The following is a 72089-nucleotide window of genomic DNA, read 5'->3' on the forward strand; positions in this document are numbered from 1 at the left end:
AATTACTGCTCACTGCATGAGCACTTCAACAGATAATAGAGATCTTCAGAATCAACAATAATAGAGCCATAACATCATAATGACACGAAACAGAAAAGCACATGTTTCATTTTCATATATTTCTTTGTATGTGTCTAGACATCCGCGGTCTGACCAATGTGACCCAGCTGGAGCAGCTGAACAAACGTTATTGGTACGTTTGTCAGGATTACACCGAGTACAAGTACCCTCACCAGCCCAAACGCTTTCCCGAGATCATGATGTGTCTGCCAGAAATCCGCTGCATTGCAGGTAAGTCCAAAAACAACACATTTCATGTATTTTAATAAGAACTGCATCTGTTTAACGGTCAGATCTCACCATTCTCCCCTCGTTATTCAGGGAAGTTGGTCAACATCCCTTTGGAGCAGCTCCCCCTGCTGTTTAAGGCAGTATTGCACTCCTGTAAGTCAAGTCTGAACAACTACAGGACAGGCTCCTCCCCCTGTGTGACAAAGGGTACCGCCCCTGCCAACTAGCCCCGCCTCCCTTGAAAAACACCCTCCCCATCTATTGCACGGGGGCAGGGTGTTATTTGGCGGTGGGACTCCCGGTACCCTCCTCCTTCTCCTCTCATGAATGTGACAAGAAACTATTTTACGCATTTTGTTTAGATAAGTGTTGTTTTTCTCTCTATTTATTACCAGACAGAGCTGAATGTATGTTGATCCACACTGTGCACATGCTCCTTTTCAAATGAAAATGCACAAAAAGCGCAGTGGATTTCACACGCTTCAGTCCAAACTGCGATATGTGACGTGTAACCACTGATCGGATTAGATCTACTGCTTGGTTTTATTTTATACTTCTGTTCACTTTCTGCTGATAGGGACAGATATGTATGAAAGGAATTGTTTTATTGAAAGACTACCTCAGGAAGAAAGCATTTCACGTGCTCCCTCTCTGTTTTGTGGCCGTTAACGTCGACACTGTGCCTTGAGTTTGAGACAGTCTTGTCATTTCTTACGCATTTGCGGTGCGCTGCAGTTCTCAAACACATGCTCGGTAGTCACGTAACCTTTAAACACACGGGTTTTTATCTTACCATACAAGGCCGGGATGGAGAGCGTGATTGTTTACACAAAAGAGAGGTGTACGGGTATGTTTCACAATCATAGGCTGGGGACGAAACGGCAACAGAATGTGTCTGTTAATATTGTTTTTGTTGATTTCTTTTTTCTTTTTGAGGGAAGTAATCCCTGCTCTGCTCACTCTTGTTGAAAACATGAAAAATAGCCGCTTCGGTCATCATACTGCACACTCCACACAGTTTGCACTCATTCTGACAGTGAAATGTGGTGTATCGGCTTTCTTATTTCAGAAAACAATTGGTTCCTTAATTTGGAGTACTCGTTGAAGGATGTAGAGTTTGACCTTGAAGTATTTATCAGCTGAAATTGAGCATCGGAGAGATTCATTCACCGTGAATCATTAGCATTAGCATTAGCATCAGATTTGATTGCAAAGTTCTAAAATATATCCACCAAATGCTCTCAAACTACAATAAAGGGCATTTATTTGAGTACAGATGTGGAGAAAAGTAGATTTCCTCATGGTTTAGTCTTCTGGTCTGCTGCTGGTTCCTTCCCTCACATTTTAAACAGGGTAAAATTACTGTTTTTATAATTCACTCGCATCTCTCTCAAATATCGCAGTGCTGATGTACTTGTAGGTTTAGTAGTTTGTAGTATTCTGGACATTGTAGGTCCTTTTTAGATGTTTTTTTTTTTCTTTTCTTTTCTTTTTATGATACTGGGGAGGGGGGGAAGTGTTGTTTTGAAGAGTATTTTGTTTTGGTTTTGAGTATAACTGTAAACCCGATTAGAGGAAAAAAACATGACTGAGATGCTAGCTAGTCCGGTTATGACAAGCCATCCGATGCCTTGGAGGTTTTGGTTCTGATTCTTTTCCTAGGTTGGTTTTTACCCAGGCGTCAGTGGATGTGCTCGCTGTAACTCTCATCATTTCAGACATTCCAAACACGTTCGATATGTGTCGTAATGTTTACATATTTGCACCAGACAATGACAAAGGGGCCCATACCAAAGACGCACGTCCAGCCTGGTAACGCCCATCTCAAGTGCAGCTAAACCTCAGTGGCGTTGTTTTGGTGTGTCCTTAATCTTGAACGTTTCATCCATCCCACACCGCATTCGTTTGTCCCTTCATTTGTTGTTGTTTCATTTTGTACGTCGTTTACTGTGGTAGATATCATGACTGTTTTCTTTTTTCGCGAGGGCTTGTTTTGGAGTGTGAACTTGCTAAATGCCAGACTAAACTCTTGATACGGTGGAAGTGTTTGTTACAGGTAAAAGCTCCAAACACACCGACTTAGTCTACGAAAGTACGTATTTATAAGCCATCGCCCACGTCAGAATAGACTCGAAGGTGGATATTTATCGCAAACGAAGCTGCTATAAACACCAGCCTTCCTGAATTGAGTTTTTTCAGACCTGCATTGTTGTCACCAGCTTGGTCTCTCAGGAATATCCCTCTTTTTTTTTTACAGTTTTGTTAATCTGGCTTTTGAGGGAAGCTTTTGAATCTCGTAGCAGACCTTTAAAAGAGCCACACTCTCCATCTAGGTCTTTGTTTTCTGTCGTTCCTTCATATTCTACAATGTGTCCTCGTTTGTTTCTTTTTATGCATTTTTCATTGAAACTACCTCTTTTGTGTGTCATCATGTGGCGTGCTTTCATTAAGGAAAAGTATTAATCATTATTTATTGGTTTCAAAGCAACCTGTTTCTTTGACCGTCTCATATGCCATTCTGGAAACTTCAGAGACTGAGATAATAGTTTTCATCAATCATATTCCGTCATTGTCTTAAAATGATTCCTAAAATAATGCCTGATAGACATCAGATGCTGCAGATCTACCTCACTCTTCAATGAAGACCATTTCTCAGTGCAATCATAACGTGTGAACTGAACAGTATTATATTCCTAGTTGTAAACACTGTTTGTGAATTGTTTTCATGAAGAATGTATTTTTTTGTCTATATGACTTTATTATTATTTCTTAACTGTTTACAAGTTTTTTTGTCGGTCCATTGTAATCATGTTAATGCTTTGACACTTTTCAGCCAATCAGATTTCTTTCTTGATTGTTACGGGTATGCTGATTAGTTGTTGAAAGACTATCAAAGTGCTGTCAGTTTTACATAGCCAGGGAACTTATTTTAGTATTTTACCAGTTCTCTTTGGGATTCTTCTTGATCCAGTGGCAATCTTATTAGAAGATATGGACACTGGTGAATGTTGGGGCTCGAGCAAACCATACAGAGCCAGACGAGAGGTTTTGAAACATGGATGATATCTCAGGGAATAGACACACTTCTGAAAACCCCAAAACAACACTAGTACATGCTAAATGAACTCCTGTCTGTTTGTATTTGTTTTTGTATTGGCATCTGGCGTGATGTTTTTGGGAGTGTTGTCTTTGGTGCTTTTCCTATCCCATGTCACAAACCTCTTCTTCTGCTTCTCTGACTTTTACTACCTGTGAAGAATGTGACCCATGTGTGTTATAAAAGCATGTTTAGAATGTTTTAGGACTTGAAACCAAATAAATGTGAATCTTATGCAACTGTGAAACCATGTCTTGTCATCTCTACACATTTTGCTGTTGAGTTTTGCAGCATCATGGACTACATGTATCAAACATAGGCATGCTGGCCAACTTATAAACAAACTGCAAATAATGTGAGAAATGTTTGTTAAATATGTTTGATAAACTAGAATCTAACATAAAACCACTTGGGAATGAAAGATAGCTCATCAAATTGGTGATGTCTCGTCCTGTCTTATCTCACAGGCCTTGAACTTTACTGTTTCTAATAATTACATTATCTGTTGAACTAGTATTGAAGTCATTATGGTTCAATCAATCAATCATGTAGTGATGACAGAAACACTGACAGAAACAGAATGACAGAAACGAGCAATTATTTATATACGCACATAAATATAATGATAAAGTGTATAATCCATAAACAAGTGTGAAATTAAATAGAAAATTAATACTGAATATAATACATGAAAAAACATTTTTGAAAAAAAAAATGATACAATGTATACAGATAACTAATTGTAATAAGTTATTTTGATCATTTTAATTAATGATAACTATATAACTAAAGGCTGTATCCAAATATTGAGTTCAACCCTGTTACCGAATGATCTTCCCCATTGCAAAAAAAAGTGACATTTTTCAACATTATAACATGCAAAACTTTATTTTATTTAATAATAATTTTAATTATAATTCAATTAATAATTTGGTCCTTTTATACAGCATGATAGGACAAGTAAACAATTTCATTCCATTGTGATAATTCAACCCTGTTACCAAGTCATTATAAGAAGAATTTTCAAATGTTTTTTTTTTTTTTTTTCAGTATATATAATTTTATTAATAAACAACACATTGGCCTCAAACCAACTGAACTCAGCTTAATTGAGACATAATTTTCAACCCTCTTACTTGCAACCGCATTACCTGTTCTGACATTGTTTTTGTATTTCATGATTACATTTTGATACAAATTTGATCAAATAGCTAATTTTGTTGTTTATTGTTTATAATGTGTATTGCTGGAAAATAAAATCACATAAATGAGGGTTTTATATGGTTTAGATTTGCAAAACGTAGACCTCAAATGACATAAAAGGAACACAAAACTGCATATAGATTGGTCTTGTTTAGGTGGATGATGAGGGTCTTTCATGAGTTTGCATAAAAATAAAATAAAGAGTTTTAGGCCCTGTTCCATATACTATTCATGTACTGCGCCCACTATAAAAACAAACATGTATTTTTCATGAATAATGTGATTTTTCTGTATTTTTCTAATCTCCTCCCTTAAGGTTAAATTGACATAATTTTGACCTGTCCTTACAAGTCAGCAAATTCTGTTGCTCACTAATAGAGATGAGCTTGACCCCATCCAGTCAGTGGCTTGCCCAGTTTGCTTGTGCCAAAGACACTGTAGTTTCATCATTTAAACACAAACAGACCAATGGCACCTCCATGAAGGGTTCTCATCAATCCACCCCAAACTAAACTCTGCATGTGTTGCACAGAGAGTCCATCAATAGAGAATGAACAATATTTATGCACTGATAGTGCCGCCTCACTGAGCTCAGGCTTGTCCGGGTCGTGTAAACACACATTTGACAGAGAGAGACGACTAACGGGCCTCACTGCCCCTCTGACTCAGCTGATTTTTAAGGTTGCAAATAACACCCATCTCACAGATGTACTGTATATTGTTTAAGTTGATATTCAAGAGCAGGGGTTGCCAAATTGGGGTTTGTGAGGGAACTGCAGTTGGTGTGTGATTTGAAGAAGTGCTAATAATTAATTCATAAAAAGTTAAATAAATACATAATTTTAAAATAATCAAAATATAACACACAATATTTATTAAAAAGATGGATTTTTTTTTTCCTGCATGTTGTGTTGATGATCATTGGCCAACATCAGAGAACTGTGAACATGTGATTATGTTGTTAAATTATTGAATCAACTTGAAATTTCAGAGATATTCCAAGAAAATAATTAATGTTAGATGGGTTTGGCTGACAAAATATTATATTATATTATATTATATTATATTATATTATATTATATTATATTATATTATATTATATTATATTATATTATATTATATTAATAAACTTTTTCATAAATTTAAAATAATAATAAATAAAAAAATTGATGGTAATCGTTTCTACACTGCAAAAGTGGGACAGAAGCTTCATTTAATATTGAATGTTTAATGATGCTCAAAGGTTGCATATATGTATTCATGCAACAGTTTCATAATATAAAAATCCTGAAGCATTATCGTTCTTGATATTGTAATAATGATTATTGATGTCGATTAATAGAATACAGTAAAATAAAATGGTTTTGTGTTTTTGTGGGGAAATGGCACGTCAGAATCTGGCTACACAGACAAAACAAGCTAAGAGCCATTTATGATTTAGTCTATTTTTATGCATTAGAATTTTCAATCGATTTAATTTAACTGTGCAGGGGCATTTTCCCCTACATATCTTGAATTTGGGGGGCATTTTTGCTCCAAGTCACTTTTATTTCCAATGCTGGTGTGGGTGCATCAGGATTTGTGAGATGCTGAATATTCAGTGACAAGGTTCATCCATTGCATAATGGTTTTTAGCTCTGAAGGACAGTTTTTGTTGCTATAGTAAAGGGCAATTAGTAGAGATTTGTTAGTTGATTTCTGAGAAGTCTCTAACAAAGCAGAAGGTTCTTTCCCAAGAAGCTGAATAGAAGACATATGGCATCAAAATAACTGTCTGTTGGGTCTAATATGCAGAGAGCAGGTGTTTGAAATCCCGTAATGTTCAAACATCCTTTCACAACACAGCAGAGGGAGAAAACAGAATTAAATATTATCTTATTTAATAATTTGTTATCTCTAAGGAAGATTATGAATATAATATTGCTTTATATTAATAAAATGTTTTATTAATTTCTTGTCAGGTCTCAAGGGTCTCAACCTTTTCTTTTTAATGAAAAAAAAAAAAGATTTATTCTAAATAAATATGAATCATATCCAGTAAATGTTCAGAAAGGTATTTGGATCAGAATGGTGCATGATGCTGTTTTCTCCTCTGAAGACAGCATGCTCCATTCAGTGTGCATATGTTTATGAATCATACAGAGCACTGAGCTTTGATATGAGTGTTTTTTCTAATGCATCTTATCATTTAAGTAGAGACATGACACAACAGTCATCCTGCCATAAAGACAAAACAATCTTAATGTCCCAACACGTCTTTATTCATGCTGACTACATGACTACATGGGCTATTTAAAGCAAGTGTTCATCCATCTGTCTGTCTATCTATCTATCTTCTCATTTTTCTCATTTATATATGCCTGCTTCATGCATCATTGCTGAGCCTATAAAGCCTCATTTATGTATCATATTTGATATGCAAAATTCTAAGCCCTCTAAATGATCAAAACTTTGCTGGAAAGCCTGTTGCACACAATCCATTACATGTATCATACTTTATGTTCTTTTTAGCAAATAAAAGGCCTTTAATTGTGAAACTTTTAGGTAGAGGTTAAAATATCAGTAAAGGCACCAGCTCACATATTTTTGCTCAGTTTGGGCCTCTGAATAAAACTGATTTTCCTCCTCAACTATGAGCACCATATTCTCATTATCATACTACATGGACCATAAAGGCCTTTTTTTATTGTGTCTAAAGGTTCAATAAACTGACTTTTCTGACTAGTATTTCATATGTCAGTCTATTACAGGGTTAAGAGTATCAATCTCTGCAAGGACAGTTATGGCAATAGCAAGAGTAAAAGAGAGTTTATTTCACTTCTGAACTCTCTGACAATGTCCTGTTTGGGTTATCATGGGACTAATTCTTGGTTGTCAGCATTTGCATCACGGTTGTATTTGTGGTCGGGGGTGCAGGGCACGTACCTTGTTTCTCAAGGCCAATCGACAAGCTACGGCCAAACGTCATTCCTCTTCCTTGTCTCCCTCCTCCTCTGTTTTGTAGATGAGCCCCTCTCATATCTGGCCTTCACAATTACACCCTTCCTCAAGGCTGAGGATGTGCGGCCCCCTCTCAGCTCCCACTTCCAGCTCCTATGCAGCACAGATATAATATATTACTTTACTCTCAAGTGTAGTGGTGCACATGCAATCATAATCATGCAGTGTGTAAACTGTATGGAAGGGAGTGGCTGAGAATAGACTTTAATTAAGTGCTTTTGTCCTGTTTTAACACTCAAGGTCACTCTATGCAAAACTTAAAGCACCATTACCTGTTCATTTGCAATATATTCAGTGTTCATTGCTGAATAATGTGTCGTCAGCTTCAGGTAACATCAGCATGAAAGCCGAGTGCTCCCTAAAGCAGATGCAACGTTCTTGAAACTGAGTTTGTGCAGGTTTAATGGGTTCAGCTTGTGGTGGGAGCTGCAGGTCTCAGGGGTTTCACACACAGCTGTTCCTTCACTGGTCCTTATCTGTCATAACACAAAATTATTATTAGGGGGAAAAAGCCCTGTGATTTGATTTGAGTTTTTGCATGATTTCAGAGCTCCAGTGCTAATGCTTCAGAGCAGAAAAACGTACAAATGCCAAGTTTTTTAAAGTAAAACATATATGAAAACTAGTTTAAAAAGTTTTAAGAGGTCTTTTTTAGAAAAACCTACAATATATTTGAAGGACTGGGGTCAGTTGTTTTCAAAAGAAGTCTCTTATGCTCACCAAGTCTGCATTTTAAAATGCTAAAATAATAATTTAAAATAAGTGTTTTCAATGTCAGTCGATCTTAAAATGTAATTTATTCCAGTGATGCAAAGCTACATTTTCAGCTGTCACATGATCCACATGACAGAAATCATTCTTATATTTTGTGCATTTCTTATTATTGTCATGATATTTTTAATAATATTTTTATTTATTTATTTTGGAAACCATGATATGTATATATAATTTTGTCAGGACTCTTTTTTATGAAAGTAGAGCATTTATTTGAAACAGAAATCTTTTGTAACTATATCAAAGTCTTTACTGTCACTTTGGATCTATATAATGCATCTTTATTTATTTTTATGATATTACTTTTGTTATATTATATATGTCTTTTATGAGTATTAGTTTTATATTAATAAAAAAAGTACATTGAACAGTATAGCAGTATTCTTAAGTAGCCTATTATTTTCAAAATACATATAAAAGTAAAACTCAAAGGTTTATGATAACTTAAAATGAGAAAACAGATTGCCTTGATTCATTTAAGTTTAGAAGCCAATTATCACTATTAATGAACTTATTAATAAAGTTATTAAATAAGTGCAAAATTGAACGCCACTCAATTATTTTATGTTGATGAAACATAACTGCATTGATTTAATCAATAAATCACATTTAATCACACTGACGCTACTTTTAAAGTTAACTGCTAGCTATAACAAATATGTGCTAATACAAGTGGCATGGCTACTTTCAAACAAAGCAGTTTGAGTTCTGTTTACTATAATCAGTTATTGACTTCACATAACTTTTTCTATTAAGTGCAATGAACTTTCACTAATGTTTGAGTGAAATGAAAACATTTAAATTAATTTAATTTAATAAATCTGACTGTACAGTACACTGAACTTGAACAGAACATGCAGTTTCAAGGTTAAATATATAATAATTTAATAACATTTCCTTTTTATGTATAATTGTCACATAACTCCTGCATGTTGGTTAAACACTCTGACTTCTGGAGGACAAAAGTTTTTTTCAAATTGCTGATTTGTCAAAGAAACGATAAAAGACTGAGTCAAACTACTTCTGTCAAAGTAGTTTTTCGAACCATTGTATGAAACACAATTTTATATATAACTTGAGATCTGCAAAAAGAAAAGGAATGTCATATTACTGACCCGTTTACAGACACTTCAGCGGCACTTAAAAGAACTGATCGTATCAAACCAAGTGACCTTTATTTTAAAGAAAGTGACTTCTCAAGAAAAAACATTTCACAAAAGTAGTATTTAATAAAATGTATTTAGAGCTGTCAAACATTAGTGTCTCATGTTAATGTCATCTGACTTCATGCATCCAATCAAATCACTGCAACAAAATGGCCTAGAAGAATGTAGTTTGAGCTGAGAAAAGCTCTGGCATCATTTGATTGATATTTTTGTATCTAATGCAATGACATTCAAACCATTTTATGTCTAAATACTTTTTGTATGAAAAGTCAGGTAAAGGAGTTTTTGTGTCAGTTATGTAATGTGAGGAGCAATAGAAAAGCATGGAGGAGATGTTAGAGGAATGTACAAGGCTGCATCTGTTGGAATGCACGTCAGTTTGATATAGTGTGTGTGTGTGTGTGTGTGTGTGTGTGTGTGTGTGTGTGTGTGTGTGTGTGTGTGTGTTTGTCTGGTGAATTTAGGTGGGGAATGGTGTGGCTGGGTGCTATCAGTTAGGTGGTTTGGCGTGTGTCAGGGTTGAGGGGTAAGGACATGCGTGTGTGTGGCTTTGTGCCTGTGTGTGAACGGTGTGTGTGGCGCGTTAGATGCTGGCGTTTGGCGTGTGTCAGGGTTGAAGGGAATTAGATGATAGGGGAGAAATAAGAGATATGGAGGAGGAGAGGACCACACCTGTAGCTGGCGTACTCCAGGAGCGTGTCTGTAAGGACACAGCAGACGACTGTGATAGGCCTGTTAGATGCCAAAAAACAGGCCAAAAATCTATTCATCTTTTTGTTTTTGATTGAACTCATCCCTGGTGGAAAACTGAATGGGTTATGCTGTATATTATTTAAAACTGAAGTGTGTTGATTTTAGAAATTGTATAAAAATCATGAGTATTAATAATATTTATATTCAACTGTTCATATGTTTTCTTTCTTTTTTTGAAGTTGCTCTGTTAGCTTTAGAAATTGTATAAAAATAGCTGTCGGTGTCCTCCTCTGAATCATTAGTAAAAATAATTATATCATATCATATTTCTTAATACTTTTATATAGCAAGGATGCATTACATTTATAAAGACATTTATTATGTTACAAAAGATTTAGGCAATAAGATTTCAAAATATTAATCAGTTCCTGAAAAATGCACAACTATTTTCAAAAATGTTTGTGAGCAGCAAATCAGCATAAAAAAAAAATTGCACAAATAAGTACAAAGAAACATCGAATACAGCACTGAATTAAACATTAAATTAGAAAATAGGAGTATTTACTTTGTAGTATTATGGCATTTTTTTTTTTAAAAAACATACTCCAATTAATCTTTATTTACAATTGTGATTTATTTATTTATTTATTTATTTATTTATTTATTTATTATTTTTATTTATTATTGTTATTTTACAGTGCATTAGAATGATTTCTGAAGGATCATGTGAGACTGGAGTAATGATGCTGAAAATTCAGCTTTGCATAACAGGAATAAATTACATTTTAAAATATTTTAAAATAGAAAAAATTCAAAAATAAAAAATAATATATATAGAATTCAATATATAGAAAAAATAATAGAAAGAAAAATAAATGCCACAATCTTTTGAATGTTATGTATATATATAAAATGCCAAATGCTTGCAAACAAATATATATATATATATAATATATATATATATATATATATATATATATATATATATATATATATATATATATATATATATCGTATATAATTGTTTGCAAGCATTTGGCATCATTATATATATAAAATATGAGTGTAATTTGGGGTTGTGGAGAGTTGTGTGATGCATATGTTTGTGCATTTGACAATACAAATAAAAAAATTAAAAAAATATACAGACGTAAGTTTTGGACTGAACAGAAGAGCAGAAATTATACAGAAGCAGCATTTTAAACTATTTAACGCAACCACCAATGCCAAGAAAGATGTTTATTGTCAGACTGCACTAATTTGGCCATGACTGTATTTTCTAAAGGGTTCCTCTTATGTGGCATGTCAGGTCACTCATTGAGATGAATGAGAAGAGAAATGAGAGTGAATCTGTGTGCTTGCGAGTGTGTGTACTGTACCTACAGGCTTGCAGTGGCCTTGACAACGTGGGGGATGTAGAGGGTTTTCTGGCAGTGGATCTTACCAGCTGCTGGAGTCCAGATATCTCGAGTGTAGAGACTCTGTCTGCAGAGGGCCAAAGGCGGGCTGAGTTTTGCTCAAAATTTTGATTTATCTATTCAAGATACTTTTCATATCCAAAGGTTGACAGACATGGATGTCTAGCTCCTTTTGAGGACTTAAATATGTTAATTATTACACTGATAGTTCCAATAATTAAACAATTTATAGGCAATTAGAACACATGAGGTGTTTTTAAGTGTTACCATTGTGAAGAGAATCTGATATTGCTCTTAAAGCAGCATTACAGTATGTCTGATGCGGCGCGTTTCTATATTGAGACATACTCTGTGTGTGCCTTGTTGAAATGAACATCCTGTCAAGATAAAATGCCCTACTGCTTCAGTAAATATATTTATACCATATGTGTCCAAGGCTGCCTATGGAATTGGCCTTGCGACTGTCAAAACGTGCACACGGCATTGTTGTTTATGGACAAAGTAAATCTCTCAAACGGGCACCAACGGGAAAAAAGCACGTTGTAGTTTTAGAAACCCTTCAAGGGCAAAAGAATTTCTCAAGAATACCCCGACCCCTTTCCAGAACATCTCAGCTTGTTGTGAACTATTGTTGAGGCCATTTTTGGACAAAGGGTGACGTGTGCAGCCTTTAAGACTGAAGTTGTGACAGTTGGATGGAGGAAGTTTGAAATGCGCACACTCTTCATAATAATAATATTTGTGTATATTGCATTTTTAATATAAAAAAGTCGATTATTTAATGTTTTATCAAAGTGTGAGAGGCTGTGCTACACTTTGAATATAGACAAGGCTTAAAGGCTGTGACTAGGTCTAAATTCATACAATTGCATACTTGCCTTTTTGCTTTTATAAAATGGTATGTAAATAATACAAAAACGACACAAACTTCAAGCACATTCACTATGCACCCTCCTGTAAGGGGTTTATGGGCTGATAAACATATACAAGTGTTATTAATACAAGATATTATACAGTATTCTCAAGAAAATTAGGCAATTACATGACAGAGGGATTAGAAAAATCCCTATAATTATAAACTACAGGTGCTGGTCATATAATTAGAATATCATCAAAAAGTTGATTTATTTCACTAATTCCATTCAAAAAGTGAAACTTGTATATTATATTCATTCATTACACACAGACTGATATATTTCAAATGATTATTTCTTTTATATTTTGATGTTTATAACTGACAACTAAGGAAAATTCCAAATTCAGTATCTCAGAAAATTAGAATATTACTTAAGACCAATACAAAGAAAGGATTTTTAGAAATCTTGGCCAACTGAAAAGTATGAACATGGAAAGTATGAGCATGTACAGCACTCAATACTTAGTTGGGGCTCCTTTTGTCTGAATTACTGCAGCAATGCGGCGTGGCATGGAGTCGATCAGTCTGTGTCACTGCTCAGGTGTTATGAGAGCTTAGGTTGCTCTGATAGTGGCCTTCAGCTCTTCTGCATTGCTGGGTCTGGCATATCACATCTTCCTCTTCACAATACGCCATAGATTTTCTATGGGGTTAAGGTCAGGCGAGTTTGCTGGCCAATTAAGAACCAGGGATACCATGGTCCTTAAACCAGGTACTGGTAGCTTTGGCACTGTGTGCAGATGCCAAGTCCTGTTGGAAAATGAAATCTGCATCTCCATAAAGTTGGTCAGCAGCAAGAAGCATGAAGTGCTCTAAAACTTCCTGGTATATGGGTGCGTTGACCTTAGACCTCAGAAAACACAGTGGACCAACACCAGCGGATGACATGGCACCCCAAACCATCACTGACTGTGGAAACTTTACACTGGACCTCATGAAATGTGGATTGTGTGCCTCTCCTCTCTTCCTCCAGACTCTGGGACCCTGATTTCCAAAGGAAATGCAAAATTTACTTTCATCAGAGCACATAACTTTGGACCACTCAGCAGCAGTCCATTCGTTTTTGAAGCGAGACGCTTCTGACGCTGTCTGTTGTTCAAGAGTGGCTTGACACAAGGAATGCGACAGCTGAAACCCATGTCTTGCATACGTCTGTGCGTAGTGGTTCTTGAAGCACTGACTCCAGCTGCAGGCCACTCTTTGTGAATATCCCCCACATTTTTAAATGGGTTTTGTTTCACAATCCTCTCCAGCGTGCAGTTATCCCTATTGCTTGTACACTTTTTTCTACCACATCTTTTCCTTCCCTTCGCCTCTCTATTAATGTGCTTGGACACAGAGCTCTGTGAACAGCCAGCCTCTTTTGCAATGACCTTTTGTGTCTTGCCCTCCTTGTGCAAGGTGTCAATGGTCGTCTTTTGGACAACTATGAAGTCAGCAGTCTTCCCCATGAGAACTAGACTAAGAGACTATTTAAAGGCCTTTGCAGGTGTTTTGAGTTAATTAGCTGATTAGAGTGTGGCACCAGGTGTCTTCAATATTGAAACTTTTCACAATATTCTAATTTTCTGAGATACTGAATTTGGGATTTTCCTTAGTTGTCAGTTATAATCATCAAAATTAAAAGAAATAAACATTTGAAATATATCAATCTGTGTGTAATGAATGAATATAATATACGAGTTTCACTTTTTGAATGGAATTAGTGAAATAAATAAACTTTTTGATGATATTCTAATTATATGACCAGCACCTGTATATAAAATAATAGAGTCGCCCCCAAAAAGGTATTTTGGACACTTAAGCCGCATTTAAAAATTTAAGAATGTAATTTAATTATATTCAATAAAATATCAGTATAGCCTACTAGAAATATAAGAGCTCAAATGCTAAAACAATGTAGCCTACTGTTTTAAATTCAGACAAACGTATTGTGGTTGTCAAATGCTTGGTGAATTTGTTGATAGTTAATGTGATGACCTGTGTGAACTTGAGCAGAACTGACATCTAATAAAACCACCATGGGATCAACTGATTAAAACCTCTTGGGAAAATGGCTCCGAAAAGTGAAGTTCTAGTTATTTGTTAGCGGGTTCTCCTTAAACTATATTTTTAGATATGCAAAATATATGTGATTTTCTATTCGTTGCACCTACATTATATATTGTTATAAAAGAAAGCTGTCTGAAAATATTCCCTTGTTAAAATGTACACTTTAGCATACTTTTAAAAGAGTAATTAGCTACATAATATCTAAATAATAATTTTTAAAAATACTTATATATGGACGAATTTTTTTGTGCTTTAGTATGTTAAATAAGTGTACTTCTTTAAAGCGCGACAAAAGATTATTAAAACAATTATTTTAAACTTATTTCATTATAAAGTAGGCCCTAAACTTGTAATTAGACATTAGACAAGGAGAAATGAAAGCGTGCTCTCTTTAAGTAGCCTACACTTCATTGGCCTTTTATTTAATCAAAATGATACAAATAATAATAATAAAACAAATACTTTTAAGATGTGAAGTAGCCTGAAGTAGCACATTCATGCAATTAAGCGCACTTCTTTTTCACAAGGGTTACCAATATCCAAATCACACTTCTTTTCATGCAAAGCACGAGATGTGGCTCCTCATATATTCATTCACTATCAGACATTGATGTTTAAGCAGAAGACTGAGGAATGCTCGCCAAGCAAAAATAGTCTCTCTGGAGTCAAAGCACCGCGGTGAAGCTCTTCATATCAGGAACAGAACGCCAAACCCGAGCAGTGCAGCCACAGCAGCCCGGCATAACACCGCTAACCTTGACAGCTGTCTCTGATACACCGGCTCGTCTCTCACCGCAACACCCTCAAACGCATTTACATTGCATGAAGCGACGGCCACTATTCAGCTTACTAACACAATTTAGACTATAGTTTTGACTATCTTTTTTTTCAGTAGACCTACTCCATTCAGTCAGCCTTGCTGTTAAATCAAAGTAGGCTTTATTTTATTTTGCATTATGCATATACACGTGTAACAAAATCATTTGCCTGCTTTTGTAAAGTAGCATATAAGATTAGGTCTATATCGAGACATATGAAGACTTCTGGAAGTTCTGTCTGAAATGTTCTTCTGAAATGATCATTTTTATCACGCTCCGTTTAATGGCGATTAAAAGGGTCCTTTAATTTCATTGCCATTAAATACTGAATAACAGGAACCTGATAAAATGCTTCTTTCAGAAGAACATTTCAGACAGAACTTAGAGGCTTTTGCATCTGAAGTCTTCATATTCTTCTGAGAGCAATTCATTTTGTCCACTATAGCTCATGGATATTATGGGTTTCTGAAACGTAAAGGACTTCTGAGACGGTAAATGGAGAAATATTTTACAAGTCCTTTTCAAAACGTACGCGAGTTCGTAGAAATGCCATCTTTGTAATCAAGTTGCATTCATTCGATTACGTGCAAACTATGTCAAGATATGTCAAGTGGCGTAACCACTAGGAAAAAAAAGAAGACCAGCTGAAATATTTTCCTTTCATTTTTTACACAAGCGTTATTTTCAAAGAAGTTCTCAAGGTAAAGTGTACTTTTGAGTCACATTAAGTTCTTAAAATTTGCTCAATTTCACCTTAAAAAAGCGTGCCTTTTCATAATTAATACATAAATCTAACGATAACAAAATGGTCCTCTATTTTATGGTTTTCTTATATGTATTAACATTTTTTTAAATATTAATAACATTTTATTTATTTTTGTTTATACTCCCGGACTGAAGAAGAATTATGAGCGTCAAGTGAATTAGCTTTTTTTTTTTTTTCATGTATTTTTGAATAATTCATAAATAAAGATTTTGTCACGTCACTGACCCCTACTTATTGTGTATCTTAGATAAAGAAGGCTATAACTGTTTTAAGTCTTGGTGTATCTTAAAGAGGACAACCTTGGCTTGAATACGAGATGCCATCATAATCAGCTAATATATGAAGCGCATTCATTCGATTTCGTGCAAACACTGCAGTTAATGACTCCGATGTGTCAAAAGGTGTAACCATTAGGAAAAAAGTAGACGTATTGAAATATTTTCCTTTCATTTTTTACACAATCGTTATTTTCAAAGAAGTTCTCAAGGTAAATCATACTTTTGAGTCACATGAAGTTTTTAAAGTTTGCTCCATTTCACCTTAAGCTTGCCTTTTCACAATTAATATAAATAAATAAATCTAACGATAACAAAATGGACCTCTGTTTTATGGTTTTGTTATATGTAGGCTATATATGTATTAACAATATTTTAATATTAGGTTAATAACATTTTATTTATATTTGTTAATAGGCCTACTCCCGGACGGAAGAAAGAATAATGAGCGTCACGTGAATTAGCTTTTTTTTTAATGTATTTTTGAATAATTCATATATTCGGACTTCACGTCATTGACCCCTACTTTTTATTTTTATTTATTTATTTATTTATTTATTGAAAGAAGGCTATAACTGTTTTAAGTCTTGGTGTATCTTAAAGAGGACAACCTTGGCTTGAATACGAGATGCCATCATAATTAGCCTACATATATGAGATAATCATATGATAATAATACTTATTTTAAAACAACGAAGCGAGAGAGGGGAAAAAATAAAAATATGTATAGAATAACAAAATGTAAACCCTAGTTTTTGTAGGCTACATATTAATGTAAAAATCCTAACTGTGTGAATGACACAAACCGTTTATTTATTTTTTTTTATTTTTTTTGCGGCTCTGATAATAAAATGCTGCGGCTGTAACGACTGGCGCGCATCATCTTCGTGGGAGCTGTCACATGAGCGCGCGCTATCCAATGAAGAGCTCTCCAATACTCTGATCCAGCGCAGAGGAAGACGTTCAGACTCCGAGGAATACCTCAGACCTGTTAGATTCGCTGCAGAAGTTTCTGAAGGACTGGACGGACCGCGCTGCATCGATAAAGATCAATGGTAAGTCTCCACACTGGGTTGAGAAAACAATCATTCTGAAGCTGTTCGAAAATGCGCTTCATTTTGTATAATGCCTCCTCGTCACACATTTTAAGTTTCATTTATCACGATGTGAAGCGCAAACAATTTTATGTGGTACAAAACATAGAAATACAGATATAGATATATATTTGAACGGCGCAAATAAGCTTCTCTAATGTGAATGCATTATTAAAATACATTATTTAAAAGACAGTTCTGCTGGTGAATTATTTGGCAGGCAGTAGGAATCAGTTTGAATTCCGCCTATAATGTGTTTCATTTGATAAATGTTTATTTAAATATTTGTATTTAAACATGGGATATAAAATATATTTTATTCACTTATGCATTACAAGTAGCCTAAGTGGATGTATAGGCTAAATTGTGGTTAAATAAATATTAAATAAACTGACACTGTCTGTTATTAAAAGGAACGATCTTCAGTTTATCTCTTCCATTAAAATCTGTGTACCATTTCTTCAAGCTTTTCTTTTCAAGCCTTTTATCGAGCGTAGCTTTTTGCATCAGTTTGATATTTAAATATTGTCCTTATTTAAATATATTGCAGTAGCTACTTAAATGCAAGCAACAAGGGCCTTTTTTTGTAGCCTATCAGTAGTTACCCCAAAACATTAAGAAAACTAATTCGATTAAAAAAAACGTAAATAGCGATTAATTCCACCATCTGAATTAATTAAACAATTTGACTATAGTCTGTAGTTTAATTTCCACATAAGAATGACCATAAGTATTCATCGTAAATATTAATTCATTCATCAGTAAATTATAATTAATAATAATAAAAGTATAGTAGAAGTAAGCACAATCAAATAATAATTATTGTCACTGAATTACAATTTGAAATAAATCTACAGGGGCTGATGGGATTTGAAAACTTCGACTTTTGAAAACTTGTGCGGCAGAACGGTGTGGGGTACGCTTTTTCAGCTTTGAGAAATACATTTTGTCTATACTGAAAAGTGAAGTATCCTCAAAACTAGATCCATGGCAGTTTGCTTATAAACAGGGCAGGAGTGCGGAAGATGCAGGGAGTATTATCCATTTAGTTTCTGAACATCTGGAGGACTCAAAGGCATATGCACGTCTTTTTTTATTGATTTTAGCTCAGCTTTTAACACTGTGCAACCATATTTATTACTGGAAAAATTTAAACACATGGTTGTGAATCCTTATATTATAAGATGTTTTTTTTTTCTTTCTTAACGGGTAGAACCTAACAAGTTAAGGTCAATAAGATGATCTCTGACTTACAATACATTAGTACAGGAGTACCTCAAGGGTGTGTGAGTTCCCTCTTCACATTATACGCAGATGGTTGTGTGAGCAAGTTTGTCTTACCACTCTGGAATCAGTCAGTTTATAGAGTGGTGTGATGCCCACCACCTAATCGTGAATGTGAAAAAAACTGAGATGATATTCGATCTGAAGTCAGTTGTTGAATATAGCCCTTCATAATGTTCCAATCACACAGGTGTCCTCATATAAATACTTTGGTGTTTATCTTGATTGTTCTCTTACATGGCATGTTCATTTTGACAGTATGTGCAGTAGGCTTCAACAAAGGATGTATTTTTTGACAAGGCTCAGACTTTATGGTGACAGGTGCATGATTTTGATGTTGTTTTATCAAGCTGTATAAGAGAATGTGATCAGATATGGAATACATCTTTGGTACGGTCATTTGACAGTACAGTTCAAATCTAGGCTTGGACATCTCCTTTAAACAGCCATGAAAATCATGGGCAGGATAGAACCTCTTTATCTCGAGACTCTATATGAAAAGTCTAGAAAAGATTTTGATTTTGCATGATACAACACAGATCTTGAGCTGTGAGTTTGTAATGCTGCCTTCAGGTAGGAGATGAAGAATTCCAAGATGTAGATTCAATCGGTTCAAGAACTTGTTTACTCCTTCTGTGATTAAGCTATTAAATAACATTATGTAAGATTATGTTTTTTCTGGATTATTTTTTATTTTTTTCCCCCCTTTTCTTTTCTTACTGTTATATGTTTTATGTGATGTGACGGTTGTATTTTTGAGCCTAAGACAAATTTCCCTCAGGGACAATAAAGTATACCTAAACCTTAATCTTCTGATAACTCGCAGCTTAGTCATTTTAGTATGAAAACTATGAGTGAACAAAACATCTTATAAGCTTGTGGTGTGAATTTGTTGTGTGTGTGTGTGTGTGTGTGTGTGTGTGTGTGTTGTGAAGTGGGCGTGGGAGTCAGGCGGTCAGTGGGTGGGTGGTCACGTCCATATAGGAGGATGACAAGAGTCAATATCAAATATATCTTTTCCTCTGCGTGTCCAGATACACGACAAAACAGATGCATCGAGAGCTAGATCTCTAGCATTATTTTCTCATAAACATCCTTTTGATTTGACACTTTTACACAGTCGTTGTTTTATTTGACCACTGTTCAGGAATACGCTAAGGTATTTTGCAGTGCATGCTTTACTTTTTGTGATAAAGTTGTCTTGTGATGTGTAGGTCGTTACAACATTATACTGTGACCAGAGTGCACGTGCACAGTTAAAGGGTGTTGATTTTTTTTTTCTCATTTAATTGTTCAATAATAATGTAAAAAATGAAAACAAAATAATGTTTTTATATATATATATATATATATATATATATATATATATATATATATATATATATATATAATTATTATTATTTTTTTAATTAATCATAACATCTCTAACAGAAGTGCCTGATTTGTTGCCTCAGTCACAGACGCATCTGTGAGGGTGATGGACTTCACAGCAGATGAGGAGCTGGAGGAGTTGTGTCCGGTATGTGGAGATAAAGTGTCCGGATATCATTACGGCCTTCTTACCTGCGAAAGCTGTAAGGTACAATCCAGTTTCTCTTTTGTTATTAACTCAGCGTGTTGCACTTGCTTAATAATCATAAACCAAAGAGTTTATGAACAGTGAAGAATTCCATGATTTAATTATTTTAATGTGGCTAATGCAATACGTAACAGTCTTTCTTAATGTTATTAATAAAATGTATTCAATCATTTATTTGTTAAAGTAATAACAGCATTTGGTAATGCTTTATTTTACAATGTCCTTGTTACACATGTAGTTAGTAATAACAGTATATATCCTAAACATATACCCTAGCACGTGTTGTTAATATTACCCAGTTCTAAAATGTATAGTTGCACTGTAACAAGGACACCTCTTTTTGATTTCATCATGAATGCAAATACATACTGCGTTTGACTGTCAACTCTGGTCTGTTCATTTAGAACAGTCCAGTATGATTACAGACTGTACTCCTGTTGTTTTTAAACAGCTGACAGAGCCTGTCAGAATGTAGTTCTTATTACATGCATTATCATGACAGGGTTTTTTCAAGAGGACAGTTCAAAATAACAAGAGATACACGTGCACACAGAACCAGGACTGTGGCATCGACAAAACCCAGAGGAAGAGATGCCCCTTCTGTCGCTTCCAGAAGTGCCTCAGCGTCGGCATGAGACTCGAGGGTGAGCTGTGCTTCTCATCAGAAAACTTACATGTAGAGAAAACAGGAAACATTTAGCTGTAAAGGAGACATTAAATCATTTATTATATGTGTTTATGTTATATGTAGACTCCGGACTAAGCATCGATTGTCATTAAAGACATTTATCCCGATATTTCATTATAGTGATTTAATTACAATTATTTTTGAAGAATTAATGTCATATTTAATAACACTCATTATGAAGTTTATACCCAGATGACGAAAAGACTTCTAAAATAGCCTTGATTTAGTTACAAGTAATAAAAACCATGTGTTTTGATGCATTTGGCAACATGCATACAGTATCTAGTTAATATCTTGTTAAAAATATATTTTAATGTTTCATAGCCATTTATGAACAAGTACCCAAGCGTATTTTCTTCCAAATCAGTTTAAATTATTATTAAATTATTAACTTATTTATTTTAAAGTTTCTGGGATGGAAATATCCTTCTCCGTCTCTTATTTTGCTCTCTGTGCGCGCGATTCCCAGGCCGAGTGCAGAGAAGCACCTGTTTCCGCGCGCGCCTGTGACACATTCCTCACGAGCTGATAAGACTTGAGGATTCATGTTGAGAGTTCACAAAAACCAGGCCGGAAAATGTCCATATGAAGAGAAATATCCATTTGCTTTTGCCCTGACTTAGTTAAGCAAAACCGTGCCAGGCATTCCTTGCTTTATTTGGCTTTTTATCCACTGTGCTCCTAAAATAGACTAACATCGCCAGTTGTATTAGACAAACAGCACATCTGCAAAATGTAAATAATATTTAATACGTTCGATAGGCATCCTTTAACACTCTCACCCTCTTTCCTCCCAGCTGTTCGTGCAGATCGAATGAGAGGAGGAAGGAACAAGTTTGGTCCCATGTACAAGCGGGACCGTGCCCTGAAACAGCAGAAGAGAGCTTTAATCAGAGCCAGCGGCTTTAAAATAGAGGCCAACCCATCCCTCCTGTCCAGCACCCAGACAGAGTACCCGTTTCATGGATCACTCTCAGGTCTCCATCCCCCTTCTCTGTCCTCTCAGGAGTACGACTGCCCCTCTTTCTGCCCCCCGGCCCTGGGTGTAGCGCTGCAGAGCTATGGTTCATTCCCAGCTCAGTACCAATACACTGCTCCCTCTTTACAGAGCAGATCGATTAAAGCTGAATACCCAGACCTGTACTCCAGTTCACCAGACTCCTCATTAGGGTACCCGTACCCTGACGGCTGCATGCCTGCGTCCCCACACACCAGCCCCATGAACCCTGGCCTGCCCCCGCTGGTGCTCGAGCTGGTCAGCTGTGATCCAGATGAGGAGCAGGTATGAGTTAAATCATCTGGAGATACAAATTAATCAGTTCACATAAAAAGTGAAAAATCTACTTTATTTAACCCATAAAAATGACTTTTGTTGGTGCTTTAGTTTTTTTCAGGTTAATTTAGTCAGAATGAATGACTTGAGATGTTACTAAACTAAGCGCAGTTTTGTTTACCACTTTTTTTCTAGAAATGAAAAAAAAAAATTAAAAATCTAGCATTGATTGAACAATAATTCAAATATTGTGTCTTACAAGATTTATAAAAAAGAAAGTCTTTACAAACCTGTATGACATTCTTTGGAATGCAAAAGATGATTTTAAACATTAAATAAAAAAACATTGGACACCACTAACTTTGACCACTTTTTCTCATACAGGCTTGGAATTACATGAGGTTGAGCAAAGTTTGCCACAATGTTTATTTTTGGGTGAACTGTCCCTTTAAAGGGAGGAGAATTCTGGGTGCATAGTTTAATTCAAACCTTTGGTGTTTCTAACTTATGTGGTCAACACAGATCAAAGACAAGTGTAACATTTTAATTTATATATATTTTAATTAAATGCATGTTCTATTTTTTAGTTTAATAATATAATATTTTTGTATCACTTTACAGTAAGAATCCATTTGTTAACATTAGTTAACTACTGTTCATTAGTTAACATGAACTAACAATAAATATACTTTGCATTTATTAATCTTAGTTAATTTCAACATTTACTAATACAACAGTACAAAATACAGTACAAAAAAACAATATAAGAATCAAAAGTTGTATCTGTTAAGCATATTTAATAGACCTGAGCTAACATGAACTAACAATGAGCAATTGCCAAAATTGATCATTGATAGCTGATGTTAGTTACTACATTAACTCGCATGAGCTAATAGAACCTTATTGTAAAGCATTACCACTTTTTCTTTAATATTTTGTATTTTGAGGATACTAAACAGTATTCGCCTCTAAATTTTGCAATATGTATTTCTATATAAAATAATCCAATAAAAAAAGTTTTATACTGTTTTTCAGTTGATGCAGTATTTAAGTTAAAAACAGGGCAAAGGTAGTTAATATCACACACCATTCTTATACATTTATTTTATCATTTTGACTTAGTTGCTCTGTGCTTTGCTTTATACTTGCAGGTGAGAGGGAAGATCTGTGCGTATCTTCATCAGGAGCAAAGCGGGAAGGGGAAACTGGATAAACCGCGGCCGTTCAGCCTGTTGTGTGTCATGGCGGATCAGACATTATTCTCAATAGTCGAGTGGGCAAGAAGCTGTGTCTTCTTCAAGGAACTAAAGGTACAGCTCTGAGATAAGACAAAGTGTGTGTGTGTGTGTGTGTGTGTGTGTGTGTGTGTGTGTGTGTGTGTGTACTGGTATATATGGTTTATGAGGACACTTCCTGTGTCCCTGTAAAACAAAAGGCTTAAAAAAACCATACAAAACGGTGTTTTATGAAATTCAAAAATTGCCAGTAGTTTTCTGTAAGGGGTAGGTTTAGGTGTAGGGTTGGTGTAGGTTGATAGAAAATACAGTTTGTACAGTATAAAAACCATTATGCCTATGGAGAGTCCCCGAAAACCACAAATGCAAGTATATGTGTGTGTGTGTGTGTGTGTGTGTGTGTGTGTGTGTGTGTGTGTGTGTGTGTGTGTGCTTATACATGTGGACACATCTCTGATCATCCAAATGATCATTCTGGAGTGTTTTGTCTAATATTATTTTGGAGAAAGTCTGCTATTTTGTCGCCAAACCACGTATCTTACTGAAAGATAACATTTAGGGACGCCAAGGCATTCAGATATTGTGAATGTTTTGTTGTAGCATGTTTGTCAATCAGCTTTAAAAGTAAGATTACATTTTAATGTTTAGATTTTAGTGGTGGTATCGCTGATATGTGTTAAGACTAAATTCTTGCTCAGTTTCCAAAAAGGTTTGAATGGATGTTAATATCCTGAGAGGAATTTTGGCAAAAAGGCATCAGATGTGAATTTGGAATCTCGAATTTGGACACTCAGTTGCTACAGTATATTCACATCAGGGAGTGTTGCAAATCACAAAATATTCGTTGTTGCTGTGATTCCCGAAACAGATACAGTGTTGACATACATAGAATTTGCCCTCTCCAAGCTTTTACCTCTTATAAATGCCTTGATCATCAGTCTCAGCTCAGGCAGAATATCTGGTCGAAAAATGACTGCATGTTCGAATGAACTCAAGCAAATAATGTAGAATTTCAAACTTTGTTTTTGCACATTCACACCTGCATGACCGTCGCATATTTTTCGTACAGTTCATTCCATTCTGCAGCCATGGCAACTAGCATTCTGCGATTGCGAGCATGAAATGTGTCAGAGTTTGAAAACACATTCCTACGACTGACTGTTGCAGGCACAACGCTTTCAGAAACACTTAATTACATTCCGAACCACAATAGTCCAGGAATCACAGACATTGTTCCTGACTGCTGAAAGGTATCGTGCGATGTGGAAAACTTGCGTTTGGATTGAAAAGGGTTTTATTCAGCTCTATTTAGTGCGTGTTTGTGTGTGTACTAGGGAGGGTTTGTGAATAAGTCTGACACTTTGTGTCCGCAAGCGCGAGAGAGGTCAATTTCCCAGGCTGTGGATTAGATGTGGATATACGGTTTGAGTAATTGTGTCTAGGCTGTGGTTGATATATGTAGCGCTATGCTTCTATTAGAGCTTTTCTGTCAGAATACTGACACGACGTGGCCTTCAAAATGCAGCCTACTGTTTATGGGCACAGGATTAGTGGTGGAGGAAGATGTGGATGGAGATGGAGAGACCGATGAAGGACGAGAGGTGAGAAGGTGTGAGAGGTCATCGTTTGGCGCTCATAAATACAGCGCATTCGATGTGCTCGACGGCTGCTCGTCACAAGGACTCTCATTCCCTCGTTTTATGATCTCTATCCACTTAGCTGTTCCTCTGCATGCAAGGGTTGTATTTCGTTGGGCTTTAGAGTCAGAGGTGATGTGCTTGAGCTTGTGCTGTGTACTATGAGTTGAGTAAAACCGCCTGAATGTCACACATTTATTGTTGTTTAGGCCTTTTGAGACTTTTTATTGAGAGGAGAAATCCTATCAAGGCTTTGAAATGATGATTATTTAATATTTTTAGATCATATGTGAAATATCTTTTGCTTTCCGTGAACACTCATCGATTTCCTATTCAGAGCTATATGATTTACTTTGTATGCACTTTCTGAAGCTTTTCTGGAAGCCAGGTTTTCTCACATACACTTGAGATCTCAAATCAAACCATTCGTTCAACTCTGTCATTCCAAACCTGACTTTCTTTCTTCCGTGGAACTCAAAAGAAGATCTTTTGAAACATATCTCTTTGTTTTGACCATACAATGAAAGTCAAAGGTATCCAATGATGGTTTGGACCCCTTACATAGACACTTTTTTTCCAAATTATCTTCTTTTGTGTTCAACAGTTTTTGTCCATTCTGTAGCATGTTCAAAATGTTGTTGTGTTGTGGATAACAATGTGCTTAACTTTGCTATTTATTTTTTTTTGTTTTTGTGTTTGTTATTGTTTTTTGGTGTTGGATTTGAATGTGAGAGGATGCTCCGCCTGTTTTTTTTTTGTGGGGGGAAACAGAATACCATGAAAGTCAATGGGGTCCAAAACAACACTGGACACCATTCCTTTTTTTTTAAACAACACTGGACACCATTCCTTTTTTTTTGTAGTATTTTTATGCTATTCTAATATTTATTAACGTTATATATATATATTTTTTTAGTTGCATTTTTTTACATGCCACATTTCAGTCAGTTTTCAGTTATTTAGTTCAAGTTTTTATTTGAGCAACATTTCTCTTTTGTTTGTTTTTTTTTACTTTAGGTTAATTTCAATTAACAGAAAAAAATTTTCATAGTTTTAGTATATAATTTAACAACACTGAGTATGGACAAAAAGACACAGACTTTTGTGACCACAGATAAAAGACAGTCACACGGGTTTAGGATGACATACATGATGACAGAATTTCTGAATGAACTATCCTCTTACATTACAATATCATGCATTAAGTCAGTATCATGGCCTGATACTGTAAGCATGTAATAACTCTTCATTTCTCCTGATTTAGGTAGGAGATCAGATGCGACTGCTGCATAACTGCTGGAGTGAGCTGCTGCTTCTCGATCATATCTGCAGACAGGTGCATCATGGGAGAGACAACAGTCTGCTACTCATTACAGGACAGGAGGTGAGTGTTTCCAGCCCTCATCATTATAGCACAATAAGATCACTGCATAAAAGCTTCAATGTTTGTAGAATAGCAGAACATGTTAGCAGAGAGACTGTAGTGAAGGTGCTGTGTGCTGTAGGTGGATCTGTCGACGGTGTTTGACGCGGGACCTCCTCTGGCCAGTATGGTGCAGAGAGGACAGGAGCTGGCCAGGAGACTGCAGCTGCTGCAGGTGGACAGAAGAGAGATGGCCTGTCTGAAGTTCCTCATCCTCTTCAACCCCAGTGAGTACGACTGCATCCTGTTCACACGCTGCTCTACATACTTTTAAGTACATACACAGACACAATGACAGTCTACAGAGTGACAGAATGTAATTGAAGAAAAATGCTGCAAAACACAAAGGATTGTGGGAAATATGAAGCCAAAAACAGGTGTGATTGCATATTTTAAAAATCCACTAGGAGTTTTTAGGCAAGTTGTTGGACGTTTTATGTTTGTATGGGTTTATGTTTTAATGATGAATTTTGTATAGTCATAGACCTTAAAGCAGTGGTTCTCAACTGGTGGGCCTCAGCAAACTTTATGATGATTTAAAATATAAACAAGCATTAAAGTAAACTGAAGCAACGAAAAGTGAAGAGATTTCTTATTTTAATGGAAAAGTCATAAATTAATGAAATCTTATAACCTCATGAGCATTTTTATACATTTTATGTATATATTTTTAGTTATGTTCCAAAAGGTTATCATGTAGAAATTAATCAAATAAAATAGAATAAAACTATAAATACAATAAAATATAATAATTAATATAATATAAAAATATAATAATATAAAATAATAGATACTCTTATTCTTAGTCCATAATTCACTCAATCACAAACAACTGGAGAAGTCTCTGGGACTCTTTTTGTGGACAATATTGAGCCTTGGAGTGAAAAAGGATGAGAACCACTGCCTTAAAGTATTGATTAAACACACACACACACACACACACACACACACACACACACACACACACACACACACACACACACACACACACACACACATACACACAAGTCATAAAATAAAATAAAAATTACAATATGTAAACATGTGACAAAGTTTGTATTGCTCTGATTTAAATTCTGACATTCCTGAAAAAAAGAAAAAAAAACACAATTTAACTTTTCAGTTAATATCTGCCTACATTAATTAGTTTTTTTGTCATCATAGTTTATCTAACAACAGCAGCAAAAATGATTTTAGTTCAAATGACAGAATTCACAAGTTATTATTCTTCAAAATCATTTAAACTAAGTGTTAAAACCAAACATTTGTTTAATTTGACCTTCTATTTACAGAAACCTTATATGAAAACTAGCCCCGTCTAAAAAATATAGTTTAATAAATATAATGAGCACCAAATGTATTAAATAAATACAGCACCTCTAACTAAACTTGTACCTAGCAACAAACCTTTTCCTAGAATTGTCCAACTTCATTTTCATTAGGCACAATAAACAAACAGCTGAAAGGAGAAAACTGGTTTTGAAAGCGAAAGAATTTGCCATCTCCTCTCACTCTCACATTGATTTTTTTTATTTTTTTTCATTCTTTGCCTAAATGGAAACAGCTTTATTGAGTAATTTGTGTCCTTCAAATGTATTGAAAAGTTTATTCAACATTTTAATTACTGCGTGAATGGCTCTTCTGATGAGCTCTGCTAATGCTTTAAAGTGCTCCATTAATGGGTCAGGCTATTGTCTCAAAAACACACACACACACACACACACACACACACACACACACACACACACACACACACACACACACACACACACACACACACACACACACACACACACACACACACACACACACACACCTCTACTGGGACTATGGCTATGTTCAGATTGCCCAAATTTTATTCTTTTCTCTCATTTCTCTTTGTTTTTTTTTTTTTTTTTTTAGATTGTGGTTTTGGCCACTTCCATATGTGATACTAAATAAGATACAAGTCAGATGTTTTGCAATGCAAGCTCATTCTGAATGGTCATATCGTAATTCATGCAACTTTTACACCACTTTAGCTCAACATTAGTCACAATTCTGCGCTGACTGGAGTCACTCCAAAGATTTTACTTTTGTCACTCGGTTAATATGGAAGACAGCCATGATGGTAGTCAGTGGAGGGACAGTGAGGAGTAAGTATTACAGTGACAGTAGTGTTTCAAAACACTGCTTAGAAAGCTTTGAATTGTTTGTGAATTATTTGTATGTAACCAGAGGTTCGGAGAGCAGTGTCTATGGTTTTTACTTGTAGGCATTTTTAATCACAAATTTGTGCCATGTGTGGCTTGAGAGAGCCGTGGCTTGTCAACATAGCAACAGTAACTAAGGGGAGAAGAGTAGTAGTTAAGTCTTTTATTGACCTGTTTAGCTAAGCCCTCCATAGATCAAACAAAAAAAGCCAAGAAAATTAATAAAAGAACACAGCCACTTCAAATTGAATGGTATTAGATGATTAGTTACTGCATTTGTAAGATTACACTTTCAATAAAACATTTCCAATGGGTTGCAAAGCTGTTTTTATGCATGTTTGGCCTGAGGTTTTGATGCATTCACACAGTTTTGGCCAGCAGGCGTCACCAGTGTGAGGTGTTTAGTGCACTTTGAAACAGTGAATCATTTTGTCAAGCAAAATAATATTGAATGAATTCAAAGCTTTGAAAAGATTAATTTCCTTTTTCTCATACTTGTCATCCTCCTTTGCATGCTTCCGTGGAACATCAGTGTTCAACGCTGATTCCCTTTCGAGCGTTCACTCTAGATTGCGAATCATTCACAGTGGGAACTCCTCCCCTTCTCCAAATGCTTCACAATGTCTCGTTCCGCTCTCAGGGAACCAAGGTCATGACCTATTTACATCATTGACTGTATAAAAACATGGACATAGTGTCCATGACGTCACCCGTAGATTTCAGAAGAGCGTTTTTGAAGCTCAAAGTGGGCGGAGCAGGCCATCGCTATCTTGGCAGAGTGTCACCACGTGTCTTTCCCGGATAATCGAAAATGGGCAAAGAGGCAGGAGCTGGCTGCTGAAACCACGCCCACCTAACTCGACAGCGGTGACATTTCACCTGTCTTTCAAGTGACCACGCCCTTAATTATGCAGAACTTTAAGGCTTAATATAATTTAAACGGATTAGTTATAAAAAAAATTCACCCCCCTCACAGTTGTCATGAAGGGCAAAATTAGCTATATAGACCAAAACCACTTTTTTAACCAGGCTGTAAACAAAATTTTTTTTTCTGCTGTGAAGTTGGGCATTTTAACATGGGGAGTCTATGGGACTGACTCCCTTTTGGAGCCAGCGTTTTGCAGCCAGTTGATGAATTGCAGTTTTAATCACTTCCATGTTGGTTTCACGAGAGAAACCGGAAGGTTGTCGTTCACGTTCACGTCCAAATGACAGCTTCCTGCGCTCCATCTTCTTATTGTTCTTTCAAGACCGTGTTCAGTTCACACTTGAATCTGATACTCGCCACATTTTAAAACAATAACGTGAACATCCAAACTAAAGAAAAAAATATTAAAATCATATCTAAGCAATAGATGTTAATGTAGCCTGTAATGATTTGTCTCTTGTCTGCAGATGTGAAGCTCCTGGAGAACCAGCAGTTAGTGGAGAGCGTTCAGGAGCAGGTGAACAGCGCTCTGCTCGAGTACACGCTCTACTCTTACCCTCAGTGTCTGGACCGCTTCAGTCAGCTCATACTGCGGCTGCCTGAGGTCCGGTCGCTCAGCGTGCAGGCCGAGGACTTCCTGTGCTACAAGCACCTGTGTGGAGAAGTGCCGTGCAACAATCTGCTCATAGAAATGCTTCATGCCAAGAGGTCTACCGGCGTGTGAAAATGACACTGCTTTGAGAGTTTCAGCCACATGCGCAAAATGGATGGTGAACAGTTTTCAGGCAATTCTTTCTTACCTTACATCATGAATGTACAGAATTTTCTTGTATTCTTTTTAAATCATTTAAGCATGACAATCATTGGTGGACGTGGAGGTGTTTTTTATTCGTCCTGTTATTCTTGAGGCTATAAAGGTAATTGCAAAGCGTGATCTCTGTAGTCTAAGAGCAATGTTTCATTTGAACGCTTATTTATGTAACTATGTTATTTTATCTTAATGCTCCTCTGCTTTTGAATGGATGATGAGTATTGTAATTTCTTTGTTTTCAAATACATTTATTTAGTAGGTATTTAAAAAAACATTCCAAAAGGGCCTGTCCAACAATGAATCAAATGAAAAAAAAAGTATTTATTGAAATTATATAATTAACAGTATCAATAAAACTATTTAAAGCACTTTTTTAACATAGATTACACATTTATTTGTCTTTCAATTAAAGTGAAAAAACTGGTTGCAATAAAATAAAAAAAAATACAAACCACGTGGTAGTTGTATGAGGACTGTGTGTGTGGCAGTGTAAAAGCAATCTTACTTTGAATGGGCTTGTTTCTAAAGACAGACATGCTGCTCCGCTCTGAGTGTCTCTTCAGTGTGCCAATAAAAAGAGGTTATGGGAAGATCAGAAAACATTCACACATGTTGCCACCTTTGTAAGCACATAAAGAGAAAGTGCTTCTTTTGAAATCCATTTGAACCTATTATTCTTCTATTCATTTTTATTCTAATCAAATAAAATGTCCTGTGTATCATTTTAAAAAAATAGCAGTATTCATTAATGAGTACAGGAGTAGACACTTTCCACATCAAAATAAACAAATTTACTTTTAATAGTGAAAATGTAATACTGCATTTTATAAGCATTGTATAAAAATTGGTCATACCTATTACAATAAGATAATTATTTACATTTTTATGTTATTTCAATTGGGTAGTAGAATTACAGCATGAATCAACCATTAAATATAAATTATTTTATGATTAGGTAAATTAAATAATGTGTTATTGAAATGATGTATTGATACTTTGAACAGTCTCTTCAGAAAGATCAAACAGCTGATAGGTTTCAATGTCCACAGTTTTCTGTTTCTTCAAAATACTGAATGGAAATCTCCACGGATATGGGCTGCTCGTTCCCAACCGAAGTCAAAAATCACTAACAACTCATTCTGTTGTCTGGTCATGATTAATGGTGCGATGCTCTTTGTTGTCCTTTTTTTAGTACTATGAGCCTTTGTACTCTGACAACATCTATACATTATAAAATAATGACCGAATACACAATGTTGAGAAGTCTTTATGTGCCATGCTGAGCACAGTCTCATTGAACGTTGGCTGAAAGAGTCATTTCATGTTAATCAAAAGACATGTACTCACTCAGCACAGACTGAGCTCTGGGAATGAGACGGCCTGCAGGATTGCGGAGGAGGCAATGTGTGCTCCTCCACAGAATGAGCTATGTCCTCGTCCCAGGATAAGCCACGGGTCCATGCAGAACCGTAGTGTAGTTCTCCCCTCAACAGCCTGTGGTGAAGCAAAAAAAAAAAAAAAAAAAAAAAAAAAAAAATTACAGTACTTACAGTTTGATTGCATAATTTAAACATATCAAAGCTTTATTCCATCACGCTATTTTAACAATTTTTAAGCTCAGTTCTCAATGGATTCAAACTGTTCTGCCAACAGCATTGGCTTTAGATTTAATTGTAGTCTGTTTCTTTTCATTTATCACATATTTGTTGAGAATCGCATCAGTTCTGTGCTAGTAAAGAACTAGTGCGCCTCCTAGAGCTTCGGTGTGGACACACCTTGTCTTGCAACAAGTTCATATGAAACAGTTCTTTACCTGAGGGCTTAAAGGCTGTCAGCTGAACCACCTGAAACAAATGATAATGCTGTAATATCAAGTCAAGTCAATTTGATTTGTATTGCACTTTTCACAATACACACTGTTTCAAAGCAGTTTACATTTTGCAGCTATATAAGCAAGCAGGCATCTGAGATTATCTGTTTAGTGAATTTCAGCATATTGTACAGGTCCTTCTCAAAAAATTTGCATATTGTGAAAAAGTTCATTATTTTCCATAATGTAATGATAAAAATTAAACTTTCATATATTTTAGATTCATTGCACACCAACTGAAATATTTCAGTGTCTTTTATTGTTTTAATACTGATGATTTTGGCATACAGCTCATGAAAACCCAAAATTCCTATCTCAAAAAAATTTGCATATTTCATCCGACCAATAAAAGAAAAGTGTTTTTAATACAAAAAAAGTCAACCTTCAAATAATTTTGTTCAGTTATGCACTCAATACTTGGTCGGGAATCCTTTTGCAGAAATGACTGCTTCAATGCGGCGTGGCATGGAGGCAATCAGCCTGTGGCACTGCTGAGGTGTTATGGAGGCCCAGGATGCTTCGATAGCGGCCTTAAGCTCATCCAGAGTGTTGGGTCTTGCGTCTCTCAACTTTCTCTTCACAATATCCCACAGATTCTCTATGGGGGTTCAGGTCAGGAGAGTTGGCAAGCCAATTGAGCACAGTAATACCATGGTCAGTAAACCATTTTACCAGTGGTTTTGGCACTGTGAGCAGGTGCCAGGTCGTACTGACAAACGAAATCTTCATCTCCATAAAGCTTTTCAGCAGATGGAAGCATGAACTGCTCCAAAATCTCCTGATAGCTAGCTAGCTGCATTGACCCTGCCCTTGATAAAACACAGTGGACCAACACCAGCAGCTGATATGGCACCCCAGACCATCACTGACTGTGGGTACTTGACACTGGACTTCAGGCATTTTGGCATTTCCTTCTCCCCAGTCTTCCTCCAGACTCTGGCACCTTGATTTCCGAATGACATGCAAAATTTGCTTTCATCCGAAAAAAGTACTTTTGGACCACTGAGCAACAGTCCAGTGCTGCTTTCTCTGTAGCCCTGGTCAGGCGCTTCTGCCGCTGTTTCTGGGTTCAAAAGCACATGCCTGTGCATGGTGGCTCTGGATGTTTCTACTCCAGACTCAGTCCACTGCTTCCGCAGGTCCCCCAAGGTCTGGAATCGGTCCTTCTCCACAATCTTCCTCAGGGTCCGGTCACCTCTTCTCGTTGTGCAGCGTTTTTTTGCCACACTTTTTCCTTTCCCACAGACTTCCCACTGAGGTGCCTTGATACAGCACTCTGGGAACAGCCTATTTCGTTCAGAAATTTCTTTCTGTGTCTTACCCTCTCGCTTGAGGGTGTCAATGATGGCCTTCTGGACAGCAGTCAGGTCGGCAGTCTTACCCATGATTGCGGTTTTGAGTAATGAACCAGGCTGGGAGTTTTTAAAAGCCTCAGGAATCTTTTGCAGGTGTTTAGAGTTAATTAGTTGATTCAGATGATTAGGTTAATACCTCGTTTAGAGAACCTTTTCATGATATGCTAATTTTTTGAGATGAAATTTTGGGTTTTCATGAGCTGTATGCCAAAATCATCAGTATTAAAACAATAAAAGACCTGAAATATTTCAGTTGGTGTGCAATGAATCTAAAATATATGAAAGTTTAATTTTTATCATTACATTATGGAAAATAATGAACTTTTTCACAATATGCTAATTGTTTGAGAAGGACCTGTATGTATGCAGATAAAGTTGCATATACTTATATATGCAATAATGAAACATTATATAAAGAGCTGCATGATAATAGAGTTACATTTTTGGATGAAAATTGAGATTTACTATAGTCCATATCACTTTACTTGAGTGCACAGTAGGTATGCGGATAAAGTTGGATATAATATATATCCAACATTATACATATATATATATATAATTTTAATTTGAATTTTTTTTTTTTTTAATTTTTTAATTTTTTAATTTTTTTAAGATTTTAATGCGTAAACAAACCAGCGTGGCCATAGCAACCCGGGATTATCAGAGATGGATTCATTAATATTTTATTTTGAATTAAAACATTATTATATTATTTATTATAGAAATTATTACATTAAATTATTATATTAACCATAGGCCTTGGCTACCGGGCTGTATTACATGCGATCGTCAGCATTCAAATGAAGTTTATCATGAATAAAGTGCATAATATAAAATAGGCCTACAAGAAAACATTTTAATCTATCCTACAGTCTTGTAATTCTATTAACTGATCATCTTATCTGATCATCGACTATTATTATTGGTTATATTTTTATATTCGTTTATATTCATTTTTCCCTTCATTTTGATCTCTTTACTTAACGTTCTGAATACTTTTGTAAATATTAGCCTACTGTAAATCCTCGACATGCCAAAAAAGCTTTGATTAGACTGGAATTTTTGCTGGAATGCAGTTTAAACTTAACATATATTTCATTTTATTTCGGCTAATTAATAGACCATACATGTAATTATAAATACTACAGTGTTTCGTTGAGGAATTAATCATTCACGTAGTTTCATTTGTAAATGAAAACACAACCCGCTAATTTATCATCACACATGGTCATAAATACAATCATAAAGTCAAAACTTTATTTGCATAACTGTCAGGCATTTTTTTACAAAATATATGGTAGGCTAGCAAATAATAGCATAATTATACAAATATTAACTAGGTAAAGCGATACACAAATTGAAAGGGGAAATAAGCATATATAACAATTAATATAAAAATATAGCTCTAAATGTAATAATAATAATATACAAATATTAAATTAAATCTTTAATGTTAATAAAAATGTTTTATCTATCTCTGATAATCCTGGGTTGGTATGGTCACGCAGGTTTGTTTATGCATTAAACGAGAAAAATATGTTGTTCCCTCAAAATAGCATCTCGAGGCCACGACATAATATCACGTTCCCAAGAGTTAAAATGTTAAGGCCACGACAAAACTTAGTGAACCGAACATGTCACCTCCTGGACACCACAGTAATTTGGAGGTATTGAGAATTATGAAATATAAATGAACAGGTTTTGTTCAATTTATAACAACTGGTTAAAGCCTAATTACTATTTGATGATAATATATCAGTGAAAAATTGGTGTGGTTTGCAGCTTACCTGACTTCTGTTGGGTGGTTTTAATGGGAAATTCACAATATGGTCATCTTTAAACCGTTCTAACATATATAGAGGAAAGGACAGAGATGTTACATGCAAGAGATGTTAAGTTACATGTTGACTAAAAGTAAGACGAATTTAGCTGCAGATGGTGGATACGGATGAGTTTCACACACTGTTCTTAAAGACGAGCGAGTTGGCTGTGGAAGTGGTGATGGGAGTCGAGCTCTCGCTGCTCTCTGGGCTGGAACGAGTCGGCTGGCTGTGTACCCATGAAGCACCGGGAGATTTTTGGGAGCGCAAGAAGCTGATAGGCTGTGAGCAGTTCTGCAAGAGGAAATGACATCAAAAGTGAGTACAATAGAAACAGATTTAAATGGTTAAACTATCTAAATGAACAAGAATAAGGTCTTACTATAAATGACAAAGCTTTTCGCTTGTCCTGAATTCTTCTTATAGCATTTCGCACCTACATTGCATGCATAAAACATTCAGAAACGGTATTATGTTGCAATTTAGAAAGGAAATCACACAACTTCTTTGTACTAGTGAAATATAAGATAAGAAATATAAGAAAAATATAAACTGATAGCTGAGATTATTGTAGTCATACCCAGGCGCGCTGGAAGCTGTTTCATGCGGGGGGGGCTGAGGGCTGGGTTGGAAAATATGTGACGTCATTATGTTGTGACTGACGACATGAATTTCTCTACTAGTCTTCTCCCCTGGCGTGATTGTTACTGGTTTTATACACAAAAATTTGTACTTGATGTACTTGTACTTTGATGTTTAATAAAAATAAATAAATAAAAATAATAAAAAAAAATCTCTGTACTGTTTAGGCTATGTTTGTAGCCATTAAAGAAAACATATTTGGTTTCATATTTGTTTAAATATTATAGGCTAATGTAATTTTTTTTATTTATTTAATCAATCTTTATTATGAAAGTGAGCATGCAGCATGAGAAAGATATGATACATCATGCTCAATAGCCTATGAACATGGAGTGGGTAAGACATGATTTTGACCACTTTTATTGAGTTTTGTTTTGTAGAAAGACTCTGTTTAAAAGATTTTCGTTTTGTATAAATTGTATCTTAATTTTGATCAATATTTTTATCAACCCATTGCCTGTATTAATAAACAAGCAAATATATTAGCAGACAATGTAATAAGGTGCCGGCACATCACTTGTATTGCACGTGAACTGGGCGCAGAAACTCACTGTGCCTCACAGACAGTTTTGAGAAATATAGGCTATCTATTATAGAAAGCTTAAAAATGTCTACTTTTAAACGAAAATATTCAAAACGAAAATAAATAGGCTACTCTCTGAATATGTAGGCCTAATCCATATGAAATTGTGCATTTCTCTCTTGCGTTCTGGCGAGTCCGCATCGTCTTTGCAGCGACACAGAAAACACCATTTTTATTATAAACAATTTAAATGTCTCCTTGCTATTTTTGACAAATTCATAATCATTTCTATTCAGCCGGTTCAAGGGTTTGTGTGGCAAAATTATGCATGCGGGTTGTGCGCTTGAGAGGGCTCTAGTAACGCCCATTATTCTGACGGAAGACAATTATTCTGACGGTGACGGAAGCATTCCTGAGGAGGCTAGGTTTAGTCTTTTATCAACGAAATATTAAAATAATTAATCATTAGTTATATCTTATCACACTATATCTTAATGCCACAATTAACATCTTAAACACATTGTTATGTCTGTTGTTTTTATTTTTTTATTTTTTTTTTTATTTTTTTTCACGTTTATAGTACAATATTAGGTTAGTCCACAGCCCCCCACCAGGGGGGGCTGATGCTATGACGGGGGGGCTGCAGCCCCCGCAGCACCCCCCTTCCCGCGCCATTGGTCATACCTCACTGTTGTAAACCGCATACACCAGAAAAATATACAGGCCCTAGAATGAGAGACGTTTAATGAAGTAGCTAGTGATTAGAATGTTAACAACACTGAGCAAAGTAACTTTTAAACCTTATAGTCACTAAAAGATGTTTATATGGACAGTTCATGACATCACAGAGTCATATTTCATCTCATTTTCAGACATTTCTGAGTCATATTTCATCTCCAAATCAAATTTTTTTCAAATAAAAATTATATTCTTTATAAAGAAAATAAAGCCTATTTTTGGGCCATAAATCATCTTCCGGGAACTTGGTATTTAATTAAAACAACATGAATTTATTTTTTTTATTTTTTTGCATTACAGTAACAAGAATTTGGGGAAGTGGAAATATGTTGCATTGTAATGAAAATAATGTCACTGCAATATTTTATGCAAAACATCATGAAAATTCATAATGCTATATGCAAAATAAGTTCTCATTTTTCTTTACGATTTTGTTTTATAATATATAAAATATAGTTTTGTTTCAATCAGTTATTGTGTTTAAAGATTAGGCAACAGAAAAGAAACAATTTGAAAGAATTTAAATAAAAATCATATAATAAACATTAAATGACTTTGTTCTCTGGGCCAAAACATAAAAAAAATCAATCAATCAATCAATCAATCAATCAATCAATCAATCAATCAATATATCTATCTATCTATATATCTATATATCTATCTATCTATATATATATATATATCTATCTATCTATTTTATATATATATATATTTTTTTTTTTCTTTTTTTTTTTTGTTTTTGTTAAATTTGTATGAATTTGTAGTGTCTCAGTTTAAAAATAACAAATCTTTAAAAACTAACCAGGAGAAGCCTTATTGTTTTTGGAGGTTTAGCTCAAATCATAAAATATTTATTCTTAGATCTTGTTAATCAGTCATATATTACAGCTAACAGGAATGTTCCATATACTTCCTGCATCTTTATGCTTGCTGCTCTCCCAGACCTCTGCTACATAAAACATTTGAGATAGATCTGCACTGGCTAATTATATCAGAAGAGTTTCCTTGCAGTGATGGACTCTGCTCATGTGTCTCCTTCTCTCTGTGTGTCTCCCCCATTTTCTCTATCTGTCTTCTGCTTCTTTTATCTTTTTCCCAGACGCAGACAGTAAATCTACATTAACAAGCTCTGGGAGGGAATTCAGTTCTCATTCATTATAGACATGGGAGGAAGAAAGAGACAGTAAAAGAGAGCTACGTGAAGCTGAAAACCGAGAGAGGAAGTTCATTTCAACAGTGTTGACAGACTGGAGAGTTTGCAATACAAGACAAAACAACAGCATTGAGAAACTAATTATTTTGTTTTCATAATCACTGGAAGCCAAAATCATAATTAAAAATAAAATGTGAATAATCGCTCAGCCATAGTATAAGTGCTGTGTGTTACCTGAAAAGCATTGAGTGTGATGAACAGATAGGCCACGAAGACAGACAAGTGCACCAGCACTCCACACAGCCAGGTCAGACCTAACACTGGTAACAAGATCAATACTGGCCTCGCCGCTGCCCTGCATGTGCACACAAACACAGTATTAAACCTTCATATTACTGGCATCCAGTAAAGCTGAATGCATTGGCTAGGCTGCTCAGTTTTACATCAGTATGACTGAAACTCTATTCAAGGACACTCCAGTTCTCTGCTTAACTAGCTAATTATACAGACACTTCGGATTCATTTCTGCTCTTTCTTCATATGAAATATCCATATAACAGGACAAACGAGTATCTGTGGCTATTTGTATCATATCTTCTCATGTCCAGGTGGCTGATAGGAATAAATGAGTTACTGGCGGAAAGGTGCTTTCTCGCTGCTTCCTCTGTTCAACAAGATAAGAGAAAAACTAGAAATGTCTACAATAACGAGTAATGACTGGCTGATACTGCTGTCTATCTCTTAACTCTGGCCTGTTATTATTTCAAAGGAAGTTGAAAGGTGATAAAAACTCACCAGGTAAGATCCAGCGTGTGAAGTTTCGAATCAAAACTGGGTGTTAGCATTTTGGCTCTGCGACGTGCACTGGCCACTGTAACCATAACAACCCGAAAAAGCACCACAGCGTTGACCTAAGAACAGAGAACCATGTCTCCCATCAAGGAAGACCATATTTCAACTTTTAATGGGTCTTATAATACATTTTTTGTATTTTTCAGTAGGTAAACTTATAATATTAGTTAAGTTTTGTGCCTTTGAGAAACACCCCTCTTCACGTTCAGAGCAGGGGTGACATATTTTTCATATTCATAAAACCTGGAAAAGAGTTTCCAAAAAGCCATTCCAAAAAGTTTATTTTTTTTTTTTTATTGAATGTTGTATTTGGTGTGGTGAGGATAGGAATAATTTCTCGTTTTATTCAATGTCATAAAATGCATCAGTAATGCCTCACTTTGTGATTTTTTAAGGCTTTTATTTGTCTCTGGAAAAGGCGGTTGAAAACAAGTGGCTAAATAGGACTATAGACGTTGTCAGACATTAAAAATCATGTAAAACAGGTAAACTCATCTACTCACTGGTTGCTTTTACAGCCTCATTGTGTGTATAACCACAGGCTTGCAAACTATTATAACTCAAACTTTTAGGGAAAATTAAAGAGTTGTCAGAAACTTAATGGTGGTAACATTGAAGTCATGTGACCATTAGTTCATTATAGCATATGTATAGCTTTTTACTCTTGCTATTTATATTTAGGCTTCAAAATTCATTAATGTTGTGTTCATTTATTAAGATGAATAATATATATTTTCTGCAACAGTCCAAAAGCCAATGGAAAAATCCTACTAGGCTTTTGTCAGGGGAAGCAGGGTGATGCAAACTTCTGGGTTTGGCCTACAAAAATACATGGCCTACAATACTACGACACTATATTGCATGGGACAAATACATGGCCTACAATACTACAACACTATATTGCATGGGGCATTGTAAAGTATCACTATTAGATTTATAAAATTTAATAATTATAAGTGATATGTAAATGTAAAATTTTTTAATTTGATATTTTTTTTTGGTCTGAAAGCTGAATAAATAAGCTTTCCATTGTACTGTCCTTTGCAGTCCAGACTGATTTAAAGTCGCAGATCTTTTCTTCCACATTGAGGTGTACTTATTGGATTATAGAAAAAAATAAAAAAGGGTGGGACTATCCAGCTGTTGTTGATTAGATGGAGGAAGACCTGAATGACAGCTTACAGTTAATTGTAACAAACGGATGGGTTTAAATGAACTTAATGATTGGAGAAGTCCAGCATGTCACCAGAGAAAGTTATGACATTTTAATTAAACATTACAAGGTTAAAACTATTTTTTAAAAAACAAATATATGCACAGATGAACTGTTTACAAAAAGATCTATAAAATGCATTTAGGAAATAAATTTCATGTAGACTTTAAAACCTTCAGAACTGTAATGCATATACACTCAAAAGCAAATAAGAGCTCCTTTGTGACAATTATTCTGACACACTTACTCAAGGAACTGTACACTTGTGATATACTTACAGCCAAAACAAAGAGCACAGGCCCTGCAAAAGCCCAAATAACATACGACTGAAGGTTCAGCCAGCAGTGCTGCTGTGCTTTATACTGATCCAAAGTGGCTGCCAAGGTTACAACAACTATAATAACCGGCAGCCCTAAGAAAGACAAAGCAAACACAGACACAACGCATGAGAGGAAGGTTAATCAAACAGAACATGAATCATAATGATTTACACATACAGACGGTTCTCACCCCAGCCCAGCACATAGTACAGCTTCATCCGCCTCTCCTCGCTGATGTTCACAGAGACCACTTTACTCCAGAGCAGCAAGCCCTCCACCAGCATCCAGCAGAAAGACGACAGGAAAAACAGATGCAGGAGCACCGTCACCAACCAACAGGCTTCCTGCTCCACATCAACATACATACGCTTCATTCAAATTCTGACAAAAAACATGTCCATACTTGCTATCAGTTTATATATATATATATATATATATATATATATACACACACACATCAGAAATGTTTACTTGAATGCAAAAATAGCATTTCAATTGGTTTTCTCTTTTTATTAATCAAAATATATTATTATACTGTTACATAGAAATATAAATAGGAACAAGTTTGGGGTCGGAAGAATTATTTAATTTAATTTCTTTAACAAAAAAAGTATTTTATGCCCACCAAGGCTGCATTATTTGATCAAAAATACAGTAATAATGTGAAATATTATTAAAATTTAAAATACCTGTTTTTTGTTTTAATATATTTTAAAATGTAATTTATTCCTGTAATCAAAGCTGAATTTTCAGCATCTTTACTCCAGTCTTCAGTGTCACATGATATACATAGTATAATATGCTGATTTGCTGCTCAAGAAACATTTCTGATTATTATCAATGTTGAGAACAGCTGTGCTGCTTAATATTTTTGTGGAAAACATGAAACAATTTTTGTAACATGTTACTCTTTATACAGTCACTTTTGAATGGTAGTGTGTAATTTACCTCTGAAGAAATCACTTCTATGTGGTAATTTCACGGCTGTTTCCCTACTTTTTATCAACACCATCTGATATTTATGAAAACATTTATAAATCCCCCTTTAATATCCACTGTTCATATTTCACTAAGCTTGTTCATCATAGTTTTTTGTAGGTCATAACCCCCCTTTTATTTTTGTAGTTCTCTAGTCTGTTTTATCAAAGTGTTGTGACAAATGGTGAGATACACTGATACATAAAAATATATACATATGTTGACATATATAGAAGTCACACCTGGTTTCCTTCAGCCCAGTCGCTGAAAATAAGCAGGAACTGAGCTACAGCCAGAGCCACTATCAGGTTTTTGTGAACTGTAGTCCGATCTGACTTTGGAACGCTAGAGGGAGAAAGAGAGCAACACATAATGCAATACAGATATCAGCCGCACGATACAGTTTTTTTTTTTTTTTTTTGTATAATCACACCTGTAAACACAGAGAAACTCACCCAACAGCCACAAAGAGAATAAATGTGAAGATGAGACCACACAGAGACACACCAGAGCCAATCAAACTGATGATCTGCAGGCCTGTCTCGTCTTCATTTCTCTAAAACACACACAAAGAATTTAAGCAAACCAGATTTGAATTTTGATGTAATGCTGATAAAAAGTATAGTGCTGTAAGTGCTTTTTTTTTTTTTTTTAATATGAATTACCTACAAAATATTACACTCATTAAATATGACATAAATATGCCTTCTGTAGAATTTTTTATTAGGCCTAAATGTATATTGGTTCAATTATATTTAACTATGTATTAAAAATATATACACACTTTTCTGGCTCTTTTAATTGAACTCTTACTTTTCTGTAGCGGTCAGACTCTGCTTCTTTATGTTTATCGGCAACCAAGATCGCTATTTTAACTGAAAATAATTTTCGGGCAATTGAAATAAATATGAACTGAAACTGAAATAAAAAATAATAAACTAATCCAAAAAAAATAAAAGGTAATCCAAAATAATAACAAATACTATATTACTAAATACATATAATACTAAAATAACGTTCTGCAACGACACAAGCCTGTTTTTCGTAAATATATAAATATTGGTCAAATTCATGTACAGTATCCAGTCTTTATACCATGATTTTTTTTTAATCTATTACAGGTACTGCTTAATACCTTACCTGAACTTCGGCAATCTGTAACAGCAAGGCAAAGTTGGTAGTGTGGTTACAGGAACAGGAAGTTGAGTTATTTAGAGAGGAAATAAAGGTGCAACCCTTTGTTGACCAACCTCCCCCATCTGGCCTGAGATGTCAAGACAAAAGAGCAAAATTTCATCAGTTATACAAAACACAAATGAGAACATTTAGGAATTTACAAATACTGTAAATGTAAGTACATGAAACTTGCTTACATCAGGTCAAAATCCCAAAAAGAACAGATAGGTGTCAAATTCTGTGAACTGTTCTAAAGAGTGAAAAAAGAAGCATTGTAGCTGAAGTCAGGCATGACTGTCCGACAACACACTTGATTCAATCCTGATCAATCCTCATTTTAAACAGTTCTCCTAAAATGACAAAAGTGACAGCAAAAACATATATGATGTTACAAAAGATTACTAAAGATTTCTAAAAAGTAAAAAAAAATAAAATTGATAATCAGAAATGTTTCTTGAGCAGCAAATCAGCAGATTACAATGATTTCTGAAGGTCATGTGACACTGAAGACTGGAATAATGATGCTGAAGCTTTGATCACGGGAATAAATTACATTTTAAAATATATCAAAACAAAAAACAGCTATTTTAAATTATAATATTTCACATTATTTCTATTTTATTGTATTTTTGATCAAATAAATGCAGCCTTGGTGATCAGAGGAGACTTCTTTTGACCTCAAACGTTTGAACGGTAGTGCAAATTTAAGTCTTTACGTTTTTCCAGACAAGTCTTTCTACATCTTTAGAAGACTTGGAATATAATATGCATGTATTGACTGCTGTTAAAGTCATTTTATTTTTGTGCTTTTGGAGCTTGAATGCCTCTTGTGACTAAACTGTATGCTAAAGAGCAGCGTTGACATTCAGCAAAATCACCTGTTTCATGGAAAAAGGGAAGTCATATAGGTTTGTAATGAAACGTACATGTTTTTAAATGATTCCTTTACTGATTCACAATAAAAATAATATATGTTATTTCTTGTACCTGAATCCTGTGCTGGAGTGTGAATTTTACGGTCATGCTGATCGGCTGTCCATCTGCCAGCACTGTACTGGAGATGACCGATGAGCCCAAGACTGTTCGCAGATGCCTGATTCATACAATCACACACTCCCATCAGCAATATGATAACACATTCATGTTGCAATTACACTGAAATATGAAATAACAAGCAATTCTCTGTGTATTTATGTCTAACCCATATGTAAATCCTGTAATAAAGAATTACCCTGCAACTGAAGCAATTTAAGTTTGAAGTACCACACACTCTTAAAAACAGAGTTTGTTATTGGAATGAATTAATCTGCATACCTATGAGATCCATCACTGACTATAGGAGAAAGGGTAATGTTTTCCTCTCTCTCTGAGAGACAATTCACAGAGCTGTACCATGTATTCAGTAAAGTCACCTTTTGGAAGCCTAAACAAGCACAACATAAAAATTAATGGAAGAAAAAAAACACCCAGGTTTCACAATGACAATTGAAAAATTAAACACTGTGAAACTTCATCTCCTGCCCCTACCATTGTTTTGTAGTTCCTTCATGTTTTCAGCTGGGACAGAGATGCAGTCACGATTTCCTGCATCCGGTCCACAAAACGCAGAAACGTGAGAACCTTCAGAAAGCAGCTTCTGTCGGACTTGCAGCTCTGCAACACAGAACCACAGTGACTTTGGTTTAAATTTCAGTGCATGTCAGTCTGTCTTGTTCCTCTGGATGTCTGTGTAACTTACTGATTTTGTCGCTGTGTACCTGCACACGGTCTGTGTCGTCCTTCAGTAGAAAGTTAAGGTTGCTCACCATGCGGTCTACAGTCTGTATGACTGCCATTGGGCCCTTCACTACCTACAAAGCAGAGATTTGTAAAGAAATTAATGGTTTCTTTTGAATTTCTGATGGAACCATTTATAATAAATAAATAAATAAAAATTATTAATTATTAATAAATAAATAAATGATTTACATGCATAAAATAAATGAAATAAAATACTTCATTACTGAACTTATTCAGCGGTTGTATAAAAACAATATCACAGACCAATTATGCTGTAGTGACGATATTCAGTGGAACTGCTTGTGTGATACTGCTTATTTATAAAACTAATTTTTGAATGTGCATTAATTACTGAATTATCAAGTATCATATAATAACTTACACTACCATTTAGAGGTTTGTGGTCAGCAAGATTTAAATTATTATTATTATTTTTAAAGAAGTATCTTAAGGTCACCAAAGCCTGCATTTATTTGACCATAAAGTAAGAACAGTAAAACTGTGAAATATTATTACAATTAAAAAGAACTGTTTAACGTTTTAAAATGTTTTTTTTTTCCTGTTGGTAGAGCTGAATTTTCATCATCATTACTCCAGTCTTCAGTGTCACATGATCCTAAATAAATCATTGTCATACAGTATGCTGATTTACTGCTCAAGAAACATTTCTTATTATTATTATCAATACTGAAAACAGTTGTGCTGCTTAATATTTTTTGTGGAAACCGTGATAGTTTTTTTTCAGGATTCATTGATGAATAGAAATTTTTTTGAAATATAAATCTTTTGTAACATTATAAATGTCTTTAATGTCACTACTTTAAAGTGACTTTAATGTCAGTTTAATGTATCCTTTCTGATTAAAAGTAAAAAAAAAAAAAAAAAAGAAATCTTACTGATCCCAAACTTTTAGGAGGTAGTGTATTTATTAAAGTTATTACAGAGTTATAAAACTACCAAGTAATTCACTTAAATAAGTGTGCCAGTCCATGAGATCATCAAAAATCACTTTTAATAATTAGTAATTAATCAACACAGATGGTTAAGGAATAGTTCACTTCAGTCACCTCTTTGATGCTGTTCCATTTACTGGCATTGTCTTGGCTGATGAGTGAATCTGCAATGGTGATGAAGCTCTGGCCGAGGCGCTCCACATCACGCTGACTATGGTTGGCGGTGCTGGGCAGGTCAGCGGCCCGAGAGAGAACATGCATGAGAAAGAGCATGTCCCTGTCCTCCAGCTGCTTCTGCTCCTTTAAAACAACCTGCTCAGACACGTTCAACAGACGGGACACAGAGGCCCAGCTCTGCTCATCTACAGTATCAGAGAGCACATTGTCTGCAGTCTGAGAGAAACGGGACAAAATACATGTTAGATGGTAACAAAAATCAATATTTAATATACTTATTTTACTTTTATTACTGGTATTCTTTACAGTCACTGTTTTTGGTTATTTGTAGTTTGGTAATACTGTGTGCAAAATATTCATGCTAAGAAAGCACTTTTTAGAAATCGGCTGTACCACGCCATACTGCATGACACTTTGCATGAAGGAGCTTGGGTTGAGCGCTAAAGATTCTCTCAGGTCCTTCATCTTCAGAGAGTGTTCTGTGGATCAGAGAGCTGCACTGTCACTCTGTACACACTCACAGCTCACAATCATCAATACATTCACACTTTATTGAGCTACAGTAACTCCCACATACATGCTGTCTCTCACACAAACCTTTGCTCATTCTGCAGATGAAGGGGAGCGTGTGTGTGCAGGGGGCAGTGCTGTACTGAGGCTGACCATCAGACCAGCCATTAAAAACCTCACATTCCTTTTCTTGTGTCTTTGTTGTCTTCAGGGACCCTGCAAAAACAGGCATTTTCACCACAAGTTAACAGAAGCTGTAATGGAAGTGAAAATAAATTCATTTTCACATTTCAGCTGAAACAACAACAAAAAATTACGATAATAAATACATAATAAATGTAATTAAAAGTTATAGACATTAGACATTTTAAAGCTGCATTGACACCTAAGAACAATTAGAAATGTATTAAATAGAAAATATGATTAATTTTTATTTTTAGGCAAAATATTTAATAAAATACATTTGTTTTGAAAATTGAAGTAAATACTGATTTAATTATATCAGAAGATCTAAACAAATATCTGTAAACAAATAATTAATAACAAATGATAATAATAATAATAATAATAATAATAATAATAATAATAATAATAATTATTGGTTGGATCTTTATTATTAACATACTTTATTTTTTAATATTAATATAGGTGTATTAAAATAGCAAATATTGAAAAACTAAAGTATATGTTATAATAATAATAATACAATTAATATAATTAACATCTACTTTTTTAAATATTACATATATAACGAAAATAGTAAATATTGAAAATGTTATAATCATAATAATCATAATAATAATTATTGTTATTATTATTATTATTATTAGCTTACAAATCGGATCTACTTGGATCTTCTAATATTTAACAAAATTATAATCCTTTTAAACATATCATAAATGTAATTAAATATATTTGTCTATTAAAAAATTCTAAAAACTGTGTTATAGTCATTTATTATTATTTGTTTACAGATCCTTCTCGGATCCTCTGATGTTTAACAAAAAGAAGCATATGTTTTAAATATTAAATATTAAAATGATAAATATTATAGAAAATATCAAATATTTAAAAAGTATATGCTAAAAATGTTTGAGTATTTATTAAAGTATATTTTATAATGATAATAATAATTGTTGTTATTTGTTTACAGATTCTACTAGTATCTTCTGATATTTTGACAGAAGGGTGGGTAAATGAAGCTTACCTGGACACTTGAGTGTAGCAGACAGATTCTGGACAGACTGATGGACAGTGAGGTTCCAGTCCTGCCATCTGAATACGGCTCTGTGATTGGTCAGCTGCGAGCAGGTGTTCATCTCCGTCACATTCTGGTCCTCCAGAGCTTCACCCCAAACATTCAGATCAGTCAAGTTTCCAAAAAACGGCTCCGTGAGAGTCCCACCGAAACTATCCTGGTCCTGCCCCAATATAAATATACCGTCTCCGTGGATATCCATTGCATTTCCCCGAGTTTCCCCTTTCCCAGAATCTCCCATTTTTCCGTCCACATAAATTGCCCAAAATCCATCGCTCGAGCGCCACGTGACGCAAACCTGGTGCCAGTCTTCATCAATGGGCAGCTCGGCTTTGTAGGGATGATGCTGTCCTTGAATAAGAAGCGCTAGGCGGACCTTTCTCTCATGATCTCCCTTGGGCTCGTCAATCTGTCCGCGGAGCTGGAATTCATTGACGAAAACCGGCGCTGCGTACGAGAACACCGTGGACACGTTCTTGTGCCGCGGGTCCCACTGCAAGCGCGCGCAAACGCTCACCGCGGACAGTGCCGGGAACGACGCGTGCACACGGGCATAGCCGTCCTTAGACGTGAAAGACAATCCTCTGAGGATCGTTTCTGTGAAGTTACAGAGATACTGACTTAATTTCTTGAGATTTCTTGTGACTTACAACATCATACCAGCATCATAACTAAACTTACTTTGTTTGGGAAGGGGCAGATGAGGTGTCCCGCTCTGTTTTCTGTTGGTTTCAAACCAAACTGGGCCCTTCAGGTTGGATTTAGAGAGTATCTGCCGGGCTCCCTCCTCATCCTCTTTGACCCCTGAGGTTGTGAGGGTGCTGGACTGACCACGGCAGTAACGCTGAGCTTGTTCAAAACTGAACGATGTGTTCACAAGATGATACACTGCTTCATTCTGGCTCAGAAGGTTAGAGTCTGGCACATCTGCAACAGGTTGACCTTGCTTGGTTTTATGATCAAAGCTCTGTAGTTTTAATTGTGGACATATAATGCAATGCAATACAATGATGTTTATGAGATGAACAAACGTTCCTCAAAAGCCTGCATGACATAAAAAATGATGTATCAATAATCAAGTAAACCTAAGTTGCTTCAAGAAAATGTTCATGTTGAACAATGTAAAAGTCATTACGTTTAGCTTACAATATAAAAATCAGTGAAGATTTCACAGCAAAAAGACACGTGAACCACAACCAGAAGGATAAAACAGTATAGGCTTCAGAAATGTATGTATCAAACATAATACAGTAGTCTTATAGGGTTCATAATTATCTAAAAGAGGTGTAAACTGAACATTTACTCACCCAAAAGTCCTCTTTCTGCCCTGTCTGACCATGATTGAGTTGGTTCACACATACCTTTAATTTCATTGTTAAACACATAAAGAACGGTACCAAAATATGATCATACTTTTAAAATAAATCATAATTTAAAAACTGAGATACAGAGAAACAAATCTGATTTCAACATTACCATTGCATTAGCCAAAATCACTCCAAAGAGCACTGGAGACATCTTCTCATCTAGACAAATAAATAGATAAATGCTTTACATAATAACACGAAGAATGCAAACCAAAGGAGGATGAGTCTCTTAACTATCAGTAAAACAGCCATTTACAAAGTCACGCTCATTTCTGTTCCTCAAATTAAAGTTCCTTATTGTTTTGTACAAACATATACGTAATTGTCAAAGCCTGAAAAAACAGCAGTATGATACACAAAACTAGATATAACTGAAGTACAGTAGGGTCCAAAAGTATGAGACCACAATCAAATGAAATAAATAGAAATAGAAATAAAATAAAGAAACAGCATTTTAAGCTAAAAAACAACAACAACAACAACAACAACAACAACAACAACAACAACAACAACAAAATAAAACATTTACCTATTAAAATTACTGTACAAATGCCACTATAATGACTTGTTCCTTGATTAATGGTTAATATATGCAGTGAAATGTAGTTAAATGAACAGTTTGTGGAAGTGAATTGCCTGTGTGATGCTTGTGATGCTTCACATTTAATAGTTTAATTGTGGTTTTTAATAGTGTTGTTATCAGCTATGCATCTTAAGGTTTTATGTTTAATGTTATTTAATTTATGTTTATAGCATTATTTTAGTGCCATGTGTGTTTTCCATGATGGTGTTTCGTGTTTCTGTGAATGACCTTCTAGAAATGACTTTTTATCTCAGTTTGTGGAAAGCTGCTTCTAATGAACTTTGATTCATCAAATTAGAAAAGAAAACACATTATCAAACAATGCAAAAAAACAAAAAGGACTTCAGTAGATGTATCAGACTTTTGAATTGAATATATAAGAGATTTGACTTACAGGTGTATTCGTAGCACTGGCTTCTGCTGCTTGCAATGTGGTGAGCTTCAACAGTTCGAGTTCTAGCATCCATACATCTGTGCTGTGAAGTTGCATCTGTCTATGTATTTCATATTATCTACATGCATTTACACCGTCTTCATCCTTCAGCTTACAAGTGTAACATCCATACCAATATCCATCTCACCCAGACTGTACTCCTTCTTGATCCCAGAGTGTGTGTCTCTGGCTCTGGGAAGGAGTTGAGCACAGACCCCCTCGTAGATGTCCAGCCCACCAGCTCAGCCGTCATTTTAGCACTGCGCTTTGTAATGCTAATGGATGTCATTTATTAAAGCTGACTTCTTGCGCAAGCAGTGTGAAAGTTGGCACACAGCGTTCATCAAGAGCTGCGGGACGCCTACCAATGCAGAATGCCATTTATTATATATCCATTATGGGCAAACTTCAGACACACTTGTTCAAACAGTGAAATGATCACATGATGTAAACTCACTCTCAACAAAATTAATTTGTTGGCATGCATAAACTGGCACTAGTGAAAGTCTTTTCCAGCATGATGTTTGTTCAACCTTTTTTTGTAGTTGTTGCATTGAAAGCCTCTCTATAAAGCTGGTTTGTTTTCTGTAGGCTAAGCTTTAACAACAAAAGCAGTGACATCACTAATGCACAGTGTACATCAGCGAGCCAAAGAAAACCTGCTATGAGTATGCACTGTAGCTCACACAAGTCTGTTGAGTCCAGGATTAACACCAGCAAGAGTTCAGAGATGAATGGTGTGATAATGCATTTCAAACAGGATCAGGGCAAAAAATAAAGATGAATGCCTTTAAAATTCAAAATGTGTAGGTCAAAATTCCCTTGTTAAAAATTATTGTTGTTTTTATTTATATTTTTAATTTGGTAGGTTATTTTTTCTTTGTTATTGTTGAATTTATGTTTTTTTGTTTTTTAAAGTGCTAATATCTTTCAAGATATTTATGTTATAGAACAATTTCTAGCACTAATTCACAAATCTGCATACTTGTATGTAAAATATGCCATTCTAAATGTGAGGGGAAACAATCAAATATTGGAGAAAAAAATAAATAAAAAACAATACTGGAAAATATAAATGTTTATTTCTGGCAAGTTAACTGTTATACCATAATTTCTGTATATATCTATATAATTACAAATATGCACCCTCCTAAATGAGAATAAAATACCTTTTAAAATCAAATGTTGGGGATAAAAATATATATACAGTGAAAAATGAAAATGTATGAAATGTTAACTGTTGTTGGGGTGTGATAAGAACGTTTATTGCTTTTTGATTTTATTTAATTATCTATTTTACATTTTAACTTTCAATATTATTAGTAATTCAGTTTTAAATGCTTATTTATTTATTTGTTTTCATTCTATGTTGTTTCCTGTAAAACAGCTTCAGGATCTCTTAGGACAGGCATTCAGAAGTCCAGCAGAATTCCCTTTTCCACATAATGTATGATTCCCCTGGGCCTCAACAAAAGCTCACACACCGCAGTGACCACACACTTGGCCCCTGAATGTGGGCTCCGTGCCTCAGCCGTTCTCATCATACTGGCTCCCACACAGCAGACCGAGTTTTGTGCCAAGAAGGGGACTGGGACACCAGAGAGAAAACAGGAGGAGGACTAGAGAAAAAGACAAATATAAATGCTATTGACTGAAGAAAACTGAGCTAATTTTGCTGTTGCTGTTGTTCCACTGTTCAGCTGACCTTTAAGAAGAGCCTCTGGGAAATTTGCTTCATAGCTGTAACACTGACAGCTGGCAGCAATACTGGATAGAGTAACTGAAGTTACAGCAATGAATCCTGGATCATAAAACACAGGCTTAAACACGGGCTTTGGGCTTAAATGTGTATCACTGCCCTAGAAGAAGTAGGAGAGGTTCAGGCATTTTCCAAACGGATCCCAGAGCAACAGACAACCACAGTGTGAGTAAAAGCTGAGAAGTACCTTTTAAACACTCACTTTGTCATGGCAGATGCTCAAGTCACTCACTGAAAAGCTGATCAGTGCTTTTCTAAAATGACTCAGACCAAACCCATGCTAGCTAAAGGAGTTCAAATGAAAAACTGGTAAGTTTAAACGCTGGGGGAAATGGTCCAATTTCCCTGTTGAGCACTGATTTATTAACTTAGCAAAAACATGTAGCAACAAATCTTAAAAAAGGCCACAAACAGCTCTGAATAATGTTTTTTAAAATTAATTCACTTTCAATAAGAGTTTCATCATTTCATTTAGCTGTGATATTCAACATCAAGAGGTTTGAGTGGGACCTTAAACAACCGAACAACAAATCACATCTCATCTTTCAGTAAGTCCCTCCCTCTTTTTCGATTGGATCCATCTCCGAATGCAGCCAGCTGCTCCTTTTAATCAGCCTAAACCCATCATGCATCTAGAGCGAACAAAAGCATACAGGCATTTATCTTCCTTCCCTCAGCATTACACTTAAATTCACTGACAAGCCCCTTTCTCTTCCCTTCACATCCACTGTAGCCCACCACCACCATCACTTATTGCACATTTCCATGGCAACATTAGCTTTCTATCAATGGCATGACAATGTCAAATAGTATCCAGGCCTAGAAGAGCAGTGACAAAGGAAGGATGACCTACATGTAGAGAGAGGAAAGAGATCGTCCCAGAACAACCCACCGGAATCCACGGGAAGCAACTTCTTGACTGTGTTTTGTATATGTTTTGTTTTTTGGTTTCACACCCCTGTCGTGTGATCTGTGACGAATGAAACAAGCTTTTAGTTAATCTCATGGACATGACAGGTCACCTGATCTGAAGAGAAGCTGGGGGAAACTTTTCCTTCTTTTTCTCTCTAAATGTTTAATGCATTCTTAAACTATTTCGTTTGATTGTCAACTGTGGAAAGGATCTAGTGAATGAAAGGGAACGCAGCCTTAGGGCGTGTGGGGTAAGATGTGTCAGTGGGTAAACTGTCTCATATCCCATAATCTAGCAAACTGTGCATAATTTGAAACGGGTCACATGGCCATATAATTAGAAAGTGTCCATCATATTTTTTGTAAATTTTAAAGAAGAATGAGGGCTTGCTTGCTTGCATACTTACTTACTAATTTATTCATTCATTTAATAATTTAAATATTGTTTTTCCAGATGGACTGGAGGTGAAACTTAGAAATAATAATGCCTTTTTTTTCTTTTTTTAATCAAATATCTTTATTTATTTGTTTATCCTTTTATGTTATTTTTTTTCAGGGGGACCAGTGGTGCAACTTCAAATATTATAAACATAAATGCTAATAATAATGCTATAGTTTATTCAATCTAATTAATGACCTTTTTTTTTCAAATCCATTTATTTATTTAGATATCTGTTTTCTTCAGATGTAAAAATAATAATTCGATAGTTTAATAGTTAACCTTATTTATTTATTTATTCTTTAATTAAATTATTATTTTTTCCCCAGGTGGATCTATGGTGAATCTTAGAAACAATGATACAACCGTTTATTCAATCAAATTAATCACATGCATGTATGTATGTATGTTTTATTCCAGATGGACTAATGGTGCATCTTATAAATAATAATGCCATAGCTCATTATTCAATCTAATAATGCTACTTTACTTAATATAATATAAGGAAGGACATTTGTTTATTCATTTAGTTAATTAATTATTCTTTAATTTAAATATCTTTTTTTTTTATTTTATTTTTTTGCCAAGTGGTGCAACTAATGTCACAGTTTATTAAGTTAAATAAAGGTCATTTATTGATTATGTTTCATTTCAGTTGATATCAGACATCATGAAATATATAGCCACATTAGCTCTAGTTTCACCTGTGTGTAGATTGCCACAGAACTAGGAATGTAATTTTACAGTGCAGAAACAATTAAAACCATAATTCTGGGCAACGAACCCTTGTGTCATAAAACTCCTCAGGAGAGAAAGTGGACATCACAAACTAACCTCACTTTTATACAAACTATGACCAGAACAGCACTGTATTATTTGATAACACTGATATGTGTACATTTCTTTAATCGTAAAATAATCCAATGTTCTCTGGTCTACAAATATTCCTATCAGACGCTTTGTTTGCGGCATGTTTGTCAACCCCTATCTGACCACAGCAGACACACTTTATGACCGCTCACACTCTCGACCATCGGTCCTGCCATAAATGCTGAGGATGTCAGTGACAAAACAAAGAGGTGTGAGAGAAAAAAAAAAAGTGGACAAATCAAAAAATGCAGAACGGTGTTAGGTGTGCTGGGTTTGGACGGTCACATGACCAATTTGTCCTAACTGACCCCAGACTGTCATAATGAGGGAGGACACATGTTTGATGGGACGGGCTGGAATGCCTTCGGCTCTCATTTTGTGTCACTGTGTCCTAATATAAAGAGAATATGTTAGCTTAAATTTAATACATCTGTTTTAATAATAAAGTTTCTCAAAATTGACACTGGTTTTGATTATTGATATATATATTTTTAAAAGAAATGCATAAAAAACACCTTGCAATTTAATCGGGAAGCTATCGTCCAGCACTAGCAGCCTTCTGACATGCACTGACACCTTGTGGCCACTCACTACACACATAACATCTTGCCTTCAAGGAAACAGTGACCTAAAATTATTTGAGTGTAAGAACTCTATAACATATAACACTGCAGGAAAGTCTATAATAAATAAAGGGCTATAATATAATATAATATAATATAATATAATATAATATAAATAATATAATAATATAATATAATATAATATAATATAATATAATATAATACCAAAAACCTGATGAATGTAGAATAACACTGCATTTTATTTTGGACCAGTTTTGATAATCGGTTGCAATGCATGATCTGACTACAAGAGGCCATCACTGAACAATTGCTCTGTTTACGGTCTTACATGCTGCTTCTGTCACTTGGTTGACATGAGTCAGAAACGAAACCTCATTATGACCTTTTTATTTACAAGCACAGATGAATTAGTCTGAGCTCTTTGTTAATTTCTGAGTTTTATGTTAATCTCGTTTATAGTACTCACTGCCTTTGGTCTAAAGCACTGCGTCATCAAACATAAGTGAGAACATTTTGATAGTGTTACTCAGTTGGGCTGTACTTTTTAATAAATCACATATAATAGATGAAAAATATTTTTAAACCTGTGACATTTCTCAAATCTGAAAGAAAAGAAAAGAACATTACAAGGTTGACAGTCAGTGTGAAAATGGCTGATGGCAAGAGAGTTTTACAGTTGTTTTACTCATTGTGTTTTCTCGTATTGGGACAGACGGCATCTCTCTTTTGATGTGGGCTGAGTGTGATCCAGGTGAGCATGTTTACACTCTCTGCAGGGGTCAGCGTGTGTGGATGGGGTGTGTGCTGTCGCTCTGAGGTAATTTGGGGCTCAGTAGGACAAGTCTCAATCACAAAACCTCACAGACCATTGGAAAGGATGGTTCTAGATGACAACAAGGTCCTGAGTATGACCCAATGTACAGAAAAAAAAAAAAACTTAGCTGTTTCTTTATACATAATATTTTGATTTGTAGTTACTTGCTTTAAAAAGTTCTAAATTCAAAAAGTGATTGCCAAAGATGAATTATGGCCTTAAAAGGCCTAAGCATCAGCTTCTTTGGAGGCCCCCTCTTACTCTTATATCTGGTAACTGCAAATGCAACTTAAAACCTTTTAATTTTGAGTTTATATCTCAAAATTATGTATTGTTACTGAAACAAATCTAGTTGAGGTTATGTTACTCATCCTCATTTCTTTGGAACATAAAAGAAGATATTTTGGAGAACAAGACAATGTTGGACTTCACCGAATTTCATTGAGAAAAACACTTAAATATCTTCTTTTGTGTTCCACAAAAAAGAAAGTCATAGAGGGTGAATAAATTATGACAGAAATAACAAGAAAGTGAATTGTAAATATAAGAAGAAGAAAAAAGTCACATTGTTTTGGTAATAAATTTGTCATAAATTCCTGCAGATGGTCCCCATACAAGCCAGATTTATTGGTTGCTTTTTTGATATGTTTCCTCTTGACTCTTTCATCCAGTTTGGAGTGACGTCTTGATCCAGGGAGGGACTGTGTTAAACTAAATACCTTCCACTTCTTAAAATAATAGACTTCACTGTGCTTCTAGTGATAAAGCCTTTGAATTTTTTTGTTCTCCATCTCTTGACTTGTGCCTGACTTGTATCATGTTGGTGTTATATCTTTTATTTGGATGTTATAAGTTGCATTGAGTAAATCTATTTATCTATCCAGTATATATATACTACTGGAATTCTAATCACACAGCTTTGTCTACCTCAGACAGTATATTACAGATCTTTTGCAGTACATTCCTCTTTTTTTATCTCAATGCAGTCAGCTGCACTGATCTTCTGATCATTTCCCTGTGGCTACAGCAGCCACAGTTTACATCAAAGGGGGCAATAGAGAAATGGGCCAAACAAATGCACTAGTAGTAAAACTTAACAAGGTGTGAATGTCCTCATGTTGCCCTGACCCAAGTGATGCGTAACACCAGCCTGTTTGCTGTTTTTGGAATGTGTGCAGTTTCTGACCATCTTGGTGTTTTGGGGTTATGTGAGCGATGGCGAGTTTGCGTGCGGTAATGTGTGTTAAACAGAGAAAGCTGGAGGTAGGTGGCAGCTCTGGTGGGGGGCAGGCTGATCTGTTTGTAAAGGAAACATCAGGTGTTTGAAGTAACTCTGTCTGTGCTTGCACACGCTGATTTATCTGTGCATTTCAGAATTATGTTCCCGACCTCTTCACCTCGGTGCCATTTGTGTTCTTCCCCCCGCTCTGTTCAGGCAATAAAACAAGCGTGTATCTGCACCCCCCTGCCCACCTTCAGAGAGTTTCTCCTGCTCCGGTGTCACCCACAGTTCAACGTCCGTGGACAGACTGCCAGCCGGCGACCCAATGGGGACTGGGGCGTTGGGAGCGGCTCTGCTGAACGGTGCATTCCAGGACAGAGAAAACACCTCTCTCCCATCCCCAACACACGCTTTGTAACTGGAAGCCATAACACAGACATGAGACTATGCACACAACAGGAGCTGGTGAGCCACATGGCTTGATGTGGCAAGATTGATAAGCTGTGAAAGCATGAATCAACAGTGAGAAATGTTAATGGGGTTATTACGGCATTATGCTGATCAATGAGCATTTTAAGAACTTTTCATGACTGATGACGCCATCACTTATCACAAGAGAAATGCTTCATTAATGTCACAGGATATTTGATGTTTGGACTCATTGAAGTCTCAGTTGGCTGACGAGAGTGCCAAGGATGGGGCCGGTGTCCTAGGGGCCTTTGCCAGGGGTCTCGAGCTGAAAGGGCCTCAGTGGCCAAAAATCCTAAAAACAAGGACAATGTAATATAGAGGAACTGTGTTAAAATGTGAGCCAGTGACTTGGCAAAATGTGGAATAAATAAATGATGCTGGAAATTTAGCTTTGCCATCAAAGGAATAAATTACATTTTAAAATTTATTACTGTAGAAAACACTTTTTTAACTATATTTTTGATGAACAAATTTACCAAATTAATCAACCCCTCTTTTTAAACATATTCCTTGGTTCTTGTTTTGATTCCAGATTCATAAAATATATTATTTCCAGAGGATAAAGTAAATTAATGCTAGTTGTCACACTTGAATTTAGGGACAAAATGATGACAGAGTGCAGAGTGCAGAGAGGATGTCAGGCTTGCATGGATTGCTTCACTTTTTTTGTTTTGGAAATTCTTTACTTCTACCTGTACACGAAAGGCTTTCCTAAATTGCATGAAGGAATGCAAAGTCAAGTGATTAAAGGAGCAGAGAGCAGGTGATATTTCAGTGTAAGTGGTACTTACTATGTGAAGCCTGACTGGAGGAAAAAAAGAGATGAAAGGAGAGAAGTAGAGAGAGAGAATTTGCTGCTATCTATCTTTCTTTCTATCTATCTATCTATCTATCTATCTATCTATCTATCTATCTATCTATCTATCTATCTATCTATCTATCTATCTATCTATCTATCTATCTATCTATGTACTTTAAACAACAAACTTTAAATATCTTCAGATTGGCTGTGATTGTGTGGTTGCAAATTGAAACTTTCAAACCTGAGTTGTACAAATGCAGGTACCTTCTGACCTCATCACACATCTATTGTTGTTTCCACCTGCCCTTGTGTGTGTGTGTGTGTGTGTGTGTGTGTGTGTGTGTTGCTATTGCAACAATAAACACAAAATTAAAGGCAATTGTAAAAATATTAGAGCAAATCAAATGCTGAGACAAACATAGGAATGTTAATTTAAAAATACAAAACAGTATATTAGTATCCTAATAAGCAAATAGCATATTATACAGGAGTCCTTGTGTATTGCTGTATTTAAGCTTTTCCATAAGCACCAACTACTGTTAGATAGTGAATCTGTATTTTAATTGAGGCCATTTGCATTTTTTTCCCCCTGCGTTTTTTGAACAGCCAACTCACATGCTAAAATTCTGACCATATTGTCTTGCAGGTGTGAAAAGGACAGGTCTATACTTGTATGAAAGTAAAGTCCAAAAGACCATACACTCTTAAAAATAATGAATCAACACTTGTAAAAATAAAGGTACCAAAAGGGGTTTTCACAGCGATGCCATTTTTGGTTCCCCAAAGAACCTTTCAGTGAACAGTTCTTAAAAGAACCTTTTTTTTCTTAGCATAAAGAACATTTTAATAATCTATTTTTTTTTTCCACTGTAAAGAACCTTTTGTTCATTGAAAAGGATGCACTTATGTTAAATGTTCTTCACAGAACCATTGATGCCAATAAAGAACTTTTATTTTAATATTGTTGGTTGTCTCGTTTGTCATTTCATGCTTCAGATGGGTGCCACAAGAGCCCCCTTTCAAGCCACTACATGCTGCACTGGTGATGACTTCTACCCAACGTTTCATCCAAAGTGTAGGACAATTGAGGGTGGCATTTGGGACGGGCCTATGTGTTGATTCCTGTGTACGACTGACAGAATACTAGACACGTGTGAGTTTCATGATATGCACAGCCAAGAAACTATTACTATTTCCTTCAGCAAATGCAAATGCTTTTGCAAATTATATTTCTGTCTTGTGAGATAGGAGTTTAGATGCAGATGAGAATGGGAGGAGAGGACATACCTGAAACACAAACATACCACCTTCCTGTGTGAAAGACCTCTCTTGTCCTGTCAGGGGTCTGAATGTGGGATTAAGTCTTTTAGCATACCTGCTTTGTTGCACCTGAATGTGAATGAAAGGCAGCCATTGTGAAGCCCTGACTCCATCGCTTAGCTCTCGCCTGTGCCTGGGCCTCTCGTCTCACCTCTGACTGAGCCGCCACCTCCCACCCACAATTAACCACCTAAATCAAACCTCCGCCTGGGGAACTAATTGTTTCTAACCATGCTTTTGTACAAAAAAAATGCTGTTTCCTTGTTGCCCATTCAGAGTGGATTCTTTGGCTCAGCGTGGATCAGACTGGGAAGGCATACCTCGTTCTGCTCGGTTAAGATGGAGATAAACCAAACCCTTGTAATGATGCCCCTCACCCCAGACCTCATTTTGGCCCTGCTTGCAAAGGCTAGCTGCATTTGAGTATTGAAACACGGTCAAGGGATAGAAGGGTGTACAAAAACAGAAAGACAAAAATCAAGCTTTTGACCCATCTTTCATTATGATTTGAAAACCTCTGCATTTGCATAGCTGCACAAAAATATTTATTTGTACCGATAGTCTTATAAAACATTTATTTTATCTTAAAAAAAAGCTTTGTAAGAAAAACTATTTTCTAAACATTTTTCTATATTACATTCTTAATATTTTTCTAAATAATGTGAATAATGTGCATCAAAATAAGACTCATTAGAGTGAATTAGTATTATTATTTTTTGATTATACAGCATTTTCCCCTCTACTTTTGGCCCTGTGAACTTTAAGAAAATAAAATCTATTAAAAACGCACTCTAATTAGTTTATTTAATTTGTCCACTGAAATGATCTAATTGTATATACAGTACATGACAGAATCTTTTATGCCTTTTTTCTCCCTTCCCTGAATCTTGGGAATGTTTTAACACAGTGTCATTCATTTCCAGCATCTCAAATGTTGCATTGTGTTTATTAATAACATTCTGTGGTAAAAACAACATTTTTGGGATAAAAAGGCTGGCTTATTTGTGATGCTAAAAGTAGTTTTATAATTAGCATTATGTATCCTACATGCACACAAATAATATAAAAACAAAAATTCTGCATAATTTGACAAACTTACAGCTATACACAACAAAAAGTGATATAATTATCTTGAAATTGTTATGTTTCTTATTTCATCTACTTAACATAATAAAGCTTCTTAGGTCTTAAATAGCTTGTTATGGTGGAAATTTATTTTTGAAAAGGTAAAACAACAAATAAAATGAATCTGAAAAAAACAAACAATAAAACATGAAAAGATGATGGCATGATAAAATATTTCCAATGCACGTTTAATGTGGAACTTACATAACAAAAAGCAAACAAAAGGTTGAAATCTGTTAATCTTTTAATAAAATAAAAGTACCAGAAGATGAAGAAACACTTACCATTATAGGCACCATATTCAAACAATATACATTATGTACAGCAGCAGATGGTGCAAAGTATTGGGCAATGCAAAGCAATGAGTAAAGCTTTTACTGTGAGCTTTATTTTACACAAAATAGCACATGAAACAAGACATCTGCCAATTTAACAGGAAAATTCAAGCAGAATCTCTTGGGTTAGTGTAAGCTTAAAAAATGTAAAGTAGCAATCATTCCAGTCAGACTTTATGGATGACTTCTAAAAAACTAAAACAATGCCAACTATACAGAAAATAACACTGTAAGAAGTTGATTTAATACCTAGTGATATTAGCATGCAGGAATATAAGAGATATGCAGCTGGAATGAACAGTATGATGAGAGGCCACTGTCTGTCTCTGTGTATTTGAAACAGAGTGTGACAGAAGCACTATGCACATGACTGTATGATGGACAGCTAGACTTTTCTCCATATCTCACTGCTTCCCATACACACACACACACACACACACACACACACACACACACACACAGGGGAGGGAATGAAAGTGTGAGACATGGAGACACAAAACCCGATATTTTTCTGGAATGTTCTTGTCACAGAGGACTGACATGCAACCATTGACCATTCAGAGATGTGTGTGTGTGCATGCATGTTCATGCTGTCTAGCTCTCCACCTGTGTTTATGTTATCCGGCCAACCACGTTACACACTCTGGCAGCTGTATGGCTTGTCTTGATGCAAAAAAGTTGCAGATCATTTTTTACAGCTGCATGTACACAAAGTTAGAAACCATGAGAGATTGTATACTACAGTAATTGTACCACAATTAAGGTGCGTTGTTAAAATGTTTCATTTTATAAACAATTATGCTGCCACATAACATAGTCTATTAGCCTAAATAGTTTGTTTATGGTTGGCATGCAATGTAACAATGCAAAATTATTCAGTGGAAGGTGCAGCTATGCACATTCAGTAAAAAGTGCCATCAAATATCATAATTCTGTCATCATGTACTTCCATTTCATTCTGATACAATTCTGCTTTTTTTGTGCCTGTGCTTAATTGTATTGAATCTGCCATCATGTACTTCCATTTCATTCTGATACAATTCTGCTTTTTTGTGCCTGTGTGCAGATATTATAATCTTTTACTGTTCTTTAAAGTTTATTTTAAAAATGGACGCAATAATGTTGTGCCTGTGGTTTGTTCTTTTTGGTTTGATTTTTAGTTTGAATTTTTATTCATTATGTTCTAATAATCTTTTGTTGTTCTTTAAATAACTTATTTTGATATAGTCAATATACTAAAGCACATGTAAAGTACTTCATTATTATTTTAACTGTAGAGTTATATTTGATTTTATATTTAGTTTAAATTTAATTTTTTTTGTGTTTTTTTTATTTTGTTTATATAAAATCTTTAGCTAAATTTATATATTTAATTATTATTTGTTTTTTTTATAGATGTTTCATTATAGTATATTGTACCATAAATGCTTGTCAGTCATTTCAGCAATACACTTTAACAATATTTCAAAGACAACAGAAGTAATTATGAAAATACATATAAAGATGTATTTAAGTCCTACATAAGTGGGTCAAAATACAAAAACCCTTTTAAATTGCATTTAATATAAATTTAAACTTTAGTACATTTTCATTCAGTTGCATATATATTTGGGTTTTAATACAAAAACCCTTTTAAATTGCATTTAATATAAATTTAAACTTTAGATTAATTTTTCACAACCCTTTTAAATTTTTTTTAGTATAAATTTGGTATTTTGTTATTTTTTTTTATTTTGTTATTCAAGTGAAGAAAATATTTAGCACTTCAGTTGGAAATTAACCATAAGTTTATATATATATATATATATATAGGAGATAATCAGTGGTGAGAGTTAACCACTGTCTCTCTCTCTCGTTCACTTTTCTCTCAGTCTCTCATTACTCTAGTGTTGGGATGAGTGTGGCCCCTGTGCCGTCACTGTTGGGGGTCCTGTAGTAACTTGCAGAGCTCTCCTCAGTGCACACATACACACAGAAACAGGAGCTGAGAGAGTGTCTCTCACTGAGTGTTTAAGTGCTGTCTGCAGCGGTGTTCTGTTACCCTGCTCTCTGCCCGACCTCAAACACACACACACACACGGCATCAAAGCCACTCTCCATCACTCACTGTGTGCTGATGTCAGAGCTGGAGAGAGCATTTGATTTGGTGTGTTTGAAGAGACGAGTCTGAAGCAACCGAATGCGTTTCCAAGAAGCCAAATGCTAAGCTTTCTAGTGATCTCACATTTCAAATAGAAAGATTAAAGTCAACATGAAAAATTCACCCAGTTTATTTTCCTAATGCACATTTCCAGTCGATTTTTTGAACGATTTATCGGTGCATGTTATTTAAAATTAAAAATGCATTTGTAATCTTCAGACATACTCTGATGCTACTTAAGAAGCACAAGCTTCTGAACAGCCAATAGCCAAACAGCTACTACCAAACGTGCTTTCAGTTGACGGTATTTATTTTGTTGTTTGTTATTGGCTTATATATTTTGTGTTGAAGTTAATGTTTAAGTCAATGTGTTTGGTTAACTGTTTTGTTAAAAATATCTTCTTTTGTGTTCAACAGAAGAAAGAAACTCATACATGTTTGAAACGACTTGTGGGTGAGTAAACGATGACAGAATTATCATTTTTTGGGTGAACTATGCCTTTAAGTACACTTAATCTGCCTTTTATGTAATATTTTAAAATATACTTTTATTGTTTGAAGTACACCTCAAGTGCAGCACAAGTCCCGCCTCACCAGCACATCCCCAGCCTCAGGTTTACCTTTGTCTTCAGCTCTGTGTATAACAATGTGGTTTACACTTATGCTAAGCTCAGATTTAAACTCTGAGAAAGTGTCTCTCCTTTCTTGTCTGCTGGGCCGAAGCATGCCTGAGGCAAAGATATCATGTACTTTGCCTAATGTTTACCATGGTAATCCAACAGAACAGTTCCAAGCAAATATCAGAAATGTGGCTGTAATGCAAGTGCACTTGAGTTGAGTAGGGAAACCTGATTTCAAACATGACTAACACACACAGACACACACACACACACACACACACACACACACACATGCGCAAAACATTCAAATATTTGAAAGGTCTTTCTGCATTTTACTTTGGAGCAGGTGTGATTGAGAGGTCACTGCAGTAAGAGATGCGGCTTTAGATTGTGGAGGTGAGGAGACCATTGAAGAGGAAGGAATGAGAGAAAAGGAAGGTGAAGAGAGATCGATGGGGAGTTCAAGGGTCAGGGACAGGTAAGAGGGCATGCCGGTTGACCCGAATAAAACCACACAATTCCCACGCTAAATGACCGCCTACGGACAAGATACTTCACTGTCAAAAAAAGAACTGAATAATCAGCAAAAAAAAAAGATGCGCAAATATATATATATATATATATATATATATAACAATATATATTACATTATATATATTGTATATAACAAATAAATAAAATACATCAAACATTTTATTAAAATTTTCCCTAATCAACATCCTGATATCTTACACTACCAGTGAAGCATGTGGACGCATTATTCATTATTATTAGTATTTTGATCATTTTAGAATAATAGTAAAATCACAAAAACTTTGAAACAACATAAAGTAAAGGTATGTATTGACCAAAGCATATTAAATCAAATGCATCTCTGATACACTCAGTTCTTGACTTTATGAGGTGCATCCATATATTCCTCTGGTCATCATAAGTTTCAATTTATTCAATCATATTGCACAATATTGTTTTTATAGATGTAAATATATATTAATATATTTGTAAGAAATTCCTGCATAGCCATCATTTATATTCATTGTTATATTCATCAAATTTAAATTTTCTTCCTGTACAGTTTATCAAAAATAAGCACATCTGAACAAAACAAGTCAAAAACCATCTTATACAAAGAAAACAAATAATTGTGAATGAAATCTTTTATTTCATTCTCTTTATCTGGAAGGTTGGTGTTGCACTGAGTGAGTTTTTTCTTTAGATACATCCAGAAGAGGTGAGAGAAGTGTGTCTGTATAGCAATTGTTGATTTCTCTAGCTGCAGATGTGAAAATGACACATAAGAATCCACGTCTTCTAAAACCAGATGTTGTCATCAGCCTCCTATTACCTGAAAGAACCTCCCAAATTTAAGGAGACAACATGGAGCGCAAAACTCAAAAATTTAAAAATGATTTACAAAACATAAATGCTTGTTGCTCTTTCAGATGAAGTTGTGAGTATACACTGGTGTGTTGTGGTGATCTAGTGTACGGACACTAGCACACTGGTGTATGGACTGTGACTGGCATATATTAGTCGTGTTTGTGTGTGTGTGTGTGTGTGTGTGTGTGTGTGTGTGTGTGTGTGTGTGTGTGTGTGTGTGTGTGTGTCGCTGTGGTAGGGGCCGCTGGGGGTGGAAGGAGGGGCCAGAAAATGGAAAATTCCTGTGTGAAGTGCAGTGGTTTGGGATCAGGTGTGAACTAAAGAGAGATCAGACACACAGGCTGGAAGTGCAGGGGAAGGGGAGGGGGGAGTCAAAGGCTAGACAGTGAACTACACACACACCAGAGATCACACACACACACACACACACACACACACACACACACACACACACACACAGGGGCACACACACACACACACTAGACACACACACACACACACACACACACACACCACACACACACACACACACACACACACACACACAGACACACACACACACACACACACACACACACACACACACACACACACACACACACACACACACACACACGTACGCCTCAGAGTCAAACTTCACAAAGTCAACCATTCTGATACCTCTGTAGTTTCTAGTAAAGGTCTGCTGCCTGGATAAGATGCTTGGGTGTTGTGGGTGGTTGCCGAGGTGTTGCTATGCAGTTGCTAATGTTTTCTTTTTTTTTTATGTGTAGCTATTGTTGTGTTCAGAACATTTACTAGGGCATTTCAGTGTGGTTGCTAAGTGATTTTAGTGTGTTGCTATGTGGTTGCTAAGATATTGTGGGTGGTTGCCAAGGCGTTGCTATGCAGGTTTTATGGGTGTTTTTTTATTGTGTAGCTATCAGTATGTTCAGGATGGTTACTAGGGCATTTCAGTGTGGTTGCTTAGTGATTTTAGTGTGCTGCTATGTGATTGCCAAGGCGTTGCTATGCAGTTGCTAATGTTTTTTGCACCTGAACAAGCTCATCAATAGCCCCTTTCACACATACAGTCTTTACTGGTAAATTACAGTTAAGTGATCATGTGTGAACAGGACCTTTTTAAAAATACTGGCACATTCATATTTGAAGTGTTAATTTGTATATAACTGTTAGTGGGGTTGTTGTGTAAACGGTAATGGGTTACCTGTGAAGAGTGAATGAGATTTAAGGGCGAGAGTACGTACAAGTTAAGAACGCGCTGACGTAAAACGTCTACTCTGGGCCAATCATAACATTCTGACGCAAATGACACATTTACTCCGCACTGTTCACGGAACTCAAATAAAGGTCTAAAGTTGTCTAATACGATGTCTCTGGGCAAAAAACACTGCGTAAATGTTAACGTTTGACACAAAAATGAAAACATCAACAAAATCACTGATCATATATTCTGTTCCCCTCCATGTTCACAAAAACACAGGAAGGCGCAGCCGTTTAGAGGTCATTTCTGTTTAATTATGTCACAGAATTTACCGGTGTTTTGAAACTGATGTATGAACGGTGCTTTACCGGAAAAAAGACCGAATGTTGTTGCCTGTTTAAACAGCACATTTTTGTATTTACCGGTAAAGTCGTTCCAATAATTTTACAGCAGTTTACTGGTATTGCTGTGTGAAAGGGACTAATGTCTTCAGGATCACTAGAAAGCTACAGGTTGAGAAGCCCTGGTCTAAGCTGATCGGGATGTTATCATGGTGTTTCAAAGCGGTGGTTAAAGTGATTTAAATACTTTTAGTGAGTTGCTATCCAGTTGTTACAGTGTTGTGGGTGGTTGCCAAGGTGTTTCTAAGCAATTGCTAAGGCAAACAGAGTATTTTAATGTGAGACATTTAGTGGGTTGCTATGCGGTTGCTAGGGTGTTGTGGGTGGATGTTAAGGTGTTGCTATGCAGTATGCTTTTTTGTTTGTTTGTTTTTATGTGTGTGTGGTAACTAAGGTGTTTTTCAATTTTAGGTGTGTTGCTATGTGGTTGTTAGGTCATTTTGGATGGTTGCCAAGGTGTGTATATAAGTAGGAGCTAAGGTGTTCTACTGTGTTATTTTAATGTGTAGCTATCAGTATCCAAAGTGTACAGAATGGTTAACAGGGTGTTTCTTTGTGACTGCTAAGGTGTTTTAAACTATTTTTTGTGTGTTGCTGTTCGGTTGTTGTGGTTGGTTGCAAAAGTGTTGCAGTGCAGTTGCTAAGATGTTCTGGGTGTTTGTTTAACTTGTAGCCATCAGTATCTATAGTGTTTAGGATGGTTACTGTGTCGTTTCAATGTGGTTTTTAAAATGTTTTGAGTAATTTTTAGTGTGTTGCTATGTGTTTAGTAGGGTGTTGTGGGTAGTTGCCAAGGTTTTTCTAGGTAGTCACTAAGGTGTTCTGACTGTTGTTTTAATTTGTGGCCTTCAATAACTAAGGTGTTCAGGATGGTTACTATGGCATTTCAGTGTGGTTACTTAGGTGTTCTACAGTACGTCATTTTTAGTGTGTGGCTATGTGTTTAGTAGGGTGTTGTGGGTAGTTGCCAAGGCTTTTCTAAGCAGTCATGGTGTTCTATGGTGTTTTTTTCATGACTTCAATATTTTTTTGGGGTTGCTAGGGTGGTAGCAGAGGCATTGTTTTGTAGTTGCTAGGCCATTCAGAGTGTTTTTTTTTTTGTTGTTTTTTTTTACATGTGGCCATCAGTTTTTTAAGGTGTTCAGGGTGGTTACTAGGACATTTCAGTGTGGTTGCTAAATTGTTTTAAGTAATTTGTACTGTGTTGCTGTGCGGTTTCTAGGGTATAGCAGGTGGTTGTCAAGCTGTTTCTAAGTGTTTGCTAAGAAGTTCTAAGGTTTTTAGTTTAATGCTTGGCTATCAGGATGATAACCAGGGTGTGTCAGCGTAGTTTCTAAGGTGTTTTAAAAACTTATAAGCTTGTTCTTATGCAGTTGCTAGGGTGTTGTGGGTGATTGCAAGGTGTTGCTATGTTCTGAGTATTTATACCATGTGGATATCAGTTGCCAGTGATTACAAGGCTGTTTCAATATGGTTGCTAAGATGTGTTGGTTGTAAGTGTGTTGCTATGTGGTTGCTGGGATATTCTGGGTGGTTGCGTCATCGTTGCTAGGTAGTTTCCAAGTTATTGCTTACTAGGCCACTTTAAAGGAGCCCACATTCTCTGTCTCTATACTATTTTGGTGTCTGGAGCTGGTTTAGCTCTTCCTTCAGTCACAATCCATTTTTTTTGTTCTTTTTTTATCATCCACCAGGTGAAAAACTGTATGTGTATGCTTTAGAAAGGTACACGTCTGCTTAAAATGCTGCATGATTTGAGGAAACTCCTTGCAAATCATTACTGATCATCAACCATGTCAGTGTAAATCTCATGTCATTCTGGCTTTAAAGCGCTGCTTGTGTTCTATATGAATTTTGGGCTTTATTATGTGGTATGTTCTCCTGCTGGGGTGAGTCAAAGTGTTTTCTGAGTTGCTAATGTGTTAATGTGTGAGCAATACGATGAGATGTTTCACAGGCTAATTTTACCAGATGAAAGGCACAGCTATTGGTCCACTTGCTGCTTGATGAAGAAAGAGATTAACTCCCTTGGAGTGAATGTACCAGGACTCTTCAAAAGTACACAATAAGGAACTTTAAGTGGCTCTGTGGAACTCCATAGAACTGTTAATGGAGAGGAGTGTGGAGCCTGCTGTGTGTTTGTGAGTGTCCGTGTATGTGTGATATGAATGTGCTGAAGTGTTTGCGCTTGCTGATGACAACATGAGTCCTCGGTATGACCGCTGACGAGACCCTGCAGTTGCAGACTAGACTGGTGATAAAATGGACACATGTCTCCACTGGGACATGGAGGTCACATCAGTCTGTATACAGAACCAAGCCTAAATAATCAAAAACATGCTGAAAGGAAACAAATTATGAATCAGGTCTCCTTTTAAAAATAATAATAATCTTTTCTTATTGCTTTTAAAGATGTGAAACAGCTTTGTTTTAAAATTTTATTCATATTTGCCAGTAAACCAACATGCATTTTGTAACAATGTCAGTGTTTTTTTTGTTTGTTTGTTTTTTTTCTTACAAAATTTATTTAAACTTTATTTTAAGGTGCCCTAGTTACAGTGTAATTATACATATAAGTAATGAGTAATATTAATTAACTAAATGCACTTGCTATATGGTTATGGTTAGGATTTGGGTTTGGTTTAGGGTTACTTGCATGTAATTATGCATAATTAATTGTGATTATAATAGTAAGGATATGTAACATGGACACCTTAAAATAAAATGTTACCCAAAATTGTAACTTTTTTTTTTACATGGTAAGTTTGTCCAAATCATCAATGTGTGACACCAACAAAACATCAGAATATTTTTCATTTAAATTAAAAATTTAAATAAACAATTAAATAAACAATAAATAATAACTGAAACAAATACAAATAAATAAATAATAATAATTCATTTTTTTTTAATTCATACACACACATGCACTCTCTCTATTTCTCTCTCTGCATTTATTGAATTTGGGGAAGTCATGGCATAGTGGTTAGAGAGTTTGACTCCTAACCCTAAGGTTGTGGGTTCGAGTCTCAGGCTGGCAATACCACGACTGAGGTGCCCTTGAGCAAGGCACTAAACCCCCAACTGCTCCCTGGGCGCCACAGGATAAATGGCTGTGTGTGTGTGTGTGTGTGTGTGTGTGTGTGCGCGTGTGCGCACTTTGGATGGGTTAAATGCAGAGCACGAATTTCGAGTATGAGTCACCATACTTGGCTGTTATGTCACTTCACTCACTTTATTTGATCACAAATACAGTCAAACATTAATATTTTGAAATATTAGCCACCATTGACTAAAACGTAGGTGATCTTCAGTGGCGAGTGTTACATGGTATCATAGCAGTTATTGCTTTTATTTCAGTCCTGAATCCATCTGTGTCATTTTTGTACTGACAGAGAGACAATTTTTCACTGTTTCATGCATTGTGAAAGATTGAGATCTCTATTTGCTTTACTGGAAGTTTTATTTTCTGCTGTTGATTAAATATTTACAATTATTGTGTTTATTTTTGGCATTAATATAAACAAAAAGAGGAAAGGATGATTGTTAAACTTAATTTTAGGACAAGCAAAAATGGCAATATATATTAGTAGAAGGTACAAAATCCTCTATGATACCAATTGTCAAGTTGAACTGGGTTTAAAGGGCTTATAAAAGCAAGGATAAGGCATGATTTAATTTTTTTATCTATCTATGAAGGAGGTGGACAAGTTTGAAGACATTTGGAGTGTAAAACGTTTGTGTCGGGTTGAAAATGATGTATTGTCTTTTGCTGAGAAAATTGTATAATATAATGAGGTGTTTTGTACAGAATGTGAGGTTTCTTAGAATTTTGTATTAAATAAAGATGTTATAAATTTAAATATCTCTCTCTCTATTTTTTTTTTTTCTCTCTCTCTCTTTTTTTTTGTTTGTTTGATTTTTAATGTTCTTGAAGGAAGTCTCTTCTGATCACCAAGGATGCATTTGTTTGATCACAAATACAGTAAAAACAGCAATTACAGTAAAAATTTCCAGTTTAAAATGCCTGTTTTCTATTTTAATATATTTTAAAATGGTCCTGAAAACTCTCTTAATTATCTAAAATATTTTTAGCTGCTTAATATTTTTTTGGAAATGGTGATACTTTGTTTGGGATACTTTGTTATATATGTATATATTGCAACAACATATTGTCTTTACTGACACTTTTGATTAATTGTAATGCATGCCCTTGTTGAATAAAAGTATAATTTTTTTATTAATATTTATTTAATTTATTTATTTATTAATATTTATCTTCCCATAATCTTGGACATCTTTATTTGTAATTGACTTGTTAGGTTTTTAAATTGACAGTTTAATATATGGCAGCAATAAGCAAAAACACACACCATCACAGCTTTGGCACTCTGCCATGTTAAGCTCCCCAGTGTTGGTCACTCCAGTTTGGTGATAAGGCTCTGATTCTGTCACACATGGTCCTTCTTTCCGCCTGTTCACTGCACACTGACATTTTGCCTCTTAAAAATAACACAGATGTTTGAGTGCTCTTGAACAAAGCAGGCAGGGCAGTGCTTGTCAACCCCCTCCTCACTGTCCAGCAGGCGGCTATTTTAACTGCCCGTGCGAGAATGACTGGAGACTGAGTAACACGACTGGATTTGGGCTCTGAGATATCGGTGGGACCGGTGGCAAAAGAAGCAGTCAGCGGCTGTCTGCATCTATTGGGTGTTAGTTGAGGAATACAAACTGAACTTTCAGAGTGGATATTCAGAGCAGGTCCCTAATCGATTTGCATATTTCGCTCTTACAGAGAATCACAAAGATTCATGCCTATCATAATTCAATGAAGTACTAAGGTTGACGAATTAAGATTTATCTGAGGATTTATATGTAAAATTATAACTGCATGCTGACGTGTACTGGAGTATATTTATACATACATACATACATACATACATCACTCTGTCACCACAGTGTCTGATCAGTCTAAAAGAGAAAATACCTCACTCAATAGATCAAGTGAAGGTTTCTTTACATTTGATCCCTTTGTTTTCTTGTTTTTCAAATATATGAATTACACACACACACACACACACACACACACACACACACACACACACACACACACACACACACACACACACACACATATATATAAACAAACACACACATACACACATATATACATAACCATTTCTTATTCATTTCTTCTGTGAAACCAAAAGGAGATATTAGGCAGAATGTCCAAGCTTCTGCTTTTCATGAAGGAAATGTTGGGTTTATATTGCCAAACGCCAAAAATAAAATAAAAAAGTAATCCATATAAGAGCAATATTTATTTAGAATCTAAAAAAAAAATAAACAAATAAAAGATAAAAGTTTGGTATGACATA

At 35.4% G+C, this 72089-nt stretch overlaps 3 protein-coding genes across 10 annotated transcripts in view; 2 read left to right on the forward strand and 1 right to left on the reverse strand.

Annotated features, from left to right (window-relative positions):
- LOC109073542 (nuclear receptor subfamily 6 group A member 1-A-like) overlaps positions 1–3635 on the forward strand; it is a 92305-nt gene extending 88670 nt beyond the window's left edge. For both annotated transcript variants that reach the window (XM_042762714.1, XM_042762715.1), the window contains 2 exons: positions 139–291; positions 382–3635. In XM_042762714.1, the coding sequence (XP_042618648.1) occupies positions 139–291; positions 382–518 (290 nt within the window). In that variant the 3' untranslated portion in view covers positions 519–3635. The remainder of the gene's footprint in view (positions 1–138; positions 292–381) is intronic.
- Positions 3636–19857: 16222 nt separating this feature from the next.
- On the forward strand, positions 19858–30953 carry LOC109073541 (steroidogenic factor 1-like). Its single transcript, XM_042762720.1, has 8 exons — positions 19858–20006; positions 20302–20426; positions 20929–21070; positions 21912–22396; positions 23539–23697; positions 26524–26643; positions 26765–26909; positions 30270–30953. The coding sequence occupies exons 2-8, from the start codon at positions 20325–20327 to the stop codon at positions 30524–30526; spliced, it is 1410 nt and encodes a 469-aa protein (XP_042618654.1). The 5' UTR covers positions 19858–20006; positions 20302–20324; the 3' UTR covers positions 30527–30953.
- On the reverse strand, positions 26811–50512 carry LOC109073543 (adhesion G-protein coupled receptor D2-like). Of its 7 annotated transcripts, none has more exons than XR_006160683.1 (27): positions 50275–50512; positions 49407–49456; positions 49238–49298; positions 48612–48857; positions 47880–48527; positions 46760–46888; positions 46556–46641; positions 46100–46378; positions 44992–45103; positions 44781–44906; positions 44568–44676; positions 44241–44346; positions 43451–43503; positions 43218–43341; positions 42533–42633; positions 42320–42422; positions 41290–41443; positions 41058–41191; positions 39510–39625; positions 38949–39069; positions 37508–37549; positions 36041–36094; positions 35802–35952; positions 35626–35684; positions 32427–32457; positions 31961–32107; positions 26811–26949 (listed from the first exon to the last, which is right to left on the reverse strand). XR_006160683.1 is itself a non-coding variant. In XM_042762717.1 (26 exons), the coding sequence occupies exons 1-26, from the start codon at positions 50345–50347 to the stop codon at positions 32100–32102; spliced, it is 3276 nt and encodes a 1091-aa protein (XP_042618651.1). In that variant the 5' UTR covers positions 50348–50512; the 3' UTR covers positions 31007–32099. The 7 variants fall into 7 exon arrangements, 3 of the variants coding, with proteins under 3 accessions (XP_042618651.1, XP_042618653.1, XP_042618652.1); XR_006160682.1 differs by lacking the exon at positions 26811–26949 and adding an exon at positions 31007–31834; XR_006160685.1 differs by lacking the exon at positions 26811–26949 and having other exon boundaries at positions 31007–32107; positions 36041–36074.
- Positions 50513–72089: the final 21577 nt, after the last annotated feature.

The sequence above is a fragment of the Cyprinus carpio genome, chromosome A8, assembly GCF_018340385.1.
Source record: "Cyprinus carpio isolate SPL01 chromosome A8, ASM1834038v1, whole genome shotgun sequence".
NCBI lineage: Eukaryota > Metazoa > Chordata > Actinopteri > Cypriniformes > Cyprinidae > Cyprinus > Cyprinus carpio.

Excerpts from the sequence above, each read along its gene's own strand:
- LOC109073541 (XM_042762720.1), top strand. The coding sequence starts at position 20,325 with ATGGACTTCACAGCAGATGAGGAGCTGGAGGAGTTGTGTCCGGTATGT. Across the intron at positions 20,427-20,928 it reads TTACCTGCGAAAGCTGTAAG|GGTTTTTTCAAGAGGACAGT; the intron begins GTACAATCCAGT and ends TTATCATGACAG. Across the intron at positions 26,644-26,764 it reads TACTCATTACAGGACAGGAG|GTGGATCTGTCGACGGTGTT; the intron begins GTGAGTGTTTCC and ends TGTGTGCTGTAG.
- LOC109073543 (XM_042762717.1), bottom strand. The coding sequence starts at position 50,347 with ATGGATGCTAGAACTCGAACTGTTGAAGCTCACCACATTGCAAGCAGC. Across the intron at positions 43,504-44,240 it reads CACTCCAGCACAGGATTCAG|AACAGTTCACAGAATTTGAC; the intron begins GTACAAGAAATA and ends TTCACTCTTTAG. Across the intron at positions 41,192-41,289 it reads GTACTATGTGCTGGGCTGGG|GGCTGCCGGTTATTATAGTT; the intron begins GTGAGAACCGTC and ends TGTCTTTCTTAG.